Source organism: Tasmannia lanceolata, unplaced genomic scaffold (genome assembly GCF_043159265.1).
Source record: "Tasmannia lanceolata isolate RefF3 unplaced genomic scaffold, GAP_Taslan_0.1 ptg000020l, whole genome shotgun sequence".
Lineage (NCBI taxonomy): Eukaryota > Viridiplantae > Streptophyta > Magnoliopsida > Canellales > Winteraceae > Tasmannia > Tasmannia lanceolata.
This window is the reverse complement of record NW_027518697.1, coordinates 8,719,067-8,791,155: the sequence shown is the minus strand read 5'-3', so window position 1 is coordinate 8,791,155 and position 72,089 is coordinate 8,719,067. Positions and strand designations below refer to the sequence as shown.

Sequence of the window (72,089 nt, the reverse complement as noted above, 5' to 3'; positions counted from 1 at the left end):
TATTGGTTTACAACAAATAGTGTTTACCTAACACTACCTTTGCTCTCTGGCCCACAAGCAAGGCAAAGCATGGCACACATAAAATGCTAGCACTTATAAAAGTAGTTAAATGGGATTTACGAGGCAATTTCACAGAAAGCCATTTCGCAAAAGCACAAGGCAGGGATGGTCCAGATCATCCAATCTCATAGACAAAAGGATCATGACGTGCCATGAATCTGGAAAGATCTCCGGTCAAAATGAAGTTTCTTATAACAGAAGGGTCACAGTGCATTTTGGACACCATGTACAGACTGATTTTATATATACTGTGCTGCAATGGAGGGACTGTTTACATGGGTGATAATAACATAAAGACTTCTGTTTTTCAGTTATCGTGTAAATGTATGTGCATGATCATTCTCAGATGAAGTAATACCACCTCCTATGTTAAAAGTGAACTGCTATTTTAGGACCTGAAAGTTCTAATCAAGCTAATTGGAAAAAAATCAGATTTATAGTCAATGGTACATTCACTATATTCAACACGCTATGCTAAAGAAAGAATACAAAAATTTTGGGAATGAAAAGAAGTGTTTTGTTTTGTTTGAAACGTGAAGCTATTACACACTAGAATACATTGACTATATTCAACACGCTATGCTAAAGAAAGAATACAAAAATTTTGGGAATGAAAAGAAGTGTTTTGTTTTGTTTGAAACGTGAAGCTATTACACACTAGAATAGAAAAGTAACAGAAACTGAGAACTTACCAGCATCATCAAATCGAATCAAGCTGAGCGGCCTGCATCATCGATCATCCCTTTAAGACTCTTAGCCAACCATATTGCCGTCTCCCGTGGGGACACCTTATCCTTCCCAAAGGGCTTCAAAACAACTGCTAGCTCTTCCAACCTACTTTGCTGCAGCAAATCCGCGGATAGCTCTAATAGCCCTTCAAGAGCATCTGCCCTCTGCCTAAAAGAATTCACATCCAATGTTTCCTTTACTGGAGATTCATCTTCCTTTGAACTAACAAGACCTTCTGAACAATTAGAATTCACAGACTCATAGCAACTGGGCGTGGGGGGCGCCAAGGGTGCTGTGTTTCTTACATCCATCTCCTTAATGTGGGGTGCTGTGTTTCTTACATCCATCTCCTTAATGCCCACATTTTCCAAAGAATTTGATTTCAGAGTCGCAGCCTCTGAGCAACTCGAGGACCTCAGAGTAATTGGCGGAGTGTTTCTCACCTCCATTTCCTCCCTTACCACATTTAACAGCTTCCCGACGTCCATGTTCTGGACACCCATTTCCACACTTTCCATTACTGGTTGCTCACTACCAAGACGGAAGGCGCTGTGTCGTATGACATGTATGACATCATCAAAAGCTGGTGGCAGATGGGGACCCATTGGTTTCTCTATGGACTGAATTGGAGTGGTTACCTTCTCAGGCTGTGAGTTCTTTTGGGTAGCTGAAAGGGACTGAGTTAGTCCCGGTTTCTCAACAGTCTGAGTTGGTGTAGGGAGCTTCTCTGGCTGTGAGAAGTTTTGAGCAGTCGAAACTGTAGTAGATGTAATGTCTGTTATGGACGACAGAAGTTCTCTGACAGTGAATTTATCATCCCCAGTTGGTGTAGAAGTGAGGTCCGACCCGGTCATTGAATCTAGTCTACTCGGAGTGCTTATAGAAAAATCATTCTCACAAACATATTCCAGCTCACAGCTTGGGAAAGAGGGCTCTGGAGTTGGGCTTAAACTCATCTCGTGATTACTGGTAATACTATTACAAACCTCTCCATTAGCCTCAGAGTTCTCAACTGAGCATGATACAGATCTAAAATCATGTCCAATGCTTTCCGTAGATAGGTTCTCAGGCACGACAGAGCGTATAGGGGAAGCAATTGAATGACTAGGGGGATCATGTTCTGAACTTTCAGTATGAGTGAGTCTCTCATGGGGATCATCTATCAAGTTCAAAGAGCATGGTTCATTCTGTTCCTGAAGAATAGTCGAAGGGACTGCCTCAGAGTTCCAAACTTGGGTTGTGTTCAATGGTTTTGAACTACACATATCAGTCTCTACTTCTCTAGAAGGCTCCAAGGGGAATCATTTCAGATTCTTGGATGATATCAGTTGATGCCTGTTTCAAGCCATTGTCTGTTGGGTTAGAAGTTTTCGCAGCCGGTGAGGTTATCTCTCTAGGAGGTACCTTGATGACATTGCTCACAGGGATTCGAATTTCAGGCCCAGCAGGTTTTTTCTGTACTGGAAAGGAAGATCGTCTTGCTAAATTGGAAGGTGGAGTCCGTTGCCTTGGCTTACCGAAACTCCATCTTCTGTAACTTGTTTTACTGGACCAGCAGGTGACACCCCGTCATGTCTAGCTTTACTCTTTGGCGAAGGCTCAAATACTGGTAACTGTAACAGAAAATAAATGAAATATAAATTATGTAAAATAACAGACAAGAACTGCTAAGAAATGAAAGAAGCCAAAACCCAAATCTCACCATATGCTTCAAGGGTTGTGATCCCTGCATGCGCTTGGCAGTCTCACTGTTCGCCTTGGCTTGTACAACAGCCGGCATATCTGGATTAGACTTGAAACTAGAAGACATGGCCTTGCCGGGTTTGGGCACTTTGGGGGATGCCTCTATGTTATTTTTTTGGCTGGATAACCCACCTGCCTTTAAATGAGTGCCTCTCATGGGGCTGTTTTCTCTATCTTTTCCCTCTTCTTTAAGAGCCATCAATATATTTTTAATAATTTTTGGTTGCCTTGGTTCACTCCTAGGCCTACGATCACATAACAATTTTGCTGCATTGTGTTCATCTGTTTCGAAGGTAGAGATGCCAGTGCAATGTTCATCATTTGCTAAGCATTTGACTCCCACCGACAACTGAATTTTTGGGTCCTTTGGTTCACTCTTAGGCCTCTGATCACACAACAATTTTGTCACAATGTTTTCATCTGTTTTCATCTGTTTCAACAATTTCGGTAGCATCTCTTGCACAATCAAGCAAGGGTTCCAATACATCTTTACTTCATTCAATCCAACCCAATTTCAATCAAATTTATATAACACTAATTTGCCTATAGCAGTCCCCATCTTTATCACCCTTAGCTCCATACACTACAACAAACATCTATTAAACATACAAATCACAACCCCTACCTTTCTTGGCATAGATAAGTATTTTACAATGAATGGTGATTTGCTTGACAGGATAAAATACCTACATATGTCCAAGAAAGCTAGGGATTGCAGCTTGAGTATGTCGATGTATGGAGAGTATGGGACTGAGGGTGATGAAGATGGGGCTGGTAAAAGTAAATAAGTGTAGAAAGTATCAAATATGAAAGTAGGTTTCCAAAAATGAAATAAAGATGAAGGGGAACCCGTACCTTGATCGTGCAAGCCACGACCATGGTCTTCTTCGTGAAGGAGTTTCAAAGAGATGCTAAAGAAACAGCTACAACAACGATTCGAAAAGGGACTCATCAGCAACCAGAGAAAATTTTCAGATAGGGAAATTAGGAGTGAGATGATTAGGGGAAATGATAGGGATAACAGACAAGGAGACAGAGGGGAAATATTAGGTCAATGATCCAAGCTCTGAGCAAGCTCATTAGACAGTTACGCGATATTTCACCCAGCAGATAGATTACCTAAGAATCTGAGTTCCAAGCAACGCATATAGTTCGTTACAAGATATTTTATAAAGCTCATCAATTACCTGAGGATCTGAATTGTTACTAAGGCTTGTAGGTAGTAATGAAATATTTTAGCCCAGGATCACATTGACTAAAAGGGTTATGAGTAAGGTCGATAGGTCGTTACGCGATATTTCACCCATTTCATTGGTAACTTGAGGATCAAAATTCTTAGGAAGCTATTCAAAGACATGAATACCGTTGTGAATGATTGATTTAGACCGATTGATCTGATTTTACAGATACGAGTCAAGGAAATCGCCGAGCGATTGGTTTTGGAAGAAGAGGTTAGTTTGAGTTGAGAAAATTTACCTTGATTAGCTTAACCATCCTTAAGCTATAAACGAGTAAGCTAAACAAGGAGAAATTAGTGAGAATAAACACTCTAAAACTACTTTAAAAGGTTGGAATTTTCCCCATGGTAAAAGGCGGGGCTTAGGTATCGTGGCGACTCCTCGGTGTGTTGGGTCCAAGTACTCAGCCTAAAGAAGTTGGATGGACAATCGAATATCTAAGGATTTGAGTCATGAGCATAGCCGATAGGTTGTTACGAGGTATTTCACCCAGCCCATCGATTACCTTAGTATCTGAATTCTAGGGCCAATAAGTCGTTACGGGATATTTCACCTAACCCATCGATTGGCTGAGAATCTTGGCTATGAGCAAGTCTGACGGGTTATTAAAAAATATTTCACTAAGCCCATCTGTAATGGAGGATCAAAAATCATTAGAAAGGTCGATAGGTCCCCATGAGATAATTAGTCGAAGACCTTTTGAAATAATTTAGACCGATCGATCTTATTTGAGAGTCCAGAACATTTTCCAATGATCGGCCTACCACTCCCCTATATCTCGCTCCAAGTTTCCCAAGGCAGGATCTTACAGCCGCCGCCTTTCTCTCCACTGTTCCTCATCTCAATCCTCGTCATGTTTGTTTCAATTGTTGTTACCGTAACTTCTCACCTCCTTACCCATTTTCCTTTTCCAGATCTGTGGCTGAGAATCTTGCTGTTCTCTCTGTTTCGCCACTTATTTAGCAGTTGTCACAGCAGTCCTTCACCCCATTTTATTATCCTCCTATGCATCGAATTGCAGCCTCCAGTTCTCCTCTATTCTCCCCTTTGCCGCATAATCTTTTCCCCAAATCCAACCCCTAATACCTGAACTCTCCCTTGTGGCGGGAACAGTCCCTTTGCCAATTAGTGCTACATTTATTTCTGTAGCATCTCTTGCACACCCCTCGACCAAGAGGCCGTTACAAGGTCAAAACTTGCACAATCAAGCAAGGGTTCCAATACATCTTTACTTCATTCAATCCAACCCAATTTATATCAAATTTATATAACACTAATTTGCCTAGACCAATCCCCATCTTTATCACCCTTAGCTCCATACTCTACAACAAACGTCTATTAAACATACAAATCACAACCCCTACCTTTCTTGGCATAGATAAGTATTTTACAATGATTGGCGATTTGCTTGACAGGATAAAATACCAATATATGTCCAAGAAAGCTAGGGATTGCGGCTTGAGTGTGTCGATGTATGGAGAGTATGAGACTGAGGGTGATGAAGATGTGGCTTTTAAAAGCAAATAAGTGTAGAAAGTATCAAATATGAAAGTAGGTTTCCAAAAATAAAATAAAGATGAAGGGGAACCCGTACCATGATCGTGCAAGCCACGACCATGGTCTTCTTCGTGAAGGAGTTTCAAAGAAATGCTAAAGAAATAGCTACAACAACGATTCGAAAAGGGACTCATCAGCAACAAGAGAAAATTTTCAGATAGGGAAATTAGGAGTGAGATGATTAGGGGAAATGATAGGGATAACAGACAAGGAGACAGAGGGAAAATATTGGGCTAATGATCCAAGTTCTGAGCAAGCTCATTAGACAGTTACGCGATATTTCATCCAGCAGATAGATTACCTAAGAATCTGAGTTCCAAGCAAGGCATATAGTTCGTTACAAGATATTTTATCAAGCCCATCAATTACCTGAGGATCTGAATTGTTAGTAAGGCTTGTGGGTAGTAATGAAATATTTTAGCCCATGGATCACATTGACTATAAGGGTTATGAGTAAGGTCGATAGGTCGTTACGCGATATTTCACCAATTTCATTGGTAACTTGAGGATTTAAATTCTTAGGAAGCTATTCAAAGACATGAATACCATTGTGAATGATTGATTTAGACCGACTGATCTGATTTTACAGATATGAGTAGAGGATATCGCCGAGCGTTTGGTTTTGGAAGAAGAGGTTAGTTTGAGTTGAGAAAATTTACCTTGATTAGCTTAACCAACCTTAAGCTATAAACGAGTAAGCTAAATAAGGAGAAATTAGTGAGAATAAACACTCTAAAACTACTTAAAAGGGTTGGAATTTTCCCCATGGTAAAAGGCGGGGCTTAGGTATCGTGGCGACTCATCGGTGTGCTGGGTCTACGTGCTTAGCCTAGAGAAGTTGGATGGGAAATCGAATACCTAAGGATTTGAGTGATGAGCATAGCCGATAGGTCGTTACGGGATATTTCACCCAGCCCATCGATTACCTTAGTATCTGAATTCTAGGGCCAATAAGTCGTTACGGGATATTTCACCTAACCCATCGATTGGCTGAGAATCTTGGCTATGAGCAAGTCTGACGGGTCATTAAAAAATATTTCACTAAGCCCATCTGTAATGGAGGATCAAAAATCATTAGAAAGGTCGATAGGTCACCATGAGATAATTAGTCGAAGACCTTTTGAAATAATTTAGACCGATCGATCTTATTTGATAGATAAGAGTCCAGAACATTTTCCAATGATCGGCCTACCACTCCCCTATATCTCGCTTCAAGTTTCCCAAGGCAGGATCTTACAGCCGCCGCCTTTCTCTCCACTGTTCCTCATCTCAATCCTCGTCATGTTTGTTTCAATTATTGTTACAGTAACTTCTCACCTCCTTACCCATTTTCCTCTTCCAGATCTGTGGCTGAGAAACTTGTTGTTCTCACTGTTTCGCCACTTATTTAGCAATTATCACAGCAGTCCTTCACCCCATTTTATTATCCTCTTATGCATCGAATCGCAGCCTCCAGTTCTCCTCTATTCTTCCCTTTGCCGCATAATCTTTTCCCCAAATCCAACCCCTAATACCTGAACTCTCCCTTGTGGCGGGAACAGTCCCTTTGCCAATTAGTGCTGCATTTATTTCTGTAGCATCTCTTGCACACCCCTCGACCAAGAGGCCGTTACAAGGTCAAAACTTGCACAATCAAGCAAGGGTTCCAATACATCTTTACTTCATTCAATCCAACCCAATTTATATCAAATTTATATAACACTAATTTGCCTATACCAGTCCCCATCTTTATCACCCTTAGCTCCATACTCTACAACAAACGTCTATTAAACATACAAATCACAACCCCTACCTTTCTTGGAATAGATAAGTATTTTACAATGAATGGTGATTTGCTTGACATGATAAAATACCAACATATGTCCAAGAAAGCTAGAGATTGCGGCTTGAGTGTGTCGATGTATGGAGCGTATGGGACTGAGGGTGATGACGATGCGGGTGGTAAAAGCAAATAAGTGTAGAAAGTATCAAATATGACAGTAGTATTCCAAAAATGAAATAAAGATGAAGGGGAACCCGTACCATGATCGTGCAAGCCACGACCATGGTCTTCTTCATGAAGGAGTTTCAAAGAGATGCTAAAGAAACAGCTATAACAACGATTCGAAAAGGGACTCATCAGCAACCAGAGAAAATTTTCAGATAGGGAAATTAGGAGTGAGATGATTAGGGGAAATGATAGGGATAACAGAGAAGGAGGCAGAGGGGAAATATTGGGCTAATGATCCAAGTTCTGAGCAAGCTCATTAGACAGTTACGTGATATTTCATCCAGCAGATAGATTACCTAAGAATCTGAGTTCTAAGCAAGGCATATACTTCGTTACAAGATATTTTATCAAGCCCATCAATTACCTGAGGATCTAAATTGTTAGTAAGGCTTGTAAGTAGTGATGAAATATTTTAGCCCATGGATCACATTGACTATAAGGGTTATGAGTAAGGTCGATAGGTCGTTACGCGATATTTCACCCATTTCATTGGTAACTTGAGGATCAAAATTCTTAGGAAGCTATTCGAAGACATGAATACCGTTGTGAATGATTGATTTAGACCGATTGGTCTGATTTTACAGATGAGTCGAGGAAATCGCCAAGCGATTGGCTTTGGAAGAAGTGGTTAGTTTGAGTTGAAAAAATTTACCTTGATTAGCTTAACCATCCTTAAGCTATAAACGAGTAAGCTAAATAAGAAGAAATTAGGGAGAATAAACACTCTAAAACTACTTTAAAATGTTGGAATTTTCCCCATGGTAAAAGGCGGGGCTTAGGTATCGTGGCGACTCCTCGGTGTGTTCGGTCCACGTGCTCAGCCTAAAGAAGTTGGATGGGCAATCGAATACCTAAGGATTTGAGTCATGAGCATAGCCGATAGGTTGTTACGAGGTATTTCACCCAGCCCATCGATTACCTTAGTATCTGAATTCTAGGGCCAATAAGTCGTTACGGGATATTTCACCTAACCCATCGATTGGCTGAGAATCTTGGCTATGAGCAAGTCTGACGGGTCATTAAAAAATATTCCACTAAGCCCATCTGTTATGGGGGATCGAAAAATCATTAGAAAGGTCGATAGGTCCCTATGAGATAATTAGTCGAAGACCTTTTGAAATAATTTAGACCGAATGATCTTATTTGATAGATAAGAGTCTAGAACATTTTCCAATGATCGGCTTACCACTCCTATATATCTCGCTCCTAGTTTCCCAAGGCAGGATCTTGCCGCCGCCGCCTTTCTCCCCACCGTTCCTCATCTCAATCCTCGTCATGTTTGTTTCAATTGTTGTTACAGTAACTTCTCACCTCCATACCCATTTTCCTCTTCCAGATCTGTGGCTGAGAAACTTGTTGTTCTTTCTGTTTCGCCACTTATTTAGCAGTTGTCACAGCAGTCCTTCACCCCATTTTATTATCCTTTTATGCATCGAATTGTAGCCTCCAGTTCTTCTCTAATTCTTCCCTTTGTCGCATAATCGTTTCCCCAAATCCAACCCCTAATCTCCTCACCTGAACTCTCTCTTATGGCTGGAACAGTCCCTTTGCCAATTAGTGCTGCATTTATTTCTCTAGCATCTCTTACACATTCCTCGACCAAGAGGCCGTTACAAGGTCAAAACTTGCACAATCAAGCTAGGGGCCTCCAGTTCTCCTCTATTCTTCCCTTTGTCGCATAATCGTTTCCCCAAATCCAACCCCTAATCTCCTCACCTGAACTCTCTCTTATGGCTGGAACAGTCCCTTTGCCAATTAGTGCTGCATTTATTTCTCTAGCATCTCTTGCACATTCCTCAACCAAGAGGCTGTTACAAGGTCAAAACTTGCACAATCAAGCTAGGGGTTCCAAACTTCCAATACATCATTACTTCATTCAATCCAACCCAATTTCTATCAAATTTATATAACATTAATTTGCCTATACCAGTCCCCATCTTTATCACCCTTAGCTCCATACCCTACAACAAACATCTATTAAACATACAAATCACAACCCCTACCTTTCTTGGCATAGATAAGTATTTTACAATGAATGGTGATTTGCTTGACAGGATAAAATACCTACATATGTCCAAGAAAGCTAGGGATTGCGGCTTGAGTGTGTCGATGTATGGAGAGTATGGGACTGAGGGTGATGAAGATGGGGCTGGTAAAAGCAAATAAGTGTAGAAAGTATCAAATATGAAAGTAGGTTTCCAACAATGAAATAAAGATGCAGGGGAACCCGTACCTTGATCGTGCAAGCCACGACCATGGTCTTCTTCGTGAAGGAGTTTCAAAGAGATGCTAAAGAAACAGCTATAACAACGATTCGAAAAGGGACTCATCAGCAACAAGAGAAAATTTTCAGATAAAGAAATTAGGAGTGAGATGATTAAGGGAAATGATAGGGATAACAGACAAGGAGACAGAGGGAAAATATTGGGCTAATGATCCAAGTTCTGAGCAAGCTCATTAGACATTTACGTGATATTTCATCCAGTAGATAGATTACCTAAGAATCTAAGTTCCAAGCAAGGCATATAGTTCGTTACAGGATATTTTATCAAGCCCATCAATTACCTGAGGATCTGAATTGTTAGTAAGGCTTGTAGGTAGTAATGAAATATTTTAGCCCATGGATCACATTGACTATAAGGGTTATGAGTAAGGTCGATAGGTCGTTACGCGATATTTCACCCATTTCATTGGTAACTTGAGGATCAAAATTCTTAGGAAGCTATTCAAAGACATCAATACCGTTGTGAATGATTGATTTAGACCGATTGATCTTATTTTACAGATATGAGTCGAGGAAATTGCCGAGCGATTGGTTTTGGAAGAAGAGGTTAGTTTGAGTTGAGAAAATTTACCATGATTAGCTTAACCATCCTTTAGCTATAAACAAGTAAGCTAAATAAGGAGAAATTAGTGAGAATAAACACTCTAAAACTACTTCAAAAGGTTGGAATTTTCCCCATGGTAAAAGGCAGGGCTTAGGTATCGTGGCAACTCCTCGGTGTGTTGGGTCCAAGTGCTCAGCCTAAAGAAGTTCGATGGACAATCGAATACCTAAGGATTTGAGTCATGAGCATAGCCGATAGGTTGTTACGGGGTATTTCACCCAGCCCATCGATTACCTTAGTATCTGAATTCAAGGGCCAATAAGTCGTTACGGGAAATTTCACCTAACCCATCGATTGGCTGAGAATCTTGGCTATGAGCAAGTCTGACGGGTCATTAAAAAATATTTCACTAAGCGCATCTGTTATGGAGGATCGAAAATCATGAGAAAGGTCGATAGGTCCCTATGAGATAATTAGTCGAATACCTTTTGAAATAATTTAGACCGATCGATCTTATTTGATAGATAAGAGTCCAGAACATTTTCCAATGATCGGCCTACCACTCCCCTATATCTCGCTCCTAGTTTCCCAAGACAAATCTTACAGCCGCCGCCTTTCTCTCCACCATTCTTCATCTCAATCCTCGTCATGTTTGTTTCAATTGTTGTTACAGTAACTTCTCACCTCCTTACCCATTTTCCTCTTCCAGATCTGTGGCTGAGAAGCTTGTTGCTCTCTCTGTTTCGCCACTTATTTAGCAGTTGTCACAACAGTCCTTCACCCCATTTTGTTATCCTCTTATGCATTGAATTGCAGCCTCCAGTTCTCCTCTATTCTTCCCTTTGTCGCATAATCTTTTCCCCAAATCCAACCCCTAATTTCCTCACCTGAACGCTCTCTTGTGGCTGGAACAGTCCCTTTGCCAATTAGTGATGCATTTATTTCCGTAGCATCTCTTGCACACTCCTCGACAAAGTGGCTGTTACAATGTCAAAACTTGCACAATCAAGCTAGGGGTTCCAATACATCTTCACTTCATTCAATCCAACCCAATTTCTATCAAATTTATATCACACTAATTTGCCTATACCAGTCCCCATCTTTATCACACTTAGCTCCATACCCTACAACAAACATCTATTAAACATACAAATCACAACCCCTACCTTTCTTGGCATAGATAAGTATTTTACAATGAATGGTGATTTGCTTGACAGGATAAAATACCTACATATGTCCAAGAAAGCTAGGGATTGCGGCTTGAGTGTGTCGATGTATGGAGAGTATGGGACTAAGGTTGATGAAGATGAGGCTGATAAAAGCAAATAAGTGTAGAAAGTATCAAACATGAAAGTAGGTTTCCAAAAATGAAATAAAGATGAAGGGGAACCCGTACCTTGATCGTGCAAGCCACGACCATGGTCTTCTTCGTGAAGGAGTTTCAAAGAGATACTAAAGAAATGGTTACAACAACGATTCGAAAAGGGACTCATCATCAACAAAAGAATATTTTCAGATAGGGAAATTAGGAATGAGATGATTAGGGGAAATGATAGGGATAACACACAAGGAGACAGAGGGGAAATATTGGGCTAATGATCCAAGTTCTGAGCAAGCTCATTAGGCAGTTACGCGATATTTCATCCAGCAGATAAATTACCTAAGAATATGAGTTCCAAGCAAGGCGCATATAGGGGAAATGATAGGGATAACACACAAGGAAACAGAGGGGAAATATTGGGCTAATGATCCAAGTTCTGAGCAAGCTCATGGCACGTTGGTATGTGGGACCAGCGTTCTTGAGTCCAACGGGCATGACCTCATAGTAGATTCCCTTTGGCGCGCAAAAAGAGGTGAGCTCCTCATCCTTAGGTGCCATCCGGATTTGGTTGTAACGAGAGAAGCCATCCATGAAGGAAAGAGCCTCGTGGCCTGTAGTCGCATCCACCATGAGCTTCATACGTCGTCAGGACATGCCTGATTCATGTCACGGTCATCTACGCAGACTCGAACCTGGCCATTCATTTTCCTGTCCAGGACTAAGTTTGCAATCCATGTGGGATATTTTACTTCTCGCATAAATCCGGCTTCTTCAAGCTTGTTGACTACAGCCTCGATCTGTGGTACCAACTCTTGCCGATATCGGTGTTGAGCTTGCACTTTGTAACTCCAAGCAACAACATCCATGTATTCAAGCAGAAGCTTCATGTATTCAGCTTCTTCTGGTGGTAGTAAGGAAATAATGAAAATAGGTTTTGGGTCTTCTTCAGTACCGAGTTGACTTGCTTGAGCTCGTCCACGGTGGCCTGCCCCCTTCTTCAAGCAATAATACGTTCACTTTGAATAGGTATCCATTAAGCAATAAGAATTCCATCCACTTTCCACTTTCAACTTCCTCAATAAGTGTACTGAAATGCAGATCTCTTTTCAAATCCTCTTTCAACATTTCAAAGCCAAGGACTTGAATTTGCAATAGGTTCAAGAGATTGTGCCTCCGGCTCAGAGCATCGGCAACTTTATTATGAATGTCGGCTTTGAGTTTAAGAGTGAAAGTGAACTCTTGGATGTAGTTCACCCACTTTGCAAGCCTTGGAGATAATTTTTGCAGCATATTGAGGTACTTGAGGGCTTCATGATCAGTAAATATGATGAATTCTCGTTGCACCAAGTAGTGCCTCCAATGGTGCAATGTCCTTACAATAACATATAACTCTAGGTCATATGTACTGTAAGTCTTCTGTGTTCAATCAATTTTCTCGGTGAAATATCCCAGAGGCCGCTTTTCTTGGCTAAGAACGGCACCGACCCCAACTTTGCTTGCATCATACTCCAACTCAAATAATAGATCGAAGTTGGGCAGCGCAAGTATCGTGGCTGTGGTCAAGGCACTTTTAATGCCTTCAAAACTTTCTTGGGCCTCCTTAGACCACTTAAAATCTCCCTTCTTTAAGCAATCTGTCACTGGCACCATGAGAGCACTAAACCCTCTAATGAATCGACAGTAGAAGCTCGCCAATCCATGAAATGCTCTAACTTCCCGGATATTTCTCGGAGTCAACCACTCCACAATAGCTTGGATTTTGGATTCATCAGGTTTTAGACCATCATTGGAAACCTCATAGCCAAAGAATATCAGATGATTAGCGCAAAACTCGCACTTCTTTGTGTTGGCGAACATATGGTTTCTTCTTAATGCTTCACCAATATGTCGCAAGTGTTGCGCAAATGGCTATGCATGTCGTTCCTGTACACCAATATGTCATCAAAATACACTACTACAAAGCCTCCTATAAAGGGTCTAAGTACCTCATTCATGACTCTCATGAAGGTATTGGGGGCGTTTGTCAAACCGAATGGCATAACTAGCCATTCAAACAAGCCTTCTCGCGTATTAAACGCTGTTTTCCATTCATCGCGGGGTCTGACTCTGATTTGATGATATCCAGTCTTCAAATCAACTTTGGAGAATATATTTGCACCGCTCAGCAGCTGATCTAACATGTCATCCAATCGTGGGAATGGAAAGCGGTACTTGATGGTGATGCGATTGATTGCCCCACTATCTATGCACATTCGCCACGTCCCATCTTTCTTTGGCACTAGGAGAGCAGCAACAGCATATGGACTTGTGCTTTCTCTAATGAATCCCTTTTCAAGTAACTCCTCCACTTGACGTCGCAATTCCTCATGCTCTTTGGGGCTCATGCGATAGTGTGGTCGATTGGGCAAAATTGAACCCGGTTGCAACTCAATTTCATGTTGTATCTCACTTAGAGGAGGCAGTGCATGAGGAAGGTCTTCTGAAAGAGGTCAGAAAAATCCTCAATGAGAGAGGCTTGACAATTGGTGGAGCCTCCTTTACTTCTTCACATATCAGCCCTCTAGCTCTTATAGTGAACACTATGTCATTGGCACCATCTTGCAGTTCACCTTCCATCTCATGGCGGGATAAAGAGAGTAAGCCCTTTTTCTTTTCATCTTTTGGATTTAAGCTACAAATCTCGGCAATCAGATAATTTTGTTTTCTTTGTCTTTGTACTAGGCGTTCAAGTACCCGAGCACAATCAATAGTCCCCGTAGTTGCGTCGGTTGTGGGTACCGTTGGTTTCGCATCATCCCCTCTCCTTGGAGCCATGAAAATCCTTTTATGAAAGAGACTCTCAAAGGTTAGGGGATATATAACTCTCTGGTAGTTGCGTCGGTTGTGGGTACCATTGGTTTCGCATCATCCCCTCTCCTTGGAGCCATGAAAATCCTTTTGTGAAAGAGACTCTCAAAGGTAAGGGGATATATAACTCTCCGGTGGTACATACACCCATACTTTGTCTCCAACTTCAAAAGTGACATCCTTCCGCGCTTCAAATCTGCTTTGTCTTTGTTTGTATTTAGCATTGTTTTTCATTAAGTTGGCCCTCACTTGGGAATGAATTTGTCACAAACTTTCCCATAGTTCCTCCACCTTCTTGGGAGCATTGCCAGATGTAGTAGGTAGTGGGAGTAAATCCAATGAGCCTTTAGGATTCTTTCCCAAAACAACTTGGAAAGGTGTGAAATTGGTGCTTCGGTTCTTGGACCTATTGAACTCGAATTCGTTCTTTGGTAAGACAAGATCCCAATTCCCAAAACTCTTTACCGTGGTTCTCAACAGGTTCCCAAGAGAGCAATTAACTACCTTCGTTTGTCCGTCACTTTGAGGATGGCACGGACTAGAAAATTTCAAAGTAGTGCCAAGCCGATTCCACAAACACCGCCGCCAAAAGTGACTTATGAACTTCGAGTCACGATCCGAGACTATGGAGTGTGGAAGGCCATGATAACGGACCACCTCTTTGAAGAATAGGTCAGCAACTTTTGTGGTGTCAAGAGTCATTTTGCATGGTATGAAGTGAGCCATCTTCGAAAAGCGATCAACGACGACATAGACGTTATCCCATCCTTTGGTGTCTTGGGCACTCCCAACACAAAATCCATGGATATATCCACCCAAGGGACTGTAGGAATAGGTAGGGCCTGATATAATCCAGCATTTGAAATGTGGCCCTTGCTGCTTTGGCACTTCCAACACCGTTTCACAAACAGGTCAACATCTTTGTCTATGGGCGGCCAATAAAAACGTTCCTTCAAGGCGGCTAGAGTCTTATCCTTACCAATCCATGGATATATCCAAGGGACTGTAGGAATAGGTAGGGCCTGATATAATCCAGCATTTGAAGTGTGGCCCTTGCTACTTTAGCACTTCCAACACCGTTTCACAAACAGGTCAACATCTTTGTCTATGGGCGGCCAATAAAAACGTTCCTTCATGGCGGCTAGAGTCTTATCCTTACCAAAGTGTCCCGCTTCATGAGTTTCCTTCAATACCTTCAAGCGCAATGAAGTGTCCGGCAAGCCTAATGTGTTCCCTTTGAATAGGTATCCATCAACCAATAAGGATCCGCTTTCCACTTTCAACTTCCTCAATAAGTGTGTGCTGAAATGCAAATCTCTTTTCAATTCCTCTTTCAACATTTCAAACCCAAGGAATTGAATTTGCAATACGTTCAAGAGAGTGTACCTCCGGCTCAGAGCATCAGCAAGTTTATTATGAACGTCGGCTTTGTGTTTAAGAGTGAAAGTGAACTCTTGGAGGTAGTTCACCCACTTTGCATGCCTTGGAGGTAATTTTTGCTGCATATTGAGGTACTTGAGGGCTGGCTTCATGATCAGAAAATAGGATGAATTCTCGTTGCACCAAGTAGTGCCTCCAATGGTGCAATGGCCTTACAATAGCATATAACTCTAGGTCATATGTACTGTAATTCTTCTGTGCTCCATCAATTTTCTCGTTGAAATATCCCACAAGCTGCTTTTCTTGGCTAAGAACAGCATCGACCCCAACTTTGCTTGCATCACACTCCAACTCAAATAATAGATCGAAGTTGGGCGGCGCAAGTACCCGGGCTGTGGTCAAGGCTCTTTTAATGCCTTCAAAACTTTCTTGGGCCTCTTTAGACCACTTAAAATCTCACTTCTTTAAGCAATCTATCACTGGCGCCATGAGAGCACTAAACCCTCTAATGAATCAACAGTAGAAGCTCGCCAATCCATGAAATGCTCTAACTTCCAGGATGTTTCTTGGAGTTGGCCACTCCACAATAGCTTGGATTTTGGATTCATCCGGTTTTAGACTTTCATTGGAAACCTCATAGCCAAAGAATATCAGATGATTAGTGCAAAACTCGCACTTCTTTGTGTGGGCGAAAAGATGGTTTCTTCTTAATGCTTCAAACACTTGTCGCAAGTGTTGCAAATGGCTATGCATATCCTTGTTGTACACCAATATGTCATCGAAATACACTACTACAAAGCCTCCTATAAAGGGTCTAAGTAGCTCATTCATGACTCTCATGAAGGTACTGGGGGCGTTTGTCAAACCAAATGGCATAACTAGCCATTCAAACAAGCCTTCTCGCGTCTTAAATGTTGTTTTCCATTCATCGCAGGGTCTGACTCTGATCTGATGATATCCACTCTTCAAATCAACTTTGGAGAATATATTTGCACAGCTCAGCTGATCTAACATGTCATCCAATCGTGGGATTGGAAAGCGGTACTTGACGGTGATGCGATTGATGGCCCGACTATCTATGCACATTCGCCACGTCCCATCTTTCTTTGGCACTAGGAGAGCAGGAACTGCACATGGACTTGTGTTTTCTCTAATGAATCCCTTTTCAAGTAACTCCTTCACTTGACGTTGCAATTCCTCATGCTCTTTGGGGGCTCATGCGATAGTGTGGGCGATTGGGCAAAATTGAACCCGGTTGCAACTCAATTTCTTGTTGTATCTCACATAGAGGGGGCAGTGCATGAGGAAGGTCTTTTGGAAATAGGTCAGAAAACTCCTCAATGAGAGGCTTAACAATTGGTGGAGCCTCCTTTACTTCTTCACATATCAGCCCTCTAGCTATTAGAGCGAACACTATGTCATTGGCACCATCTTGCAGTTCACCCTTCCATCTCATGGCGGGATAAAGAGAGTATGCCCTTTTTCTTTTCATCTTTTGGATTTCCTTCCTTGACCTTGTCTCCTTTGGATGGCATCAAAACATACTTCCTTTTGTTGACGTAGAATGTATATGTGTTTGAGAACCCGTTATAAATAGCCTTCCGGTCATAATGCCACGGTAGGCCCAAAAGGAGATGACAAGCGTCCATTGCCACAACATCACACCATACGTCGTCCTTATATGCATTTCCAATAGAAAAGGAGACCAAACAGCGAAGTGGAGACCTTTACTTCATTTGTGTTGTAGAGCCACGCCAACTTGTATGGGTGACGATGAGGAACTTCTTGCAATCCTAGGCGGTGGATTGCATCACTTTCCAGGACATTCTCGCAACTCCCCGAGTCTATAATGACTTTGCAAAGCATCCCATTGATCGTACAACGGGTGGAGAAGATATTATGTCGTAGCCATTCTTCCTCCTTAAACTTCGGGGTCAAGTAAAGTCGACGGGAAACCACGTTTTGGCTTATCTCATCCTCTTCTAGAACATAGATCTCTTCGGTGTCATCAAAGGTCTCATGCTCTTGCTGCCCCTCATCTTCTTCTTCCAGAATCACATATTCATGAATGTACATTTGTTGTTTCTTTTTTGGACAGTCCCTGAGGTAATGTCCAAGATTCCCACACCATGGCAAAGCACCGGAGGTGTCTAGGTGCTTAAATTTGGCTTTGCGCACCCCTTGCATTGCACTTTGAGAGCGCGTTATTAGGCGGTTTGGATACGTGGTAGAAGCTTGGACTGTTTGTTGAGGCTTGGAAGGAGTGAAGGATGAAGAAGCACCTTGTGTCATAGGCCGGGAAGACGCTTTATAGCTAGTTGTTTGAGAACCGGGCCTAAACAGTGTCCTTCGAGATTCTTCAACCAATTTTGCTTTGGAAAATGCAGCTGACACCGAGATAAATTCACGCACCTTTAAAGCTTCAAAAACTGATGGTTTGAGTCCTCCCAAATAGCGATCAACTTGCTGTTCTTGTGTTTCTCTCAAGTTATTGCGGGAGACAAGTTGGTAGAACTCGTCCGTGTATTGAGAAACGGTCTTGGTGTCCCTTGCGCCAACTTTTGGAGCTGATGATAAAAGACTTGCTGGTAATTGAAGGGGAGGAATTCACGTTTCATCTCCCTCTTTAACTCAGCCCAAGATAGTAGAGGCGGCTCATCTAACTCCCGGCGTGGATGCTTCAAGGGTTGCCCCCAACCGGCTGCCCTCCCTTTAAATCGAAGCGTCACAAGCGGTACTTGCTTGTTGGTTGGAACCTCCTTGAATTCAAATAGTTCTTTCACTCCGTTGATCCAATCTAGGACCTCTTCGGCTTCCATTCCGCCATAGAATTCCAGATTTTCAAGCTTTATGCCGGATTCCTTTTCTATCAATGTGTATATGGTTTTGTCTCTTTGAAGATTGCAAGTCTCAAGATTTTAAGTGATTCTGTTTGTGTTTCTTCTCTTTTCGTCATTGCTTGTTTCATGCAAGCTTATGCTATTTTCCTAACTGATCATTGATCAGTTCTACCAATCTCCATTGTAGCAGCTTGTGGCACATGATTTACCACTAGTGGAAAACAATTCAACGCCAGTAGCAAACTCCTTATTTCCCATACCATCCGAGACCCCAACACCCCTAACAGCCTCCCCATCTTCTATACCCAAAACAACCACCCAAAACTCCATTCTTCCCATTAACCTCAGCCCCTTTGGACCTACAAAAAAACTCCTACTTCTGCCCCTAGTTATCAGCCACACAACTGTGTGTTGCTGCTGGCCATCTTGCAACTAAGCACCCTGCTCCCAAGCCATCCAGAATCATATATCCTTAGTATTGTTCCCATCTTCTAACAGTCCACTCACGCCCTACTTCAGCCCATAACAGCCTTCGAAACTCCCACAGCAAACCCATCCTTAATCACAACCAAACATACCCTTGATTTGTTAACCTTCTAATCATTACCCATTCCATTCTTTATAGCTACTCAAACCCAACTTGAATTCTTTTCTCGATATTCTTCACCCAATCCAATCAACCCATCAACAGATTAACGCCTTTGAACCCAACTTCGAACCTCCCCTTAATTTAACAACAAATCTTAACCTTGTACCTGAGCTTCCAAGTGCTCCACTTCTCGTCTTCTTATACCAAAGCTTGCATCAAACATCCATCAATGACCTGTGTGGATCAATTGCTCTTTTGTTTCCAACAATTCATTATGTTTAGATAAGTGATAAAACCCCTTTGTGCAATCACATACCAATTGATCTCCTCGCTTCAATTTGTGGTGCTTAGAGTACAAGTCGCGAGAGTATTGAGTTGGCACAAGTTCCTCTCATAATCTCTTCTCCAAATTCGTTAAAAATGTAAGCAGCTTGGATCTTGATCACACCATGTAGCTGCATAGGACCTCAATTTGAGAGCTACAACATAGACCTTCTTATCTTCCACACCTCCTAGAATCCATAGAAGCTAAGCCAATAGTGGCACGGTTTCGCTTTGGTCCCCACTAAAACTGGCATGTGTTGGCCAAAGTTTAAGTCTATGATTTTTATTATCTTTCAGAAAAAAAGTATATAATTGTTATCCAATTGCAGTGGAGAGCCTCACCACATCTCCCCCAAGAGGTCATGGGAACTGACAAGCCACTAGGTCTAGGATTGGCATTCGACGTCCATCAATGAACTGTGAGGATCAATTGCTCTATTGTTTCCAACAATTCCTTTGTGCAATCACATACCAATTGATCTCCTTGCTTCAAATTGTGGTGCTTAGAGTACAAGTCGCGAGAGTATTGAGTTGGCACAATTTCCTCTCATAATCTCTTCTCCAAATCAGTTAAAAATGTAATCTTTGGTTTTTGTCATCATACATAAACAGCTTCGATCTGATCATACCATGTATCTGCATAGGACCTCAATTTGAGAGCTGGGAGATTGACTTTCTTATCTTCCACACCTCCTAGTGTCCATAGAAGCTAAGCCAGTAGAAATTTTGTTCCCAATGCTGTTGAACATCAAACTTCAGCATTTCCACCTCACATAAAGAGGCATCTCCTATGATCAGCCTAATCAACAAACCCCCCTTGACTTACAACTAAATGGGAGATAACCATGATTTTCTTCCTCAACTACATGCAAGGATCGATGATCGCGAGCATTAATCCTTTTTGTGCCCTGTGCAACAAATGAAGCACGAGGATTACGAGGGTTTTATGCAGCTCCTAAACCCTCCCCCCCCGCCCCCCCCCCCCCCCCCCCAATCCATGTCATTTGGGTTTAAAACCCTCATACAAAGCAAGCATTGTTTAAAAACTACATACAAGGATCGATGATCGCAAGCATTAATCCCTTTTGTGCCCTGTGCAACAAATGAAGCACGAGGATTAAGAGGGTTTTATGCAGCTCCTACAACCCCCACCCCCCACCACCGTATCCATGTCATTTGGGTTTAAAACCCTCATACGAAGCAAGCATTGTTTAAAAACTTCCCAAGGCAGTCATTGACACACCCTAGTCAAAAAAAGGTTTTACCACAGTAGATTTCTTGTCCAAGTTTGAGTTTGGCCCTATCAAGTCAATCAAAAACTCCTTTGACTCACCTGATTAATGAAAAGTTGACACCATTCATTGAATCGCCTGAATTGAGTCAAATTTACCTGGGCTGAGCTCTTGTTTGACTCTAAGTTTTCTAACACTAGGAGCAAGGCCATCATAAAGAGGTAAACCTGTTTTCTATGAAAATCAATTCTCCATTGGCCTCGCATCCCTTAGATAAAGTGGTGCACTGAACCAGATTGAGCAGCACACTCATTCTGATTGGAAGCCATAGTTACAAGATCTTTGAAGAGATCACAAAATTTCCAGTAACTCCCAATGAAGAACTTGCTCGAATCCTACTAAATGCAACTCGTTACTGGCAAAAACAATTCAAGGACTAGCGTGGCAATTATTGTAACAATTCTCAAGTAGGGAAAGAGTCTCTCAACATAATTCAGCGTTTTAAAGAGAATTCCTCCACTCCACGAAGGTGGGATGATCTCCAAGATCCTAGACAGAGCGGGAAAAATCCATAAAGTACACTTGATAGATCAAAGAATGAAGTTGAGTAGAGGACTCGTGACACTAAGAGAGGTGATAAAATCATGTGATAGAGCCATAGAGGCAAGTAAATTAGGTAGGAGGGAGAGGTGAACTAGAGATGTCGCTAGAAGTAAAGGGATGAAATCTTCAGAACCATTAAAAAGGTTGGCCAAGAATTTAGAAGAAAGAATCAGGTTTAAGGTGGAAATTGGGCAGAGTAATTTTGGAACTATAGCTAGTGACAACACTTTGTTATAGAGCATCAGAGGACCAAAAGATTTGATTATTAGCTGATTTCTAAGTATAGATTCCTATCAATGGACTAGAATATAAGAGGATGTGCAAGTGGAAGAGTAGGTGATGTTTCTCAATTAGATCCTTCTTATAGGGCAATGATGAGTGGGGGAGTAGTGATGCTTCAAGTGTGGACAATGGAGTATAATCCTCTTCCTATAGCAGTGGACCTCAACTAGATAGCAGCAGCAGACTGAATTCCGACCAGTAGTCATCTCTAACATTGGAGTTCACAGATTATAACCCTCTCCTTTAGTGGTGGCTCAATGGATAATTGGTCTTCAGGCCTCTTTTCTTTTGAAAATGGCTTCCTGTGACTAACATTTTTTTTGTAGAAGTAAAGGATAATCAGAATTTTGGGAGATGCAATATTTTAACAAGTGTTTTAGAAAAGATTAGTACCAGCGTTCGTATAGGAACCAACATAATGGGAGTTAACTAGCTATGACATTTGTAGCAGATTTGTTAGCATAACATTCGTGTTTTTCAGGGAGATGCAATATTTTAACAAGTGTTTTAGAAAAGATTAGTACCAACATTCGTATGGGAGTAAACATAATGGGAGTCAACTAGCTATGGCATTTGTAGCAGATTTGTTAGCATAACATCCTGTTTTTCAGTGAGCTACTGCCCCTTGATGGTCATACTTCTCATTATTCTTTGTTTTATAAATAAAACCAATCCAAATACATTTTAAAAGCTAAATTTTCAATAGGATCAACTTTTAAGAGGGCAAAGGCATGATCAAATTCTATATAGCATAGTCTAAGTTGAACTAAAGTCATTGGAGGAGTCAATAAATGGAAACTTACATTTCAGCAGTTCCAAAGAAGTGGAAAAAGTATTTCCTAGGATCTGGCAAACGGTCCCAATCTTCAAGGCCTGCCAATCTGCAAAAACAAAACAATATGAGATACCCGAAACCACTGAGAAAGACAAACAAATAAATGGGTGGTTAGAAAAGCAGTGATAGCTTAGAAAACCAAAAAGAATGATGCCAGTAAGATTAAGAAAAAACCCAAACCACTAAGAATAAAAGGGAAAAATTAAGACAATGAGAGTGGGAAAAATAGAGGAAACATAGAATACACAATGAGACCCCAAATCCAACAAGTAGGAAACTAAGAACTTTCTCATACTTTCAATCCAGAGATTATTAAATCACAGAAGCCTAAAGGAAAAAGTGCCGAGAATTGCAGCAATGACCGGGAGAAAAAATGATCAGATGTCAAAAAACAGTAGTATAGACCTAACACAAAAATTCCAGATAAATAACAAAGGGATAGAAAGATGCAACTAATAACCGAAAACCCTACTTTCTCTGTTCTTGCATGAACCTATGAGAAGAAATTTGCAAAATTAAAAGAAAAAGAGCTCAGAATCAAAACACTGTTAATCAATCTAAACTAAAACCTAAAAAAAGGAAGAAACAATACCTTCGTGGCCATTTGCAAGAATCAGATCCCCCAATCTCTGCCCAGTATCCATAGAGAAATAAACCCTAAATCAAATTCGAACCCCGTTGCTCAGAAACCCTAAAAACTTTTCACAAGATCCCCCAAACTCAGGCATTCTTTGTTTTTGCTAGATCGCTCCCCTTTTCCGCCGAGGATCCATGGCCAAATAAACCCTTAAATCCAATTCGAACCACGTTGGCCAGAAACCCTAAAAACTTTTCACAATCGAACCCTTCTCCGTATGTTTTTTGCAGGGAAGGAATTAGGGTTTTGAATTCCAAATGCAGAGATGGGAAGATGGGTTTGAGAGAGAGTGTGTGGAAATAGAAACTGCTTGGAGAGAGAGAGAGAGAGAGAGAGAGGGAGGGAGAATGGAAATAGAAACGGCTTGGAGAGGGAGTATATTTGTATTGTGGCCCCCACCTCAACGGTCTAAAAACTACGCACGTGCGTAACGGTCGAAAATGGAATTAGAAACTTCGTGGAGAGTGAGGAGACGTGTGTTGTGCCCTCTTGTCTAACGGTCTCAACCTACGCACGTGCGCTAAAAGTTCCCCAACTTTTTTACGCATGACGTGAACGAATCCTAATTCTGTTCTATCAAACTCAGGAGTAGGAGGACAAGCCCATGCATAGACATGGGCTAGCTGGCTTTACGGACTTTATACAAGATAACTTGAATCAAAAGGCAAGCCCTTGTCTTAAGTCTTAACCAAAATCTTTGAAATACCCACCAAGGAAATCGAACTACAAGCTTGTTTCTTGCTATCAACTAGGTAAAAGGTAAAGAAAGCCCGAATCCCATCTTTCCAAAACAAACAAGAATACCAGCAGTAACAGAGCAATATCATTAAATCCATCTAAAAGCTTCAGAATTTCATTAACCAAAAACCAACTCCATATACACAAATAAACAAACAAAACCCACATTGCTCTCCACTCCATTTTTTCGACAGATCAGCTTAGGCAATCTGACCCACCTTGGCCCTAATGTTGCTTTGGACATGACGGAAGAAACAAGGCCAAAGCTTTTGAAACTTGGACAATTGGTTTTTGTGTGGTTTATACATACAGAGAGTTAAGAGAACATATGACAATATATGGGGTTGAATTTTTTAACGAGCGTGAAGAGATTTTTATCTATTTTGTCAAAGAGATGTTTATCTCTTGGGGCTTTTGCAAAAAAGAGTCTTCTCCTAAAAACACTACCAAAAACACAGTGTGCCCACATTGTTTGGATGATCCAAGCGTTCATTTGATGGGCCCTGACATAGATAGGGTGTGCCTAAAAAATCAGCTCCATCAGATCATCCTAACCCTTCAATCTGTGGACGAACCGTCTACCTTACACAAATTGAAACCACAGGGGGTTTACTTGTAACTTTTTAAACATTAGGGGTTGAGTTGATTGTGTCAGAAACCACAGAGGGTCTAAGTGTATTTTTCCCTTGTTTTTATGGGTAGGCGTACTGTACTTACCAATGGTACCAATAGTTCTCTTCGGTAACTCAGCAACGAGAATTGAAAATGGGTTTATTTTAAAATTTACACTATTTATTTTGGCACTACCGGTGTTTTCAAAACTGCATAATCTTAGCTTGCCTTTTCTTTTTTAATTGACTTCTGAGAGCTTTTAGGGACTGTAATACCCTTACAGTGATTTAGACAATAATTTATTTTGAGAGAGGAGAGAACTTTGCGTGAATTGTTATTTCGGATATAAATTAGGGCAAGGGTACGATTGTCCTTAGAAAAATTAGTACTTTTTTATATTCTACAAAAAACTTGCCACGTGGTGGAATCCGCTTGGCCAAAGGCAAGCTGCGGAGCAACCTTCTTCGCAATGTTGCGGAGAGAAGTTTTGTTCATTTACGTTGTGGCCTAATAAATTAACTGTTCGGATGATTCTATGAATAGTGTCCGACTGTACTTTTTGAAAAATAGGGGACTTCTCGTGAACAGCATATAGAAGCTCAGATATAGACCCCTACCAGATGAATTAAATGAAAAGGAGAGATACAATAAGATCCAAAGGCAACCTATGAAATGATACGGCAAAAACCAAAAGACTAAAAGGCTCGAAAGAGCAAACGCCAAAAGACAGGAGTAGAATCGCTACTCAACAAGCCACATAAAACAAGAACCACCTTCCAAAATCAAAACACACATTTTCTAAAGTGGGATTTGCTAGGGACCACATTTTGTAGCCAAGCTGCATGAGAGCAGCTACATAGGCACAGATTTTGTCTTATTCATGCAATTCATCTGAGGTGGCTGCACTCTCATGCAACTTTCCGACCGCGAAATGCCTTCTGCGATGCCCCTAGCAAATCTCTTCTAAAATTTATAACTTTTTATTACACACTAAAACCACATAACTTGAACCAACCCTATTCAAGTATTATTTGGAGAGAACTTCAATTTTTATGTTATTCCTCGAAATCGAGCACAATCAACAAAATCAACGGACTATGAGTAAGCTGTAAGTGTAGGAATTGAGTAGTTTTATTTAGGAATGATAAAGTTTTTGGGAATATTAGCATAGGATTCTTGGTGGCAAGGGTTCTACAAAAATAGGAACTAGACTTTCTTCTTTTGAAGAATGTGTTTGGACGGTCAAAAGAGATTTGAAAGGGTCATTAAGTGAGGAGAGCATGTGATGGGGTTGGTAAACAGGGATAAAAATTCTATATTCAAAATAGAATTGTTGTTTACTCTGTTTTCCGACAGATCCCATTTCATGCTCTCTCTCTCTCTCTCTCTCCCTCTCCCTCTCCCCTGCGTGTGTGTTCCCTCTCTTAAACATGTCATGTTTGGCAACCATGAAAAAAACATTCATGGAATAGCTGTTTGAGGGAGCAAAGAAACGGGAGAAAATGAGAGATCGGACGAGCTGTGAGTGAGGAGAGCATTGGCTGGGGTTGCGGGGATAAATATCCTTTAAATTGGGATTTTTTTTCATTGTTTACCAACCACATCGCATCCTCAGGAACGGCTCTCTCAAATCTACCTCTCGATCGCTCCACCCTTCTCTCACCTTTGTGACACAAATACTCACATGATTTTTTATTTTTTTAATGGTTGCCAATCATGCTCTAGGTAAACAAATCTTCCATGATTTTTTTCCCATGCCAAACATGCCCTAAAGGGAATCCTCCCACCCTCCTAAGTTTTAAGAGAGTGGGCGGGGTGGTAAAACTAAAATGTCTATGTTACTATGGCCCTGTTTGGATTGTAAGTGTTACGCCAAAAATCGGTAACAGATAAGGCAGTGACGCAAGAGCTGACGTGGAGAGTCCTAGTAGCTGAACTGATTGGGAGGCCAAGTCCTGCACAGGGAAATACGAGGTCAGAAGACCAACCCGGAGTCGTTGCTCCGGACGGGCCCTTCGACACTCAAGTCAGTAATGAGTCCGAGTAGATAGAACAAAGTTATGAACAGTGTTTTCTTGGGATTCGGTCTCTTACCTTGTCTTTATGAGGGCTATTTATAGTGGAGCTTTTGAGTATTAGTTTACCCATTTACCCTTTTAGGACAGGTGTCGACCTGTTATTGGGTTAAATTTCACCTTTGTTTTCATACCCCTAGACAGGTGTAGGCCCAGGGTTGGGTGAGGTTAGTACATGATCCTCCCCTTTTCAAGGAGTAATGACCGTTATATCCTTTGGGGGATAAGGGTTTTGTGGATATGCCCGAGCGCCACGTGTCGTGTGACGATTGGGGGACGTTTTTCATCCCCCATCAATACGAAAAACATTTTTTATGACTTATAAAACGGTCTGATTATGGATAATTTAGAGGGATATCATCATAAATTGTAGTCCCTCTAAAAAGAATAGACTAGGGTTGTTTCAACTTTCAAGTTATCTTTTTCATGTGTGAAAAAATAGGAAATTTAGAAGCATTTTTCCTTTACAAACTTGTCCACAAAAAAAATTTCTCAACCCATAGATTTCCTAAAATCTTCTCTCCCTCTCTCTTGTTGACTAGTGCATGTAAAGATTTAAATAGTTTAGTGCCTTAGTTGATTTAAATAGTCTAGTCCCCAACTAGTTTGGGACAAAGACTTAGTTGAGTTGAGTTGAGTGGCTTAATAGAGAGATTTGCAATCGATCCTTTCATGCTTACCGCACCTGTGGAGAACTCGTAGAGGGACAAATCTACATGGTGACCCTATCGGGCCCTAGCTTCATCTTTTTAAATGCATAGTAATTGAGCACATTAGCCTAGCTTCCTAGATTAATATCCTTTTGACGTTATCCTTTTGACGTTAAAATTGGCGAGCGTGGGAGTCACAACCTCTACATCTTCATGGGGACTGCAAAGTCTTTATAATCTTCATCGGAAAAGGAGATCACCTAGCCGGTCTTTGGTGGATCAATCTTCGGCTTCTTGGCCGGCCCGTGCATGGAGTTAATCCGGTTCTCATAAGCTTTACGCCTGGCCTTGGTTGACCCACCAGTAGCCGGTCCTCCAGAAATCATCTCTATCTCGCATGTCGAAGCAGTACGCTGCCTCTCCCGACGAGGCTCCTCCGAAGGCCGAGTAGAAACGCCGGGAGGACGTCGACTAGGGGAACGTCGGTGGCATTCTTCTTCCTTGACTCTGTTAGGGGATCGACGATTCTCTACTGGCGGGTCCCACAAATATCTTCGAAAGTACCCTCTCTCAATACTCAACTCAACTCAACTCAACAAAGCGTTTTTCCCAAACTAGTTGGGTCGGCTAAATGAATCCTTTAGAAAAATTTCATGAAGAAAGTGAGAGGAATCTACACGACTCTAATCCTAGCTCTAGTTGGGTTCGTCTACCTGGATTATTTTCTTCCATTCTATCCTATCCAAGGTCGTGTTCTTTGTTATGTTCCTACCTATCAAGTCTTTCGCCTCACTGTTTCTACCCAAGTTGTTTTCGGTCTGCCCCTACGTCTTTTTACTCCATCAACTTGGCACGAGTCGCCTCTTCTCACTGGAGCATCCAAAGGCCTACATTGGATATGTCCAAACCATCTTAAGCGGAGCTCTCTCATTTTCTCCTCATTTAGTGCCACGCCCACCTTTTTACGAATGTCTTCATTTTTAATTCTATCTAACCTTGTGTGGCCGCACATACATCTAAGCATTCGCATCTCCGCTACACTCATCTTATGCACATGCTGCTTCTTGGTGCATGGCCCAACATTCTGAGCCGTACAGCATGGCTGGCCTCACAGCTGTCTTATAGAACTTCCCTTCAACTTGGTAGGGATTTTGCAGTCGCACAGAACTCCTGAGGCAAGCTTCCACTTCAACTAACATGCTCTTATTCTATGCTTAACATCATCTTCAATCTCTCCTTCCTTATGTAGAATTGAACCAAGATAGCGAAAGATATCCTTCTTAGGGACCTCCTGTCCAATCATATTTACTACATCGTCGTCCCGTCTCCTTACATTACTAAAGGTGCACTCCATATACTCTGTCTTAGTCTTACTCAGTCTAAAATCTTTAGATTCCAAGTAGTTCTCCATAACTCTAACTTAGCATTTACTCCTGCTTTGGTTTCGTCGATTAAAACTATGTCATCTGTACATAACATGGACCACAGCACCTCATCCTGGATACCCTTCGTAAGCTCATCCATAACTAGCGTAAAAAGATAAGGGCTTAGAGCTGATCCTTGGTGCAATCCTATTGTAATTGGAAACTCACTAGATGTGCCATCCGTGATTCTGACACTAGTTACTGCTCCATCGTACATATCCTTAATCACATCAATATATTTAGTAGGCATTTTTTCCCTTTCAAGGACCCACCACATAACACTCATGTGAACCCTATCATACGCTTTCTCCAAATCAATGATAACCATATGAAGGTCTTTTTATTTACTCTAAATCTCTCTATTAACCGCCTAATCAAGAAGAGGGATATCTTGCGCAATAATCTCTCTATTCTTGCTTCAGACGCCAACATTCATCAATAGTTGATCTTGGTGGAATTGGTAGTATTTTCTCATATCCGGTGTTTTTTAGTTTCTTTAGCCACTGGATCATTTTCTGGTCTGCAATCTCAATGAGAATGTAAGAAACAAACGTATTAAGAGAGAAAATCAAACTCGCCGTAGATGAACGACACCTGACATTGAGCCTAAAGAGGAAATCAAACTCGCCTTCTAGAACGTAATTGCGAGAAGGATTCTCTGTCTCTCCAATTTAGCATGTCCTTAGAGAGAAAAGATCTTCAAAGGGAAAGTCCTTGCGAAGAAGAATGGCAACTCTCCATGAGGTAGGTAAACCTATATAGAATCCAGTTCCTATGAGGAAACTTGGTGTTTATCTCCAAAGGAAATCGCCCAATAAGGAAAGACTCGTGTTAAGGCTAGTCTCCTAAATTATTGTGATCTCCTCCTCTATAAAAAGACCCACGCACTCAAATGTACGCATCTTCTTCTAATCAATAGCTAGAATTACCCTCTTGTTCTCCTGTTGCTTGGTTGTCTCACTTGTTGTGCTGATTTCCGACTTGGGTGTCGGAGTGGTCTCCCAGAGTCACAACTTTGATACCCCTAACGTGTTTTCTGTGAGTGCAGATCCATCACAGATTGGAGCTCTACTGGCCATCGATAATGGAAACCAAATATCGGCATCATCCGAAAATAATATGATTATGATCAACTTAGAGGGATATTATCATAAAAATTGAAAAGAGTTAGATGAGCTAATAGTTTTTTCACATGCCAAAAAAAGTAAGGAATTTTAGAAATATTTACCCTTACAAACTTTTCAAAAATTTCAGCAATCCAAAAAAGGCCTAAATAAAGTTAATACTAACCCTGCCCACTTGAAGGCTATTTGTAACTAATGATCAGTATAAGAATGAAAAAATAATTGATATTTTATATTTTTTTTTTGAAATGGAAATAATTGATATTTTATATGAACACAAGAATGGTCCAAGGCAATGTTCTAAACAATTTTGAGATTGCCGATTGCTGGGTGATGGAAGGCAAGGTTTTAAATTTCGGTTTCGGAATGCGTTTCGGTCCTCACCGAAACTAAAATTTCAGGCGAAATTTCAAAATTTCGTTCGAAATCCGTCGAAACAAAATAAAGTAATATTTTATCTCCTACAAAATTTCAGCAAAATTTCAGTGAACTACCAAAATTTCAGTGAAATTTAAGTAATTTTGGCTGAAATTTTGGGATAATATTAAATAATGAATATCCTTCAGCAACGTTTCGACTTCACCCCATTTCGGTCGAAATTTAAAACCTTGATGGAAGGTTAAGAAGAAGAGAAAGTGGATATTCTAAAAAAATAACAAATGTAAAAAAGGAAAGAAGAAAGGAATCGAACCGTAAATAGGGGTATCAATATTCCCATGGATCTAAAGCATCCGAACTTCCATTCAAAATAATTGGGCAAAGAACCTAGATCCAATCCATGTCAATTGGATCCATATAACGTCTAAAATTCTTTTGACTCATGACCCAAATATGGCCACAAATTCATACAGCTGGAGTGCGCCAATGTACAAAAATAGCCTCATAGTTCTGTTCATTTACTACTATTCAGGGGGGATATTTTGTAAAATTAAAAAAAATCAACGCAAAATCTCAACAATATTTTCATCTCTCTCTCCTCTTTTTCTCTCTTCTCTTTTGCTCTCTTGTAATTAGGGCTGCAAATGAACCAAGCCAGCTCGCGAACATGCTTGGGTTCGGTTCGTTAAAAGCTCGGCTTGGGCTCGTTCGTTTACTGAAAGAGCCGAAGTCGAGCCCAAAAGTTAGGCTAGCCAAATAAACGAGCCGAACTTGAGCTTTGTATAGTTCGGCTCAGAAAACCTCATGACCTTCGGTTCATAAACGAGCTGAGCTTGGATTAGCTTGGATTATGTTTGCTTTTTATATATAAAATAAAAGAATTTGGGTTGTTTATCACAAATGAAAGTTTGGCCGAGTGGTTAAGCGCTGGATTTAGAAGGGGCTTGGGTTCAAATCTCACAGATATATGTTTTATCATTCTTGAGACGAGCCGAGCCGAGTTTAAGCTCGGTTCGTTCCACTTAACGAGCCCGAGCAGAGCTTTCTCGAATATTTCACGAGCCGAGCCGAACACGAGCGTTCATAAAAACTAAACGAGCCGAGCCCGAACACCCAAAGCTCGGCTCGGCTCATTTGCAGCCCTACTTGTAGTTGAACCTGAACTCTAGGAAAGGGCGGAAGGCCTAAGAAGCTCTCATACCAAGAATCACTGGTTCCGTTGCACCCCAAACGGAAAACCTGTCTTGAATATCACGACACTCTTTGCTAGCAAAACGGGAATCCCGTTTGGAAAAAAGAGACCAGAGTGTCTTCACGTGACACATGCGCAAGAAGACAAATAAAGAGGCACGAATCCCCGCAAATTCCAAAAATCAATTTGAAATTGACTAACTCATCGGTCGATTTCACGGTCACCACCTCTTTATTTTATAAACAGGATCACGTTTTAGAAACGAATAATCTACTGATATTTCGAGTTTTGAACTACCATGTTTTAATAACTGGACCAACTCATCTTGTCTTTTATCATTTAAACAGCTGTCAAAAGTTATAACCGTTCCCAAAAAGCCTCCGGAAACCGATTAAAACTGAAAAGCCAAGCTGAGTTCATGCGATTATTAAAACATGGTTGTGCCAATATCATTAGCCAAAATATAAAGAGCAGAACACAGAAGAAGCAATATAGGCCAACGGAATCAGTTCATTTCTCTAACCAGTTATCACAAAAAACATAGGAAAAAACAGAATATCCCCAATTTCCAGATTGATTAGAACAAAAAAACAACAGTGGCTAAAATGAAAAGTATACACATCTAAAGATGTAAGCAAATAAACCCCACAATGTAAAATAAGGAAACCAAAAAAAAAGTTAGTGGAAATTTTACTTTACCAATGCTCTAGATTCGATCATTCCTGTTTTTGCTGTAGTGGGTTTTCAAGGCGTCTTTCTTTTGAGGCGAGAACAACTGGCCAAACCCAAAAACAGAGACAGGCACGTTCAAAACCGGAGTAATCCTAACATTAGCAGAGTAAGATCTCTCCACTCCTCTAATCTTATGCCTTGGACCTCCATTAAAGCTGCTAGGGCTACTTGAGCTCCTCTCTAAGCTCTGAAACACGATTTTCCCTGAAGAATTCATTCGAGGACTGTCCGCAGACACGCCTGGAATCATGCCGGAATCAGGTGCTCGGTGTGCCGGATTCCGACTAGTTGGATGGTCGGGAAACGGCCTAGGGTTTCTAACTTTTATCCGAGGGTTTGAAACCCTAACTTTAGTTGGATTGTGAGTAGGTTTTTCTAAATCAAGAGAAAGGCGAGGGAGATCTTCGTGATCTGGACCAGAAGAAGAAGATGAGGATGAGAGAGATAGCCTAGAAGAGATCGAGACGGACTCTGATTCGGACTCTCTGAGCAAAGGTAGGCTCAATGACGAATCGTTGGACAAAGATTTAGAGTTTCTATGAAGAAAATGCTTCAAAGACTTAGGGTTTGGGTTTTCCAAAGACAAAGAACTAGTTTTCTGTAAATCCTGCTTAGGGCTTTGAAGTCTTTTTAAGCCAAGAAGCTCTCTCCATCTGCTTGAACATCGTGGAGCCTTCGGAGAAAACACATATGGATCTAAACTCAAAACCTCTACTCTACGTCGAGATTTCATAGCTTCAGTTAAACGGATCTGACCAGGTCTAGTCGGATCCAGATCCGGATCCGGATCTGCAGTCCGATGGACTGTGGCATGCTGAGTTGGCAAGAGCTTTCCGTCCAAGAAAAGCTCATCGGCCGGTAGCATAGTTACCGGATCTTCTAGCCTGAACTCAAAATCTCCTAAATCTGTTTCTTGATCTGGTTTTCCGGTCATTTTAACTGGATTTTCTGGTTCTTTCTCGCCGGAGATCTTCGTTCCGTCGTGACTGAAAGAGATTCTAGGGCTAAGCCAACCGTAAGAAGAGTATGGAGGACAGTTGAGTAAATTCTCCGACGACATTCCGATGTTGTTTAGGCATGCAGAAGCCATCATTTCACATGAAAAAGACAAAAAAAACACTCCGATTACGAATCGGAAATGAATATCGGAGAACAAAAAGAAGCCGAGAAACTGAATGTCGCCGGAATCACGGCCGTAAACAGAGAGAGAGAGAGAGAGAGAGAGAGAGAGAGAATTTTGTTCCCGCTCTTGAGATGTTCTAGGGTTTTGGAAGCGGTAACAAATGGAAGGTATATTAAAGCATTTTCATAACGCGGCCTCTAGGATTATGTGAAGGGAGATAATATTTTCACTCCCTGTAAGATAATGCGCCCAACGTGTAACCTGAATTCTGGGCAGACTTTGACACTCTTTGCATGAAATCACGTTACTAAGGGGCGCATTATCTTATAATGGGGCGACAAAATCATTTACCTTTATGGGAATTAAAAAAAAGACAGCCTTTGTGGCATTAATTGCCACGTCGCATTAGCTTGGTTGTAGCGTGTTAAGCGATTTTCTAACATAAACACTACAATGACAGGTGTTGCACTTTAGAAAGCAGCTCGAAGGTTTGTTGAAATGACAAAATTACCCTTATGCTTTCTGTTCTTATTCGTCACTACAATGTTTTGATAATTGCACAAACTTTCGTTGTCTTTAACTATTTAAACAGCTGTCAAAGGATATTACTCTGCTACTTGGTCCTGTTCGGGTTCACCGACGGCCAAACAGAAAAATACAAGAAAAAGATAAAATCATGATAAAATCAGAAGACGGATGTCGGCTTGAGATCCCGAGATACTTGGTCCTCAACCCTAACCCAACCCGAAATTAAATCGGATTGGTTATTCCCAATCCAACCCGAGGAAATGCAAACCCATTGAGGTTAACCCCAAATCAAGTTGCACCCCTAGTTACGGACTAGGTTTTAAATTTTGGTTTCGGTACCCATTTTGGACCCCACCGAAATCTGAAATTTCGGTGAAATCAGAAATTTAGGGTCGAAATCTCGTAATAATTAAAAAAATTATTTAATTAATTTCGAAACCGAAATTTCGTAACATTTCTTTTTGTTTTTTTTTTAAAAAATTGTCAAAATTTCGGCGGAAATTCTCAATATTCCAAAATTTAGGACCGAAATTCTGAAATTCAGACTGAAATTCCGAAATTTCGGCCGAAATTTAGGATTTTATGAAATTCTGGATTTCAGCAAATTTCGGTTTCGGTCTCCACCAAAATTTTGGATTTCGGCCGAAATTTCAAACCATGGTTAGAGTTCCAAAAGAGCTAACAAAAGCGCATTAAAAAAGAAAAGGCAAGCTAAGTTTGTTTAGTTATCAAAATATAGTAGTGCCAATATTGGTAGTTTTGCCCATTTAAAGTTTTTAGATTATTTATTGTGAAGTGAATGGAATCGGAGAGTGAGATGGACCATCTAAATCCGAACTTAAACGGATAGGATCTAGACACATTACTAAGCATCAATGGCCATATTTCGAGCCCGTGGGACATTCGTTTTAAACAAAATTAGGGACATCATTGGTACTTATGAAGCTGCAAACGTACTTTCCCGGAAGGGCGTCTTTGCTGTCATTTTTCGACCACTGCCCCTTCTTTTGTTTTTTCCTCGCAGATGCAAATTTGACTTTATTCGCCCTGGATTTGACACCTCTAATGCTGACAAATCCTCGAAACTCTCGCCCCCCCCAGCACGTGACTTTAAGGCTCCCCTAACTCTCTACCAGATTTGGTTTAACGTCAGCCCTCCATTTCAATTCATCCAACGCCTCTAATTACCCCCTTTGCAGAATCCCCGCTCCCCCTTTCACATCCTTATCTCGAGCCGTATTACTGGATTTCGGCTCACATGACCGCCAGCTGTCGAACATGGCATCTGATCCTACTCCTGATGCTGACACGTGGCGATGATCTTGACCGGTCGATGGTGAGAAGTACGAGCGACGATCGAGATTTTTTTCGAGAGAGGGACAGATGGTCATAAATTTGCCCAGTTGGAACAGCAAAATTACGAATATTACTCTTCTTATCTGTTTCGATTAGGAGGTGGTTGGATGGATGAAGACATCGTAATTAAAAAAAAAGCTGACGACGTTGCTGAACACGACAGTGTAAATTAGGAAATGACCAAACAACCCTTTAGCTAGGGTTGAAACCCTGGTTGGGTTAAGAAATTACGGGTCTTGAGTTGTGTAGGAGGCTGAAAAACCTCATTTTGGGAACCAGGGTAAATTATTTTGTAATATGTTGATATTATTGTTTTCATTGGGCTGATCATATTTGTAATTTGAAAAAAAAAAAAAAAAGATTTGTTCTTCAATTTATACACTTGATGATATAAATTTAGAGATTATAGTTGTGAAAACTTGCCCGGTTTCTACAATCTTTGAAAATAATCTTTATCTTACACTAGATGATAAAAACCCGACTCAAAATGACTATCCGGAGAAACTATCTTGACTACTGTCGGATTATTAATTTGAAAGCGGTGTAAAATACGTACAATCCATTATCCTATATTCTAAGTAAGAAATCTAAGTTTTGGAAATCTCTCCCTCATCTTGAGATTTTTGAAGCATGGAAATACGGGACAATCTCCTACTATCCCGCTCGACAAAAGAGGGGTGAGAAATCAAAAAACGACTAATGGTCTTCTCCTTCTCTCATTTCCCATCTAGGATTATAAGGAAATCCAAGATTTTAAAATATTAATATCCAAACAGCTGGTAAGGTGAAACTTGAACCGCCCGGGTCAATTTGCTCTTTCGGTATTTTAGCCTTGATATAGGTTTTTTATTAGAGGAAAGTGTTCCTAAGCTATAGCTTAGATAAGCTTATCTAAGCTATAGCTCAAAAACATATGTGGCCCCATATTTTTGGGGATCCAAAGCATTAATTTGGAAGGCCCTTTCATGGATAGGGTGTGTACTAAAAATCAGCCATATAAGATCATCTTAACCCTGCCATTTATTAAGGGGAAAAATAGGTAGAAACATGGACATACAGTGTCTGTCAATTTTCCACTCCACCTTTGATTGTGTTAGGATGATCTTATAGGGCTATTTTTGGTACACATCCTATCCATGAAAGGGCCTTCCAAATGAATGCTTTGGATCCCCAAAAAATATTGGGCCACATGTATTTTTTAGCTATTGCATGGGAACACTTTCCTCTTTTTATTAAGCATGACAACAAAAAAAAGTGTAATGGCGTTCTTTAACTATGGGTATTTCAGTAATTTAAAGGTATGCGATTAAGGAAGAACGGATATCCGTTGGAAGTGGAGTAGGGGGAGAGGAAAGGAAGATCTGTTGGATAACTGCCAGCCGTACGATGTCGATGTGACAGGACGGCATGCTTGATACGATGTCCCCCGATTTCCCGTCTATGTGATATTTTTTAGTTTTCAGAGACCGAGGGGTATTTTTAATTTTTTTTTTTTTTGGGAAACAATATATTCGCGCTCTTTTCTTCCTGGGCCACCCCCGTCTAGTGTAAAGTAGACGAGTATTTTATTTAATAGATGGTGGCCCAGGGAAGAAAAGGAACGAATATATCACTTAGTAAGAAAAATGTAGTGGGGCCCATATACTTGGTTGATCTCAGCCATTCATTTGTTTTGCCCTACAAATTATTGCTATAAAATGATCCTATCCCTCCAATTTGTGGAGATTTAAAATGGTCATCACAGTGTTGGGAAATACCATCATAGAGGGTTAGGATCAATATAGGCAGAGGTTCTTATTCAGGGACAATACGGTCACATTTTCGATGTTAGGGTTACCTGATCAGTGTAGATTTTGAGTCATAGATGATCTAAATGAAAGCCGACAAATTAACGGATGAGATCAATCTAAAGGTGAGACCCCACTATACCTAGTGGGCACACACTACGGAAACATTCCTCCTTCCTCATCTGCTGCTTGAATCCAAATCACCACACTGTTTATGTTCTACTTGAATCCAAATCACCACACTGTGTAGACACCCCATTTTGTTTTGTTTTAATCAACAAATAAATTAGTGTGTTAAATCCATGTGAGAACCCCCTCTATCATTGATTTATATGTTTTAGGTCATTAATATCTTGATCTGACTTTACGGATCATCAATCGGGACAAAATAAGCTAGGGTCACTTCATAGCCCGTACCCTGATTCCATTCCGAGACCCGATTTCCGTAAATCGTTAGATCAATGGCAGATCTTGACCTGGGTCTAACCATCCAAAACCACCTAACCTCTCCTCTCATCCTAACCATCCAAACCTCACCTAACCTCACCTAACCTCTCCTCTCATCCTAACCATCCAAACCTCACCTAACCTCACCTAACCTCACCTAACCTTACCTAACCCCACCTAACCTTACCTAACCTCATCCTCTCATCCTAACCATCCAAAACCACCTAACCTCACCTAACCTCCTATCCCATTCTCCTATAAATACCCTCTCATCCCACCATCCAAGAGAAGAAGAAAAAGAACCCCTCTCTTAGAAAATTGATCCCTCTCCCTCATCTCTTCAAGGGTTCGGCCATCCTTGCCGGATCGGGTGATTTTATACGTTGGGTGATATATATCAAAAGCAGTCATTATCAAGCAAGGAATCATCTTCAAGGAATTAACATCAAAGAAAAATCAAACACAAAGTGGGTTTCCAAAGAGGTAGGCATTTATTTCAATTCTATGTAGGGTCTGTTTTCATGCATATCTTTTACTTTAAAAGAAAAACCATGTTAGGAAGCATGTAGGGTCTGTTTTCCCCCTGGTTAGCCTCTGGTTAGACCCTGGTTGCACCCAGGTTCGCTGCTGGTTGCACCCAGGTTCGATGCTGGTTGCACCCTGGTTCCCTACTGATTCGCACCCTGGTTCCCTGCTGGTTGCACCCTGGTTCCCTACTGGTTCGCACCCTGGTTCCCTACTGGTTCGCACCCTGCTTCCCTGCTGGTTGCACCCTGGTTCCCTACTGGTTCGCACGCTGGTTCGATATTGGTTCGCACCCTGGTTCGATATTGGTTCGCACCCTGGTTCCCTGCTGGTTCGCACTCTGGTTAGACCCTGGTTGCACCCAGGTTCGCTGCTGGTTGCACCCAGGTTCCCTGCTGGTTGCACCCTGGTTTCCCTGCTGGTTCGCACCCTGGTTCCCTGCTGGTTCGCACCCTGGTGCACCCTGGTCCGCACCCTGGTTTGTACCCTGCTTCCTCCTAGTTAGACCATGGCTAGTCTCGGGTTTGCTTCTAACTTAGACCCGACTCACTTGACCCTAACCATTAACCCAATCCAACCAAGTCATATCCCAACACAATCCGAGTCGCATGTCTGAATCCATTTGGCCGAATCTCATAAGCCCGCCCACTTTGAATTCCGAAAATTCAAACCCTTGATGATTCCAATATGCTCAATTCTTTGATGCAAATTCCCAATTCCAAAATCCCATTGCTATATCAATGTTTTTGAATCTCAAGTCCAATGCTCAAATACAAACCCGATTCCTGATCCAAATACCAAACCTGTTTTCCAAAATCCAAGCAACCTCCCCAGCGGAACTACGTGTGGCTTGATCCCCATCGCGGGGTACGTAGGCAATTTGGCACTCCCAAGTTCAGTCGCACCTTTCTCTATCTTTCTCATTCCCTCACACTATTTCATCATCTCTTCCATCCCTTTTTTCACTAACCTCAAGAACTGAAATCGATTCACCTCGTGTCTCTCGGAACCGTTGGATTACGGTTTCCATCGTAAGGACCCTTAGAGCCCAATTTAGGAACACCGGTGTCGTGTCGTGTCCTAAGTTTTAGGGAGTCTTAGGTTTTAGGGAGTCCTAGAGTTAGGAGTCCAGCCTCATCACGGACGTTTGCTATGTATAGCAACCGTGCCATAGGTTTAGTTACACTAGTCACCCGATCTTTTCTATAGGACAAGCCTAGTAAACTAGGATGTAGGCTAACCTGCATTAGTCTAAGGGACAACTTGCATTTAGATAAGAATCATATAGCATCTTCGATGAAATCCTAAGATAATAAAATCCTCAACTTGAATTAAATAACTTCTCTTAAAACTGTTGAAACAGTCAATCCCGTCTAGGTCGGTGTCTTAGTTGAGTTAGGCATATGTAACTTAGCTTAGGTGCACCGAACTACGTCGACTCTGATCCCAGTGAGGCTTGGGTACGTAGGCAGCTTGGATGTCTGACGGCATACCACCCGCGAGTCGGCACCACAACAAATTGTGGTGTTTTATATATTAATTTTCTTGTAAATGCTTAATTAAATCACTTAGGATTTTCCATGAAATTAGAATTCTAGGAGAACTTTCACTTAGATTGAATCCAGACAAATTAATAAATCAAGATACACATCTAGGATTCACATTGAAATTAGATTCTAGGATGCATGTCACTTAGTTCGCACATTAACATAGAGTTGAATGAGCCATTTAAAATAAATTTAAAAGAGTTAGCTTTTGGAATCGAAGACCGATTATCGGGCAAGAATGGTGCATGTGGCGGATAACTCCCCATACCTTCCATTCTCGTAACCAGGTAGCGAGTCTAGATTTCTGGTTAATTACGGGTCCTAGATCCCACATCTAGGTGGCGACTCTGTCAGTCTCTTTCGTGTGGAATTCGGATTGCCTTAGTGATCCCAAGTTCACAGGAAAGATTAATTCAAATCAACATTAAAATGCACACGCCAATCGCGTGGATACGAGAGACCAAAAGAGAGAGCGCGTGGCGGCTCGCGCCCCGCCCCTCTCGCGGGATCCGGGTACCACAGTCTGGCGACTCTGCTGGGGACCACCTAACTTCATTAAAATTTCAAAAGATAATTCATTTGAATTTAATTTAACTGGCTCATAAAAACTCTATACTTGTTAGATTAGTTTGTCTTGTTTTATTTTCTCATCACATTTTACTCGAACTTAACCTAACAAAACCTGAGGGCATCATAGATTGCGCAAACATATTGCACACACTTACATCACTTGCATCTAAACTCTTGCATCTCACGTGCACACACGTCCTATTTTAGGAACCCGGAGTGTTATCTAGCATGGTTGACTGGGATTTCATCACCTGGTGCCTCTGTGCTAGAGAAGCATTCCACCCTTAGCCTAGTACCTTTATGGTACGTAAACGGATCTCTTGTTCACGTACTGATACGCCGGACACTGGTACAGTATATCGAACAGGGATTCGCGCTAAGGGAACTCTTGGCCTTACCCCTAGATTAACCCACACATGCATGTAGTATACGAACACATGTGCATCATGTGTGTGAGCCTAGTTTAGGATATCCTACCCATTGGTGTCTAGATTAGGCCGTGGTCCATCTTCCAATGGTCACGATCGGTCCTTAGATACACGAACAAAGTCATGAGTCGAGATTCTCTCTCCACTCCGATAGATTAGGATTAGGGTTGATGCCTTCAGGTAACACTGATAAAATGTGAAAAAAAAAAAAAAAAAATTTCCCTTTGGGTTAGGATATAAATCCCATAATTTTCAAAGATCTCATAGGATTAGTCATTCATGATCTATCCGTTGAAAGCAATCTTATGCTATCTCATCTAATCTTTTGATCGTGCGTCTTTCGTTCTTCTGTCATACGATTCGATCGTATCTTCATGCCATCCCCTAACTGGCAGATGCAGAATCTCACAATCTTTCGATTATGCGTTCTCATGATCTGATCATGCCTGGTCCAGATAATCCAATCTTGCTTGTACCCCTGGTCTGTTCCTCCTCTAGGGGCTACCTTTTTCAAGATTATTTTGCTAAGTCCTTCAGAGTTCACTCTCAGAATCATTGAGCTAGGGGCATTTCCCTATGCGAATCAGTCATCATTGTCCAAAATTGAAAGTATCAGCCATGATGATGTTCAGAACGAACCAGCCTTCGCCGAGCCTTCAACGCCAAACAGTTGCAGCAGTTAAAGTTTTAGTCACTTACTATTTTATGTTGAGTCAGTCATCATGGTCAGTATAATTGTTGAGTCCGGTCTTACAGTTAAAGGTCAATGCCTAGTCCAGGCAAGTTATCTTCTGTTTCTCTTTCTTATTTAGAGTTGTGAATCGTGAGCATGTTCAGGATAGGTCGTCTGATGTAATAGCTTTTCTTTAAATAAAATTTCAGTCAGTTCCAAAAAGTTCACTTGTGTCTGTTCTTAAGTGTGCTTCTGATCTTAAAATAAGACTCCCTCCTCAAATGAGAACAAAATTGACGAAACTCCACTTGAGTCACAACGATTACTTGAACAAGAGGAGGAGCGCCAATCTCAGCCTTTCAAAGATGAAATTGAAGTGGTAAACACTGGCACTGAAACCTTGATCCAATAAATGCCGATTGAAAATACATTACCCTCTGAAGAGTGTGAAGAATTGGTAAACCCGTTTTGAGGATAAAAAGATGGTCCCGTAAGCGTTACCATTAATGTCAAGAGAAAGACCCAGATAGAAGGTTCAAGAAAGAATGAAGTGAATATCATATGCTATGCAAGGGGCATAGAGTGGAAATAACTTTCATATTTCCAATCAATGACCTTGGTTCTCAAATTCATAACATGAAGCCAACAAATTCAAGATAAGAAGTTCAAGAGCAAGTATTGAAAAGTGGTCATCAGATATCAAGAGTTACAAATCCATAGATGGAGGATGTCAAGGAACAAGTTTCGCTCTATGAAAGCCGAAAGCACGCATTAGAATCTTGAAAGAAGAAAATCCATTATCTTACCTGGAAATGCCGTCAAACTCCGTGAAAAAAAAAAAAAAAGAGAAAAAAAAGAAATAAATAATCAGTACCAGACAGACTCTAGTAACCTAGATCGATTCCCAATCTGAACATCGAAAGGCCTCCTTTGGCCGATTAAATCCCAAAATCAAAACCCAATGTCAAAAGAATACCGATTTGCAAACCCTTCGAGCCTAAATCAAATTTTCTTGAAAACCCATCAAACTTGGGGCATTCCCCCGAACTACGCGAGACCTGATCCCTATACTGGGGTACGTAGGCAACTCGGTTGAACCGAGTTCGGTCGATTCAAAAAGGAAAAGAAATTCAATCCTTTCAAAAAAAAAAAAGAGAGGGACGAGTTCCAAAAGAAGAGAAGTTAATTGTTCCAGAAAGAAAAGAAAAAAGGAAAAAAAAATCAAACAATTTATCTTCAAACTAGGGGCATTCGCCCTGAACTACACACGACCTGATTCCTACCTTGGGATATGTAGACGACCTGTTCACAGGTTCGGTCGAAATCTTTGTTGAGCCTTAAGCCATTCTTTGAAAAGCCCTATCCTACCTATAAAAGTCCTTCTGGTGTTCAGAACTAATGAGCTAGGTCCTGAGATACAATAAAAAAATGAAATGATGATGAATAAGAAAAATAACGGAGTTTGAAGATCTGCTAGACTGAAAACCTGAAAGGGCGGTCTAGGCAAAATTTAAGATCATTCCCCTGCTAAGTTGAAAACCCGAAAGGGCGGCTTAGGCAAAAGCTAAGGGGATAGCCTGCTGGATCGAAAACCTAGAAAGGTGGTTCAGGCAAAAGTTAAGGCTAGCGCGGTCCGCCAAGTTAAAAACCCTGAAGAGATGACTTGGTCACGGTAAGAGAATCAGTATAAGAAGGCAACAGCCGGTATCAAGACTGAAGATCAACTGAAGTTCAAGCAAATTCAAGTGATATCCTCAAAACTGGGGGCATTGAAGCTAAGCAATCTTAGGGGTCGTAATTAAATTCTTGAGGCATTACTGTTTCGAGGAAGAAGTCCAGTGTTTACGATTTCAAAAAAAAAAAAAAAATAAAAAAAATTCCTTGAAATGATAGATTTACCAAATAAAACGTTAACTAAGTCAGAAGCATCACTGTGTTTGTCAGTATAGTCAGTCAATCTTTGTTATTCTAAGTTCACTCCTTCAGGGCTGCTCAATCCTTTGAGTAGTGCCTTTCATCTAAGTTTTCTCTTTAGAAAGAGTCAATCGTCGTTCCTATGTCCAAATGATGTAACTGTCTTGGTGAAAGAGGCCCGGCCTAGGCAGCTCCCTGCAATTATACCTGAAAGGGTTCGAGAATCTAGTCAAACAGCTACATTTCAAAGAAGATCAACTCAGAAGAGTTCAGAAGTAGAAACATCAGAAAGCCCAGCTTCCGTAAAAAGATCATACCCCAGGAAGGCACCTTAAGCTTGGAAGAGCCCCAGATGCAATGGTGGTTGAGCCAATTTCTCAGAAAGACGAACCATTAAAATTCGGAATCTCCTTCCAGTTTGTTAAATACTATCCTGGTCAAGAAATGTTTATCTAAACACCTGTCAAGAGGCAAATCCCACTTTTCCATGATTATATCCGAGAGAGCCATTGTTCTAAATTACCAATCTCAAATGTCTTGTTCAAGGTTTCAGTTATCAAAATCCCCAGAAGACAAGACCAACAGTCTCATTGAGAAAAATCTTGTTGAAGTTTCATAAAAGTGTTCCTAATCCATCCTTGTTACTAATGGTTCTTCGTTCATAAGGTTGGTCGTCTCATCATTCGTCAAAGTCTTGGTTTCCACTGTCTTTACTGGGCGCGATCTATAATGTCCCCGATTTCATTGAGTTCAAAAAAAAAAAAAAAAAAAAATCCAAAATTCATCAAATCCAATTCTACGTCAAATTCAAATTCATGAAAATCTCTAAATTCTTCGAGCCCGTTTGTGAACGGGGCCGCCTCATTTCTCGAGTCCATTTGTGAATGGTCTCGTCTTCTTCTTGAACCCGTTTGTGAACGGTGTCTCATTTTTTGAGTCCATTTGTGAATGGTCTCATGTCCTCCTTGAGCCCGTTTGTGAATGGTGCCTCATTTCTCTAGTCCATTGGTGAATGGTCTCGTCTTCTCCTTGAACCCGTTTGTGAACGGTGTCTCATTTTCTGAGTCCATTTGTGAATGGTCTCATGTCCTCTTTGAGCCCTCTTGTGAAAGGTGCCTCATTTCTCGAGTCCATTTGTGAATGGTCTCGTCTTCCCCTTGAGCCCGTTTGCGGACGGTACCTCATTTCTCAAAAATAAAAAAAATTCATCAAATCCAATCCCCGATTCAAACAAATCCAATCTTACGTCAAATTCAAGTTCATGAAAAATCTCATGTCCTCTTTGAGCCCTTTTGTGAAAGGTGCATCATTTCTCGAGTCCATTTGTGAATGGTCTCGTCTTCTCCTTGAACCCGTTTGTGAACAGGTTTCTCATTCTCTGAGTCCATTTGTGAATGGTCTCATGTCCTCTTTGAGCCCTCTTGTGAAAGGTGCCTCATTTCTCGAGTCCATTTGTGAATGGTCTCGTCTTCTCCTTGAACCCGTTTGTGAACGGTGCCTCATTTCTCGAATCCATTTGTGAATGGTCTCGTCTTCTCCTTGAGCCCGTTTGTGAACGGGGCCGCCTCATTTCTCGAGTCCATTTGTGAATGGTCTCGTCTTCTCCTTGAGCCCGTTTGTGAATGGTGCCCCATTTCTCGAGTCCATTTGTGAATGGTCTTGTCTTATCCTTGAGTCCGTTTGTGAATGGTGCCTCTTTTCTCGAATCCATTTGTGAATGGTATCGTCCTCCTTGAGCCCGTTTGTGAACGGTGCCTCATTTCTCGAGTCCATTTGTGAATGGTCTTGTCTTCTCCTTGAGCCCGTTTGTGAACGGTGCCTCATTTCTCGAGTCCATTTGTGAATGGTCTTGTCTTCTCCTTGAGCCCGTTTGTGAACGGTGCCTCATTTCTCGAGTCCATCTGTGAATGGTTTTCTATCCTCCTTGAGGCCGTTTGTGAACGGTGCCTCATTATCCAAGTCCATTTGGGAATGCTTCTTATCCTCGTTGAACCCGCTTGTGAGCGGCGTCTCATCTCCTTCTAAAAACTGTTTGAGAGCGATCTTTGTCCTTTCCCTTCAGAATCCATTCGAAAATGATATCTCATTCTCTAATTGCCCGTTTGTGAACGGCGCCGCATCGAGTTTTTTTTATTATTCAAGTTCTAGGGTTTCATCTAAGGTTTTGCATTATGTTAAGGTGCGTTGTGTCTAGAGAGTCCTTTGTCGATTAAAGCTACGCAAAATGGTTCTGTCATTTTTAACTTTGGTATTCAATGACTACGTCATCTCTACCAAAGAGGGGCATCTGTAGACACCCCATTTTGTTTTGTTTTAATCAACAAATAAATTAGTGTGTTAAATCCATGTGAGAACCCCCTCTATCATTGATTTATATGTTTTAGGTCATTAATATCTTGATCTGACTTTACGGATCATCAATCGGGACAAAATAAGCTAGGGTCACTTCATAGCCCGTACCCTGATTCCATTCCGAGACCCGATTTCCGTAAATCGTTAGATCAATGGCAGATCTTGACCTGGGTCTAACCATCCAAAACCACCTAACCTCTCCTCTCATCCTAACCATCCAAACCTCACCTAACCTCACCTAACCTCTCCTCTCATCCTAACCATCCAAACCTCACCTAACCTCACCTAACCTCACCTAACCTTACCTAACCCCACCTAACCTTACCTAACCTCATCCTCTCATCCTAACCATCCAAAACCACCTAACCTCACCTAACCTCCTATCCCATTCTCCTATAAATACCCTCTCATCCCACCATCCAAGAGAAGAAGAAAAAGAACCCCTCTCTTAGAAAATTGATCCCTCTCCCTCATCTCTTCAAGGGTTCGGCCATCCTTGCCGGATCGGGTGATTTTATACGTTGGGTGATATATATCAAAAGCAGTCATTATCAAGCAAGGAATCATCTTCAAGGAATTAACATCAAAGAAAAATCAAACACAAAGTGGGTTTCCAAAGAGGTAGGCATTTATTTCAATTCTATGTAGGGTCTGTTTTCATGCATATCTTTTACTTTAAAAGAAAAACCATGTTAGGAAGCATGTAGGGTCTGTTTTCCCCCTGGTTAGCCTCTGGTTAGACCCTGGTTGCACCCAGGTTCGCTGCTGGTTGCACCCAGGTTCGATGCTGGTTGCACCCTGGTTCCCTACTGATTCGCACCCTGGTTCCCTGCTGGTTGCACCCTGGTTCCCTACTGGTTCGCACCCTGGTTCCCTACTGGTTCGCACCCTGCTTCCCTGCTGGTTGCACCCTGGTTCCCTACTGGTTCGCACGCTGGTTCGATATTGGTTCGCACCCTGGTTCGATATTGGTTCGCACCCTGGTTCCCTGCTGGTTCGCACTCTGGTTAGACCCTGGTTGCACCCAGGTTCGCTGCTGGTTGCACCCAGGTTCCCTGCTGGTTGCACCCTGGTTTCCCTGCTGGTTCGCACCCTGGTTCCCTGCTGGTTCGCACCCTGGTGCACCCTGGTCCGCACCCTGGTTTGTACCCTGCTTCCTCCTAGTTAGACCATGGCTAGTCTCGGGTTTGCTTCTAACTTAGACCCGACTCACTTGACCCTAACCATTAACCCAATCCAACCAAGTCATATCCCAACACAATCCGAGTCGCATGTCTGAATCCATTTGGCCGAATCTCATAAGCCCGCCCACTTTGAATTCCGAAAATTCAAACCCTTGATGATTCCAATATGCTCAATTCTTTGATGCAAATTCCCAATTCCAAAATCCCATTGCTATATCAATGTTTTTGAATCTCAAGTCCAATGCTCAAATACAAACCCGATTCCTGATCCAAATACCAAACCTGTTTTCCAAAATCCAAGCAACCTCCCCAGCGGAACTACGTGTGGCTTGATCCCCATCGCGGGGTACGTAGGCAATTTGGCACTCCCAAGTTCAGTCGCACCTTTCTCTATCTTTCTCATTCCCTCACACTATTTCATCATCTCTTCCATCCCTTTTTTCACTAACCTCAAGAACTGAAATCGATTCACCTCGTGTCTCTCGGAACCGTTGGATTACGGTTTCCATCGTAAGGACCCTTAGAGCCCAATTTAGGAACACCGGTGTCGTGTCGTGTCCTAAGTTTTAGGGAGTCTTAGGTTTTAGGGAGTCCTAGAGTTAGGAGTCCAGCCTCATCACGGACGTTTGCTATGTATAGCAACCGTGCCATAGGTTTAGTTACACTAGTCACCCGATCTTTTCTATAGGACAAGCCTAGTAAACTAGGATGTAGGCTAACCTGCATTAGTCTAAGGGACAACTTGCATTTAGATAAGAATCATATAGCATCTTCGATGAAATCCTAAGATAATAAAATCCTCAACTTGAATTAAATAACTTCTCTTAAAACTGTTGAAACAGTCAATCCCGTCTAGGTCGGTGTCTTAGTTGAGTTAGGCATATGTAACTTAGCTTAGGTGCACCGAACTACGTCGACTCTGATCCCAGTGAGGCTTGGGTACGTAGGCAGCTTGGATGTCTGACGGCATACCACCCGCGAGTCGGCACCACAACAAATTGTGGTGTTTTATATATTAATTTTCTTGTAAATGCTTAATTAAATCACTTAGGATTTTCCATGAAATTAGAATTCTAGGAGAACTTTCACTTAGATTGAATCCAGACAAATTAATAAATCAAGATACACATCTAGGATTCACATTGAAATTAGATTCTAGGATGCATGTCACTTAGTTCGCACATTAACATAGAGTTGAATGAGCCATTTAAAATAAATTTAAAAGAGTTAGCTTTTGGAATCGAAGACCGATTATCGGGCAAGAATGGTGCATGTGGCGGATAACTCCCCATACCTTCCATTCTCGTAACCAGGTAGCGAGTCTAGATTTCTGGTTAATTACGGGTCCTAGATCCCACATCTAGGTGGCGACTCTGTCAGTCTCTTTCGTGTGGAATTCGGATTGCCTTAGTGATCCCAAGTTCACAGGAAAGATTAATTCAAATCAACATTAAAATGCACACGCCAATCGCGTGGATACGAGAGACCAAAAGAGAGAGCGCGTGGCGGCTCGCGCCCCGCCCCTCTCGCGGGATCCGGGTACCACACACTGTTTATGTTCTACTTGAATCCAAATCATGCAATGCTTCAGTAGGGGCCGACCTCATTATAGTACAGTGTGACATGCCCACTACAGTATAGTGGGTCCTAGCTTTTGATTATCTGAACCGTTCATTTGATAGGCAATTGCTTTGGATATATCCTATAGTACCCGAGCAAAGAGGACAATCATGCAATCCAAATTTCAAGTACTATGTATTTTTTAGCTGTTGAATTGACATAAATGAAGGGAAATATGAAGGACAATATCCTCCATTGACTCCCTCTAATCGCATCTAGGATGCTCCATCGGATTTTGTGCCTACATTTCGGTCAGGATCTGAAATGATTTTGGATCTTAGGATAATGTCCAATAGACACAGTCGGATCCAACTGTCAAGCCCAACTACTGTTCATTAACTTTCCTATCTTTTGGATCCATTAGACTGTCTGCAGGGTCCGTTGACACCCCTAGATACTCCTCTAGTCGTTTCTTCAGATCTTTGATTAGAAAATTTAGAGGACTCGTGTGTTGTGGAAAAAACAAAGGGTATGGGGTGCGTATATCAATTTCCTAATAATTATAGAGAATTTGGCTTTGTTTGGATGCCAAAATTCAGAACGCTGTCGGGAGTATTTAGGGACATTGTGGCGCCACGTGAGTGAATTGCTTCACTTGTGCCACCTAAGCAAAATCCTTCACTTGGTTGCCAAGTAAATGACGGGTAAAGTGGCAAAAGTGGCAGGATGTCGGGGTGGTGGTCGTGTGATGTTCATTAAAATCAATCTCCCTCTCTCTCTCTCTCTCTCATTTGATAGGCATTTGGGTAACACATTATTGTCCCCTCCTTGTAACACCAAGCCAAAATCCATAAGAAGTAAAATTTTGCTTGAAATATCTTATAGATTATGCTTTTTATCTCTTTCTCTTTCTTCACTCTCTTTCTCTTCTCCATCCATATTAGTAATGGCACCCCTACTCATTCCCCAACTCTTCGGGGCCGTTTTGATCCGCAGATTTTAAAATCCAGGTTTTAGTTTGAAAATAGTGTAAAAGAGGGTTCATGAAGTGTTTCTTGGATTTTAAGCAAGAAATCCCGATTTTAGTTTGAAAACAGTGTAAAAGAGGGTTCATGAAGTGTTTCTTGGATTTTAAGCAAGAAATCCAGGTTTTAGAAATCTCTCGCCCATCATGAGATTTCTAAAACCTAGAAACATGTGACGAACTTCTGCTCTCTTGATCGGAAAGAATGGCGAGAAACCAGAGAACCACGGCTGTTCTCTTTCTTCTCTCGTCTCCCATCTATAATTTTGAGAAAATACAAGATTCTAAAATCCGTGTATCTAAACGGCCCCTTCTAGTCTATTCTGTGCAACCAAACACTACTTACCACTATTCTCCTTGTTGGCTAGGATTTTATAATGTAAACCTAGAAATTCCATCTGTTGGGTGTTGGGCCCTAATTGATATTAAACATGGGTATTTTGGTAAATTCACATTATAAAATCATAGATATTCATTAAAAACCTTACAAAAATTGACAGCCCTGTTGGAAATTGAATAAATGATATGGGAAACAACTTGGGAAGGAGTACAGAACCGAACAAATACCCTTTTCACATGTTAGCAATTTAATTCATATTTTTTGGCCTTTCTCCCTTAAAATGACAAAACTACGCCTCCTGTACCATGTAGCATGGAGGGATATGATTGGTTCGATTCCACTCTCGGTTTCCGTAGCAGCCCTCTTGGATATTCATAGTGTTTGCATGCAATTAGCTCATTTGGAGGGCATTTTAGTCATTGCATCTTAATTAACCTTATACACAAAGACTGATCAATGGTGAGGACATCTCCTATGTAATTAGGGCTGATTTCAGCTGACAACACCCTATTTTGTTTAAATTGGGAAGTTCAAGTAATCCCTATCTCATTGCCTGAATTTAAGGGAAAAAGTGTCATTTCATGAGGATAAATCTGAGCCATTATATCTGAGATGATCGACCACTGAGATTTATCAAAAAATTTTAAGGGATTTGCTAGGGACCATCGTGGGTGGGCTGTCGCATGTGAGAGCAGCCACAAAGGTTCAAAATTTGTCTTATTAATTTAATTCATATGAGGTGGCTGCTCTCACATGCAACAGCCCAGCCGCCAAATGCCTTCTGCAATGGTCCCTAGCAAATCCCAAATTTTAAATAGAATGTGAAGAGACAAGTTGAAATAATAAACTATTTCAAGCCTTTTTACATTTTAAAGATAATATTTTGAAAATATATCTTGTTTTATATAAAAACCACCTACTTTAGGAAGCAAACAATTTGATGATTTTACCATGCATGCAGACTTGGTGGGCCTATCTACATGATTGGATCATTAGCTCTTTTGGGGGACTCTTTGAATTGATTTGGCTTCTGATCGATCCCAAAATAGGCTTGGTGGGTCTATCAAAATCCTAATTTTGGTGCTGATGTGACCTTGAACATCCGAATGATGTGTGACCCCTTAGGTTCAAGTGTTCAACACATTCCATTGCTACCTTTCAACTAGGGGTGCAACTCTGGTCGCGTTGAGGCCAACCCTAACCCAACGCGAGATAGCATTCCTCAAGCCTAACCCGACCCAACTGGAGCCTAAGGGTGAGGATGCTCAACCCTAACCCGATCTGCCTCCAAAGCAGGTTGGGTCGGGTTCGGGTTGAGTTGAGTTGGGTTTGGGTTGAATCGGGTTCATCTAGGGCAGACAGTAAAATACAAGAAAAAAACATAATCCTAAGAAAATAATGAAAAAAATTAGAGGACAGAGGTCGGGTTCGGGTTGGGTCACGTTGCGAAGCCCTCAACCCTAACAGAACCTGAAATTAAATCAGGTTGGCTTTTCCCAACCCTAACCCAACCCAAGCGAAAATTGTCGAACCCGTCAGGTTCAGGTTGAGCCCGACCCGAGTTGTACCCCTACTTTTAACAGCTTGAAATGGTGGATCCCACAATCAAAATTACTTTGGCCTCGAATTTCTTTATTCTTACATCCAAGAATCACTTTTTCTATTTTTTGGAACAATAATTATGTTCTCCGATCATAAAAACTGATTCTAGAGTATCAATTTGTGAGATTTATATGTGTAAATCAATAAGGTGCGACTTATGAAATAGATGGACGGGGTAAATCCAAAGTTGAGCCCTATGTGGCACAGTCGATGCCCTACATTGTATTAAAAGGATGTGTCGTCCAATTTAAAGCACAAAATTTTTAGGAACCACCCTAAAACTTCCCGATCTTGACGAACAATGAATTAATCTTCTCTTGTCTAGTGCAACAAGTACCTCACATGCTTATCTACTCATCAAACAATACTCCATCTTCTTGGCTCTCCCCTTTTATGGGGTCTCCTTTAGATAGGTAACATCCACACATTTTGTCAGCTACTCTTTTTGCCTTTGTATATAGGTTCCTTTTGCCTCCAAGTTCTCTAAAGGCATACTATTGAAAAGATGGAGCATCTAATCAATCAAGAATCTCAAGCCATATCATTTTATCATTAGACCAAATAAGGATATTGAACATTTACTGTCCTCTATATGAAAATTTTCTTTTTAGTTGTATAGAATGAAACAATAGCAATTTCCTTAAAATATGGTGAGAACAATGATAAATTACACCAACCACAGCTATAACAAAGAAACGACATGAACCAACATGAATACTCTTGGTATAAGTTAGGCATTGCAGAACTGAATCTGTAGAGCAATTGTTTCCAAGATTTGTCAGACCAATACCCTATAGAACACCAAACTGATCCCTTTATGAAGGGTAAAACACAAAAAACCCAAAGGAAATAAGGAAACCAAACAAAATGTCCTGACACGAAAAGAAACCAAATCCAAACTAAATAACAAGAAACATACAAAACTCAATCAATGGAAAGGATCATCACTAGCTTTCTGCCATTAGAGCCGAGATGTGTCTCAAGATCTTTAAATGTTAGGTTTTTGAAAACCCAATTGATACAAACAGTAAGCATGATCAAGAACCCTAACCGTTTCTTTTACTTTTGAAAAAACCCAAATGATGCAGATCACCAAAATTGTGTTCCCCAAACGCACATGGAGAGAGGAGTTACAATTATGCAGAGAGTGGATCACTTAGAATCATAGCCTTAGAAAAATTGTTTGAAGGGAGTCACACTGTCATACCAAGGAAAGTGAGAGGGATAAGGAGTTGCAAAGGGTGCTAGACTTGGAGAGAAATCTTGTCTTGAGAGGAGAAAGGGCAAGAGTTCTTTCATTTCTTGAAGTAACAAAAAGTCGCTCGGAACATAGCTGGCTAAGAAATAATTTTGAAACTACTTATGGATCTACATAATGGTTAATGGAATGCAACTTCTTTTGTTGTTTCATTTTCCAGAGTGAAAAAAAAAAAAAAAAACTCAGCAAGCCACTTAGAAAGAGAAGTAAAATTATGAGGCTTACCCTTTGGACTTCCATTTTTGATATCACTTGTTTAGAACAAAGAACAAATCAAGAAGCAACACCCACTAAACACAAATAACCAAAAGGAGGGAGAGAGAGAGAGAGTTTTCTTTTGAATTAATAAATTCAAAGAATAACACAACTGCCTCACGTTACGCACGACTTCTCTCATAATAACGTTTTCACTATTTCTATCTCGAGAACTTATATGATGCCCGACCGTGAGATTATAAAGGACGGAGAGAGAAAACCATCTCTCCCTTGATTTTTAATCCAAGAGAAGGCCATTTTTCTAACTTTTCCTTAGTTCAAAAACCAAGGCAGCAGGTTTTGTCTCTATCCACCCTTTACATTCTCACGGTCGGGCATCATATAATTTCTTATCTTTTGAATTTCATACTGTACATTAATCTCTTATACTTTGTTAAAGTTCACAAGAAGACAAAACCTACACCTAATAGGACTCCAACACCTACTAGAACTCAAATTCCACCACAACTGTAACTGGACTACTATAACTCCTAAACAACCTCAAAACAGACCACCTAGGTGATTCTAAAATCCTAGCTAAGACCACAAAACACACGGTTTCCTTTTTCATTAACTTCTAGAAATCAACCAATGCTAGTTTAACTAGGACACGAATTCACGCTGGTTCCGCACTTGCCCATATGGGCCTGCACCGGCCAGTCCACTCCGGCACCGTGTATAGAGTTGATGATGACTCTCAAGAAGAAATGGTGAAAAAGTAGGGAAAAATAAATGGCATTTTGAGTGGAGTTTTTTCTTTCCTTGGTTTTCAATCTTTTCTTGCCCCCTTCTCAAATAGCTCTCATCACTGGGTAAGCTAATATTACATGGAAAATAAAATTCATGGTTGCCAAATATAGCCCAAGTCTTACATTGAAATACTTTTCTTGAGCTCATGTCGTGATAGCAAAATCTCATTTTTTTGTCAGTATTTAAACAAAAAACTCCTGGTGAATATGCATTTACCGGGGACAAAGGAGATTGTAAGGCTCGTTTGGATAGCATCATCTAAAAATTCTAGATTTCTTCAAAATTAATGATTGAAGAAAGCTAGGATATAAAAATCTGAATTTCAATATATGCTGTTTGCATAACATCCTATAATTTTCAAGGATTCAATATTATACTGTTATTGGGATAGAGATTTTTAAAATCAGGATTCTTAGCTTAAAATCCAAGGTGATATATTGTACAATCTAGGGCTGCAACAGGGTCGGGTTGGGCCGGGGTTTTCAAAACCCTAAGCCCAACCGTGGATCACATTATCTTGGCCCTTACCCCGTCTTGACCCTGAGTCAGGGCCAAAAGACCTGAACCCAATGCCTGCACTGCAGGGCTCAGCGTGGCCTTGGCCGGCCCTGATTGGGCCGAGCTAGCCCTGATTGACCCTAGTGCAAATACATTGCTGTCCATAATATAAAATTGAAATTTTATAAGGTGTGTGGCTGTACAGTCCACTATTTTTCAATAGTACCGTACAACCCACTTCATAGGATGGTCCAAACCGTTAATTTGTTAGGCCATGAGATAAATAGGTTGTGTCCCAAAATTCATTTCCATAAGATTATCCTAGCCATCCGATCTATAGAACGGACGGTTAGGATCATACTATGAAGTGGGCTTACAGTGCATTTTTCAAAAAACACTGGACTATATGGCCACACGCCATATAAAATCTCTATAAAAGCACTGGTTTATAGACTCGTTTACTACCTGGGTTTTTATAGTGTAAGGAGTCCGGACCTAATGTCACTTTTTTTTTCAAAAAAACATAAAAATGTAGTGGAGGCCACCTTATTCGAAGATACAAGCCATTCCCCCAATAATATAAATAGGGCATGCCCCTAAAATCATGTAAATAGGATGATCTTAAGTTAAGACCAACTGTGGTTCGGTAAGTCACATATACTGTAAAGTGTAAATAGCTCAGGGGTAAAGTGTAAACAGGGTTGGGTCGGGTCGGGCTGGCCCGAGGTATCAACCCTGAGCCCGACCTGACCCTGAGCCAAGGCCTAAGGATTGAACCCAAGCCCACCCTCAAGGTTGGATTTTCCAAACCTGACCCTATTCGGGCTCAGGTCGGGTCAGGGTGGCCAAACTTGCACCCCTAGTAAAATCTATAGACTCTTTCAAGCTAAATCCTGGATTTTATAATCTGGGCTCCTAAAATCCCCTTCTCCAAACGCCTCCTGCATGTGTATTTATTCTAGTGTTCTGGTCCCATGCTATGCATGATGTAAAATGGTTGACCCCACCCTATGCATGGGTTTGGGTGGAGATGGTGGGCCCACAAAACATGAGGTGCTGAATCGTGGGCCCCACCCACTATAGGCATAGTTATAAAATGTTGGGCCCCACCTCATCATAGCATCGTGTGTAAAATAGTGGGTCCACCAGAGCAACTGTAAAGTAGGGGTCCCTACCCATGCTATGGTTGGGTCTAAAGTTTTAGGCCCAACCTATCAAAACATTACATGGGTATAAATAAAGAAAAGGTTTTCTAATAAAAAAAAATTATTGGAAAGAAAGCCATGACAATGGAAAGAAACATGCTTAGCATATATGACAGATAGATCAATAGATTGACAATGGAAAGAAACATGTAGTAAAACTTAGGGCTGCAACTCGGGTCGGGCTTTGGAGAACCCAACCCTACCCGAGAAATATCTCGGGTCGGGTCCGATCAGGTTTTTTTCCGAAAAACCCACTATTCCCAAACCCGGCCCTACCCATGATGAATCTCGGGTCGGTTCGGGTTTTTTTCACGTTGACGCAATTTTTTAAGGAAAATTCTTGTTTGGCAAGGCAACTCAACTCATAGAAGCAGAAATTACACTCACATTACACTCGAATCAAACAATGATCTAATTACACTCACATCACACTTGAATCAAACAATGCTTTAATCAAACAATGTTGTAATTACAATCAAACAATGCTAAATCAAACACTTGAATCAACTCAACTCATAGAAGCAGAAATTACACTCACATACAGTAACAGTGGGTGCGTGGGTTTTAACTTTTAACTTTTAACTAACAATAGAAAAAAATGTACATACTATAACTTATGTAACTCGGGTCGGGTCGGGCCCCTTCAAACCCGGCTCGACCCGAGATTCATGCAGGTTTTTGAATGCTCAACCCGGCTCGACCCGAAACCCATGAAACTTGAACCCAACCCAGGCTATTTTTGGGTCGGGTCAATGCGGGTCGGGTAAAACCCGGCTCGAGTTGCAGCCCTAGTAAAACTCATATGAGATTTTATGAGTAACCCCTTATAGTCCCGTATTTTTCAAAAAGTACCGTATAGACCAGATCATAGGATGATCCAAACCGTCCATGTGATGGAACCAACCGCAAATAGGTTGTGCCCGAAAAATCATGTCCATAGAATTATCCTAGCCCTCCGATCTATAGAGGTTTCCATAACATGCAGTTCCTCTATATGTCGGAGGGCTAGGATCATCCTATAGAAATGATTTTTTCGGGTAAAATCCATTTACGTTGTGGCCCATCACATGGACGGTTTGGATCATCCTATAGTGTGGTCCCGTACAGTACTTTTTTAAAATACAGGACTATGGGACTATAAGGGCTTACATCACATCTTTCCTTTTCGGGCTTTGCTAAGGAATTTTGAGAAAAGGCATTTCCCGGCTGCACTAGAGAACAACCAGCTGAGATGAATTAAATGAATAAGACAAAATCTGCTGAAAAGTGAGCCTACGTGGCTGTTCTCTAATGTGAAACTCAGCCAGGAATGCCTTTCTTCAAAATTCCCTAGCAAATCCCTTATTTTTGTGGTTTATCTTTTAATAACCCTTTATTTATTGTGGGTCCCCCAGATGAATGGTCTAAATCTCTCCCTATTTAATTGAGAGAGATCGAGAGAGAGATCGAGAGATCAAGAGAGACCTTTAAATGGATGGAATAAAAAGAAAGAAGAATCCTTAAAGAAAAAGGTTTGTAGGGTACTTTTGCGAATTAAGGTAAGATCAAGGGTTGTATTTTGCTTATTCCCAAGAAATTACATCTCTATTTATTACCAAACACTTGTCTTTTTTCTGGTTGGTTGGATTCTCTTATTTCAGTTAAATCTTGCGTGTGCGTTGTTGGTTGACCCTCTTTAGCTCGTCATATTGAAAAAGAAAAAAAAAATATTTTTTTTCTCTAGAAGTAGTTGAAAAAGAAAAAGAGTTTTAATCATTCATTCATTACAATTTAGCTGTTTTTAAGGTACATGTGGGTGGTTTTTTTTGTAATTTAGTTTTTGTATAATGGCACTCAATTCTATATTTTGGGTCTTTTTATTCACTTTTCTTTTATTTTTTTAGATTTTTGTTTTTTTTCCCCAAGAAGTAGGTCTTGGGTGGTTTTATTATTTTTTTATTTTTATTTCTATGGAGAATTGGAGAGTGTTATTTGATTTCAGTTATAGTTGACCAATTCTTTATGTTTCTATTTGTCTTTTTTTGTGGAATTATTGGGCTAATTTTTGTTTGAATTTTCATATGGTGTTAAGACTAGATCTTGGTGAATTGGGTTGTTCTGATTTTGGTAGATTTGGGTTGATTTTGCTTTGAATTTTTTTAGGGTTTTAAGCTTAGATCTTGGTGAATTGGGTTGTTCTTATTTTGGTAGATCAGTTCAAGGGTTCCTTGTTTTTTGATGATTTAAATAATAAATAATGAATCCTTTCTGATTTTTTTCATGATAGCAGATTTTGGGTAAAACTTTGTCTTCTACCATTCTTTTTTGGGATTATTTAGGTGGTTTTGCATCACAATTTTTTCTGAGGTTTTTCTTTGGATCTTTCGCGAATTGGGTTCAGTTTCCATGTTTTCAATCATGGCATCTTTAGGAAATTTGTAGATCAGCTGATGGGTTATTTGCCTTTTTAATGATTTATTATTATTGTTATTATACAAGAAAGGAATTTGTTGGTTGCTGTTTGGTGAAGTTTTCTGGTTTATGGGGCAGATTTTATGGGATGGAAGAATTTGCGACAAAGAGGATAGATTGCAGATTGAAAATTCATAGAAAGTTTCTTGTTTCTTTATTTACTTGAGTCAGATTATTTTTATTTGTAGCTATTGCATCTTGTTAGCCTTTTTTGGATTTTATGCATGCATATATTTTGTTTATAGGTTATGAATCTTGTTTGCTTTTCTATTCTCTCGTCTTTTTCCCATTGGGTCTTGATTTTGTAGCTCTTATATGGTTGAACAATTATATTGTTTATGGAAATTTAACATAGATCTGGTCTAGTAGTTTCTGAATTTGATGAATTATGGCTTGTATGTTCATTTGTTATTCAGATCTTCTTTTGAATGGATGTTACTCAGATCTTTGCTCTGGAATTAGGGCTTAGGAACAACTTGAAAATACATCTGGGTCTGATAATCTTAATTTCTGTAACATTTGGAATTTTGCCTTTGTTTCTTGTTACAAGTTGTCTTGTCCAATATATTTTAGATAACTAGTGTGCCAGCAGTTGGTCTGCTATTAATAAATTTGATTGCAAACCTTGGCTTGTGCAGTGACCGTTCAAAAAAAAAAAAAAAACAAACAAACTTGTGCAGTGTTATACGCTGGAATTTAGACTCTAATACTATGTGGGTCTTAACGCATATGTTCATCCGTGCATGTGGATTTTATTCGATGTATCTCACCGGTAGTAGTGTGGTACTGTTCCTTTCTTATTTAAGTTTTGGTCAGGTAGTAATTCTATGGTTTACATCCAGTAGTGATGGGCCGAATTGTTGGATTATGATACTACATTCAGACCTAGAAATTGGTGCCCAATGAAATGCAAGGTTGGAGAAGGCCCTTGTGATAAGATCATGTTGTAGGTAATTATATTCCCGAGTTCTTTCCATGGGACATTATAAATTGTAGGGCGTTAGTGTTCCAAGTCATCAAAAGGCATTTTTTTATACAAACCTGGGATTTATGTTTCTTTTTGTTTAGCAAATAAGTGAAATGAATCAAAAGAGACAGAAAAGATAACAAAGATTGAAAGGATCCTCCCATTAAGAAGATAGACACACAACTGAAGATAACTACCTATAAACGGGGGTCATACATAAAATTGTTATGCTATATTCAACTAATATTGCGGCCTCTCTCTCTTTTTTCCTCAACTTATAATTTTACTTGAAAATCAGCGGTTCATTGGTTATGATTTGGATGATCGAACCTAGCCAAGCACATTTCATCTAGTGATATGGGTGGGGCACTTTCTAATACTCCTTTTTCATTATGTTCTAGTGAATTCTTTTTTACGATATGATTATTTTGTAGGGATATGACATGCAATGAATTCCAACGTCAAAAGTTCCCCTTGTCTTTTTCGAACCATCACCAAACTCATCTCTTCACATTTTTATTTCAAATGAGGGAAATTCTTTTAGTAGAAGGATGAACAATATTTTTCTTGTAGGTTTGAAACTTGAAGGCAAACTTGTAGGGGTTTTTAATTCACCGGAGTCGAATTCTCTTCAATAGGGAGGGAATTAATGCCATGCGAATGAAGAGGTTCTTTAAAATAGAAACTGGAGAATGATGAATTTTGAAGGAAGAAATTTCTTGAATTTTGGGGATTTTTTATTTGATTTTTTAAATATTTTTGTTGGGTTTTAGAAACTCCCTGTCTGGATATAAGTGCAATCATTTGAAGTTTCTGGTCTTTCTATTGTGAATTGAGGAAGTTTGGGTTGAAGTAAGAAGATTGAATTAGGACCAATTTATAGTTTGAAACAGTTTATGATTGAAAGTTTATTTTAGAAAAAAATGGGTTAGTTTTTCTAGAATGTTTTTATTTTTCTCTTAAAGGATTCTAGATTGTTTTGGGACTGTTTGAGAGGTGTTTTGATGTTGGAAAGTAGGTAAGAAAGGTTTAGGGTGTTCCTTATCTCAGAAGAAAGTGTTTTGGAGGTGAATTAGTTTTATCTATGTGATTTAAAATGTTTCTTTTCAAGACCAAAAGAGAAAACTGAATATCTGTTATTCAGCTGCCCAACCTTCCTCATTTTTATCTGTGTCTTCTAGTGAGTGAAATGGTTCTATTTATGTGATTTAAAATGTTCCTTTTGCGTAGGTTTTGATGAATCACAAATTGTAAAGTTTATACAAGTTATGCTTTGCAATATTGCATTATTGCTTGGGTTTGACTTTCTTCTGATTGTGGAATTCTCTTTTTTGGAACCGTGTCTGAGAGTTGCTTGAACAGTGTTTTATGGATCTCAATGAATTGTATATATTTCACTTATATTTCTTTCCTTACACACAACTGAAAACTTCTGATCTTGTTGTTGCAAGCAGTGTTTTATGGTTCTCAGTTACTTTTTGCAGCAGATAATTCATTATATCAATTTTAATGTCACAATCATGCATTCGTTTCTGTTTCGTTCAGTTCATTATATAATCATATTTTTTTCTATATAGGATGCTCTTCATCTCAATATTTCTTTATTATTTTTTAATACTAGAAGGTTCTAAATTCCAGAAAAAAATTCTGATTAACCTTTTCTTGTCTTTCTGTTCTGTACAGGTAAAGATAAATGGAGACAGAGTACATTCAGAATTGCTTCACAAAAGAATACCAGGAACACTCCGCTTGTGGAAATATATTGTTGGATATACCTTTTAAAATTGGAGGGGTTCCTGATCAGACCCCTGTAACTTCTGGATATGTTATGGAAGCTACTAACACAGACCCAGTACAAATGACTTTGGAGTCTGTTGGTTGTGAGGAACTGAAGGCTAAGCAACGGTGTCTCAGGCGTAGGAATTGGATCAATTATGGCTTATTTGATATTAGCTCTGATGATGACTCAGATTGCAACCAGTCTGTTAAGGTGAAGCTATTTAATCTTTGCGCATAGAATAATTGTTTAGTTGTTTGTACATTTATGAAGCAACAAAATGCGTTTCAAGAACTGTGGTTGTTGAATGACACAAAACTCTGACAGGAAAAATGTATCGAAACAAATTTTACTCATATCTAATGCAAGATATGGCTTAGTGTTGTGTTAAATTTATTCATTCAGTAACACCTTTTGACTCATCTAATAAGAAACAAGTTTACAACTTGTTTTGCATGCCTATAAGGCTTGGAAGATCAATTAATGTACATTTTCAAAACATTATACGTTTTGATATTAGCCTCTTTACAGAATCACTCTTCAAAACTTTCCCAGCAAAATGATGGGGTCCTCAGTTGCTCAGGAATTGCCCAATCGCAAAAGGTACTCGCTGGGAATTGACTTTCTCTAATTCTATTCATCCATTTTTATGAACTATTCAACCGAAGGTTGGGATTTTGAAACAGGTGTTTGCTAGATGGCATCCAAAAGAAGCATGCCGGCCTGTCATCAATGAAGCTCCTGTATTTCATCCAACTGAGGAGGTACATTAATTCAAAATTTTTGTACTTAGAATTTAGAGAGCATATTTTGTAATGCCTTATGTCCATAATAAGTAACAATGTACCATTTCATTCTTATTTGACACAATTTTTCATCCATCTCAGGAGTTTAAAGACACACTCAGTTACATTGCAAGCATACGCCAGAAAGTGGAACCTTATGGTATCTGCCGAATAGTGCCCCCACCTTCCTGGAAACCACCCTGCCCTCTAAAAGAGAAAAACATATGGGAACATGCTAAGTTTACAACTCGAGTCCAACAAGTTGACAAGCTTCAAAATCGGGAGCCATTGAGAAAAAAACATAGTAACAGGAAGAGGAAACGGAGAAGGCGCTCAAGGATGGGAATCACTCGCAGACGTAATGGTTCAGACGCTTCTGAAATGAATGAAAGTTTCACCTCTGACACAGAAGAAAAGTTTGGATTTCATTCTGGTTCAGACTTCACGCTCGAAGCTTTTCAAAAGTATGCAGATGATTTCAAAGAGCAATATTTTGGAATGAAAGACGACATTGAAATTCTAAATTCCAACATCGATCAGGCCGATAAGAGGTGGGCCCCTTCAGTAGAGGATATTGAAGGTGAATATTGGCGGATGGTTGAGAAACCTACTGAAGAAACTGAGGTGTAGTAATGGGTAATTTAGTATTTTTTTGTGTTTTATTTAACTTCTTTTATGGATTCCTAATGTCCGTGAATTTTATTCGGTGTTTTCAAATACTGCAGGTACTCTATGGCGCTGATTTGGAAACTGGAATTTTCGGCAGTGGGTTTCCTAAAGCAAGCGTTCTCACTGAAAGTGACCCTGACCAATATGTTCTGTCTGGATGGAACTTAAATAATTTCCCAAGGCTTCCTGGGTCTGTGCTTTCCTTTGAAAGAGGGGATATTTCTGGGGTATCAGTTCCATGGCTATATATAGGGATGTGCTTTTCTTCATTTTGTTGGGTAAGTTTTAGTTTATAATATAATAGAGGCTTCAACTCTTTTTTCATGGTATCTACTTCTTAAAAACAGGATTCCAAACATGCCGTCTTGTACTCTTCCTGATAGGTTCTGATAAATACCGCAGAAACTATATGTGCATTTGCTTGTGTTGTATTCCTATGTCACAAGTCTCTTCGATATTTTCAAAATATCACGTTTTTTTCCCGACATTATGATAAAATGACAAAATCCCGAAATAATCCCAAGATTTTAAAATATCGCTAATATCACGATATTATCCTGATATTTTTATTTTTTTATTTTTTTCTTAAGTTTTATATATTTATATATTTTTAATTAATTTTATTTTTATCATTTTTTCCGATATAAACCAGAATTTTTTTATATTTAATGTATCCTGAGATTTTCCCTTGCCGAGATATTCCCGAGAACTATATTTGTGACATAGTGTTGTACTCTTCTTGACAGTTTCTGATAATGGAGGCTGTATTTTTCATAGTATCCATAATTTTTTTTCCCTCTTCACTGATGGATGTTTGTGCTTTGGTCTGGCGTGTGGAAAACAGCATGTTGAGGACCACCATCTCTATTCACTAAACTATCTGCACTGGGGTGATCCAAAGTTATGGTATGGAGTTCCCGGTAGTGATGCTTTAAAACTGGAGGGTGCCATGAGAAAGCACCTACCTGATTTGTTTGAAGAACAACCCGATTTACTGCATGAACTGGTACGTAAAAATTTCTCCTGGATTGCCATAATTGCATATGAAATTACACATGCATCTTTATTACACACACTGGGAATATAATACCTTTTATTTGGCGTTTGGATGATACAGTTGCAGCAAATAGATTGCTTTAACATTGATTGTGAATGCTTGATAATATTAAATTATATCCATATGCTAGAAATCTGGCAATAAGAATCTTTTAAACATGACTTAAAGTGGACTAACTATTTTTTCTCTCTCATTCTTAATCCTCTGACGAGCATATGTCATAACATTCCATATTAGGGATTGTGAAACAACCAATTACCCCAAAAGCTTAAGCCGTTGGTGATGTCATTATTTAGTCTTTTATACTTTAACACTCTCCCTCATGTGTGGCCCCACTTTTTAGGGTTGGCCTACACGTGACACATGTTGCCCCTCTTTTGGGTTGGCCATTACATGTGAATTTATAATATCAATGAGTTTTGAACCCAGGACCCTTGCTCTGATACCATGTGAAACATGTGTAGTTTATTTTGGTCTCCTTGTATTTGAGGGTATGCAAGAAATATAATTACAGCATTGCCCCAACAACTGAAATGTGATGCAATTATATACTTATGATAATAGTATGAAAGTGTCCCACATGGGATTGAGCTTCTAGCTCAATGGTCAAGGCTTTGTTCTTAAACCTAGAGGTTGGAGGTTCTATCCCTGCTTACCTACCAAAAAAACAATGAAAGTCTTCTACAAATAGATGAGGGCCACGATATCACAAATTAATATACCGCTAAATGATCTCAAAATGTTGATACCATTATCCAAGGCTACGACTGGTTAGATTCTGATAGAATACTAGTCATGTAATTCGACATCACCTGCCATGGAAAACAAATCTTTATTTTGCTATCGAGTCCCCGAGTTTATTGATCACCTTGTATGACAGGTCACTCAGCTATCCCCTTCGGTTCTAAAATCCGAGGGTGTGCCTGTTTACCGCGCCGTTCAGCAATCTGGAGAGTTTATTCTCACTTTTCCTAGGGCATACCACTCTGGTTTCAACTGCGGCTTCAATTGTGCCGAGGCTGTGAATTTTGCCCCAGTTGACTGGTTGCCACATGGTCAAAGTGTTGTTGAGCTTTACAGTGAACAATGTCGCAAGACATCTGTGTCCCATGACAAGATGCTTTTAGGAGCAGCAAGGGAATCCGTCAGGGCATTGTCGGAGCTCTTACTACTTGGGAAGAATGAAACCGAAAATTTAAGATGGCAAAGTGTGTGCGGAAAGGAAGGAATTCTTACAAAGGCAATCAAGGTACATATCTTTTCATATATATATATATATATATATATATATATATATATATATATATATATATATATATATATATATATATATATATATAGAGAGAGAGAGAGAGAGAGAGAGAGAGAGAGAAGTGTAGCTACACATACGTGTAGCTAACTTAGCTACACCGACGCCTTAAAATACAGTGGGCCCCACATTGTTTTGGTGATGCAAACCATTCATTTGATGGGCCCTCACATAGATAGGGTGTGCCTAAAAAATCAGCTCCATAGGATCATCCCAACCCTACGATTTGTTGAGGCAAAAATGGACGTGTAAAAACCTTCACAAATCTGTCCATTTTTGCCTCCATAGTTTGAAGGGTTGGGATCATCCAATGAAGCTGATTTTTTGGGCACACCCTATCAATGTGAGGGCCTATCAAATGAATGGTTTGGATCACCCAAACAATGTGGGCCCACTGTATTTTAAGCCATCGGTGTAGCTAAGTTAGCTACACGTATGTGTAGCTTCACTTAACTCATATATATATATGAGAGAACGGTTCCTACACATCTGTGTAGAGAGTTCTCTACACACTAGCTTAAAATACAGTGGGGGCCCACATTGTTTGGGTGATCCAAGCCATCCATTTTAAAGGCCCTCACATAGATTGGGTGTCTACAAAAAATCAGATCCATAGGATCATCCCAACCCTACGATTTGTGGAAGTAAAATGGATGTCTTTAAACCTTCACAAATTAGTCCAATTTTTGCCTCCACAATTCGAATGGTTAGGATGATCCTATGGATCTGATTTTTTGTGGACACCCTATCTATGTGAGGGCCTTAAAAATGAATGGTTTGGATCACCCAAATAATGTGGCCCCCACTTTATTTTAAGCTAGTGTGTAGATAACTTATCTACACATGTGTGTAGGAACCATTTTCTCTCTCTCTCTCTCTCTCTCTCTCTCTCTCTCTCTATATATATATATATATATATATATATATATATATATATATATTACTTAATGAATGAAATCAAGGTTTGAAATTTCGGTTTTGGCTATTGCCGAAACTGAAATTTTGGCTGAAATTTAGTAAAAAAAAAACTAGTTTCGCTATTGCGCCGAAATTACCAAAATTTAGGAAAAAGGTAAATTTTAGAAAAAAAAATTTAAAAATTATATTTTCCTGAAATTTCAGCCGAAATCTGAACTGAACTGAGATTGGTACTTTCGGTGTCGGTCCGGACCGACATCTGAAATTTCGGTGTGTCGGCTGAAATTTAAATCCATGCATGAAATATAGACTCTTTTGGGATAAACTACCGACATCCGAAATTTCGGTGTGTCGGCCGACACAGAAATTTAAAACCATGCATGAAATATACTCTTTTGTGATAAACTACTTCTCTGATGTATAATTGGTTTCAACTTTATTTTCTAGACACGAATTGGGATGGAACAGGAAAGAAGAGGGTGTCTTCCTTTTCTTTCACAGGCGAGAAAGATGGACAGGAACTTTGATTCAACACATGAGAGAGAATGCATTTCATGCTTCTATGATTTGCACCTATCTGCCGCAGGTTGTATATGCAATCCAGATCGCTTTTCATGTTTAAAACATGTAAAATTACTCTGTTCATGCGAACTCAGCCAAAGATTCTTCCTGTTCCGCTATGATATGGTTGAGCTGCGTACTCTAGTAAAAGCTTTAGAAGGGGAATTAATTGCCATACATCAGTGGGCACTTGAGGACCTTGGATTATCTTTTCCTTCTTATGCAACACCATTGGGAAAATCGGGTGAATCAAATCTGCAATCTACATCTAATTGCACAAATTCCTTGGAGAGAACTGAGCAGAAATCACCTGAACCGTCAATTGGAACAGTGAAGTCATTCATATCCCATGCCAAAACAGAAGGGGAACATGAGAGCTTCACGGGAGGACACCCGGTCATAAAAACAGATCTTTATTTAAATCTGGAAGGGCCACTCATGGAGCTTAAAAGCGGGGCAGAAGAGATGTCGGGTTATTGTGATGAGGTCCCTAGCCAATCTGTTGTTAAGGACAAGCAATTCTTGGGTATGGATATCGTAAAGGGTGTGGACAGTTGTGGAATGGATAAAAGCCCAATGGATTATGACTTCATCACAAGATGTGATATTCCTATGAGGTCAATTCCTTCTTTGGACTCGTCGGTGTTTCCCATCAGAAATTCAGATGAAGCATCATGTTCAAGAGATGCTAAAAATTCTTCTACTTATAGTAGGAGTAAGCTTTTTGGGGTTGACCTTCAGCTTTGTCAGCCATGTTTATCAGCGCCACCAAATAGCATGGTTCAAATAGATAATGGACAACCCGGATCCTGCCTGAGGACTCTAAATAATGATAGCTATCAGCACTCTGAATTGGTAAAGGCAATCCATAAATTGGACTATTGTGTTGAGCCTCTGAATTTCGGAAATGTGATGCCTGGAAAGCAATGGTGCAATAAGGAAGCCATATTCCCAAAAGGTATGCTGAAATGGACTTTCCAAAACAGGTCTTTGAAGAAGTGGGTCCAACTTTCTAATTGGATCATGTGTTGGCTTTGCAGGATATAGAAGCCGTGTCAGATTCTTTAGTGTGCTTGATCCGACGCAAGTGAGTAACTATATTTCAGAAGTCCTGGATGCAGGACTGCTTGGACCGCTGTTTAAGGTGAGCCTATTTCATGTGTTGCTTGCATCGATTTTCAGATTAAAGATTAGTTGCAAAAGCTTTGTCTAATTGAATTCTCTGCTCCTCTTGACCTTTTGTAATTGATGCATGTATGAAACATAACAAAACTGATGAATAATGTTCACAATTGACCATTTCAAAAAAAATGTTCACAATTGAGTGGATGGTAACTTCAATTTTGAAATTTTCATTCAAAACTTCAAGACCCTACAAACTTGTTTCTTTTTATTTCAAATGATATCCTTGAATGTTGGCTTGAGAATTTAGTTGTTCATCCCAAAGAAAATAAAATAAAGCATATAAGATTTTCTGTTATTTAGCATGTTGCTTTATTTTAATCATTTCAAACCATGCATTTCAGGTTACAGTAGAAGAGAGCCCAAATGAGTCCTTTGTCCATGTTTCTCCAAGGAAGTGCTGGGAAATGGTGCAGGAGAGACTGAACAGAGAGCTTGAAAGACAGCATAGTCTAGGGAAACAAGGTTTGCCTCCAATGCAGCCTCCAGGAAGTGTCGATGGGCTTCAAATGTTTGGGTTTTTGTCAGCGCCAGTCATTCAGGTAAGCTTTCGTGCCTGTGGAGGTTTGCCAGGTTACTTGCAAATTCAATACAGGTAGAAGTTGATATATGTTTATTGAATGACACATTTTATTCAGATAACCATTCCCAAAGTAAACGTAATTTAACCCAGGATGAAAGGTAGTTAAATCGAAATGCTATCATTTTAATCGCACTTTTTATTCAAAGAACCATCCCCAAGGTAAGAGTAATTTAACACAGGATGAGCGGTAGTTAAATCGAAATGAAATCATTTTCCTGTTTAAAAGAATATGGATGCAGAGAGGGAAGTTCTCTCATCTTAATACTTCCCTTTAATACTTTTCATAGAACTTTTATTTGTGCATTTGTTAAACAATGATGTAACTATTTTGCTCTACAACTTATCCTAGTACTAACTAAAGCACCAAACAGGCAATTGAGGCTCTTGATCCTTATCACCAGTGTTTGGAATACTGGATGTCAAAGCCAAACCAGCAGCCGAGGCTTGAAGAGAGACGTTCAAACAATATGCCCGTGAAGTCCATGATTTCGGGTATCAGAGATGGGGCTGAGAGGTACCCTTTCCCACCAAACAGCTCTCCCAATGTATCAACACGAAGGGTTTTTGGTTTCGATTTGATGCTAGAACAGGATAAGTCAAATGTAGAAGGTTGTACCTTGGTTGAAGAAGTCCAGAGTGTACTTGGCGGATTATTCAAGAAGGCAACCCCTGCGGAACTAAAAATGATGCATATGATATTCTGCAGTGAGTCATGGAGCAGTGGCTGGAGAGCAGCATTTGGAACTTTGCTGGATGAGATCCAGAGAAATGTAAATAAGTAATAATAAAGCATTAGAATTGATGCCCAACAGATTAAATACATCATCAAAAGAGCTAACATTCTTTTTTCCAAAGGTAACATATCTTTTTTACTTTTATTTGGCTGATTCTTTCAATTCTACATAGAGAACATGTTGGAGTATGGCACTTATATGTACATTGTGCCTGCACAAATGAATGATTGTATATTGGGCTATTGATGCAAGCCGTTGGGCTGGTCATTTGTCATCTTAGCTTTAATGTGATTAACTGGTCACAATTGAGAGTCTTTGTACAATAGAGTTTATGGACTATATAAATCAATGAAAATTTTCAAATTTTATGAATTAACTGCATTTTATGCTAATGTTTTGAATGATAGATGTTTATATTAAGAGAGAAAAGGGTAAATACCCGACGAGTGAGATGGTCAATACAAGAGGTAACTGCATTTTATGCTCAAACATGTAGCTTGAAACTTTCACTGAAATGATCCAAATGACCCTGGTGATACACGTATACATTTTCTTGAAGTCTACAACAATAAATTTTCTTCTTTAAATGTGGGTTGAGAAATATAAAATCCTGTTGTAACTGGTCTTAAGACTTTTAATCTGGAGTATTATGGACACACTAACATGCATGCTTGATGTACAGTTCTTTCTATTAGATCAAAAGCTCTAAGTATAAATTAATTTCCCAAGAAGTAGCTCCTTGAGACCTGTTGCACTCTTGCTCAAAATGGACGTACCCTTAAATTCAGAAATCATGATTGTACTGGCTGGCTTCCATTGCTCTGACCTTTTTTTTTTGAAATGGAAAAAAAAGAAGTAATGGTATTGTTACGCGACCAAATGGGTCCCACTTATCTTGAAATAAATTAGTTTAGATTTTAGGATTTGTTTTGCAATATTTGATATGTGTAGGAGTTTTAGAGATAAGGATTAAGGATTCTAGATTGACTTAAGGAGGAGTTTTAGATGGAGTGGTAACTGTGTTTTCTATTTATAAATAAGATGTAACCAATCCTTTTAAATTAATGAAGAATATTATTTCAGAAAGTGTCTTTGTGCACAAGGAGGATTGATCCTTCCCTCGAAGTGGATCAAGAGGCTGATCTTCCCTCTAAGAAGATGAAATCCGTTGCGATCCGATCTAGGTTCGTAACAAGCATGGAGGCAATTACGGTGTTCAACAAAAGTATAACCAATAAGATTTGGGATCCCGGTGGAATAAATTATTTTCACCAATAATCGAACCCTCGGGACAAGATTGATTTCAAGGGGGAAGGAATGTTACGTGCCCATAGCTGTTACTTTTAACAGATAGAAAGGTGGAATATTCTTGTACTTCATTTTGCACCAAATTTCCAAATCAATTGGTTCAAACCAGGTTGCTGAAATTGATTTATAATTCAAATCACATCAGATTGCTAAAATCCCCTTTTATAGAATCATAAATCTCACAATCACTAAAAATTTGAATGACTATTTTGGAGTTAGATTTATCTTCACAGTTCAATTTGATGTACCATTTCTCAGATTTTACAACTCAATTTTCAGAATGTGCTTCACAAAACGTAGCCAACAATATTTAGTTATATCTTATTCTGGCAGGATAGCGAACAATATTTAGTTATACCTTATTTTGGCAAGATATGGTTACTTTATTGATTCAGGGTTCACCATAGCACAGATATAGACCACCTGAACAAGTTGGGTCTTCTCTTATTTGAATTTCATTACTTCCTCAAACTAGAAGCTATTATCAAAGTTTTTTTTTTTTTTTTTTTTTTGACTTACCTTTAGCTGATTTTATTTTGTGTTCTTGGGTGTCATGATTTGGTTCCTTTTTGTTAGAAGTAAGTATTTCTACTTTTAATTGGCATTAGATTGCTCATTACTGCTCACACCAGATTATTAGACTGAAACTATAGGCGTCGTTTGGAACTTTGGATCCTCATAAAACCTGTTCTTGTAAAACTAATCCTGCGAAAAAACGAGTCTCTGTCATTTGGTAGCCTTGTTTTCCATGGAATTTAAATTACTATGTTATATGTTTTCCTCATAAACACATGAATTCTAATTCTCAGAAGTCACGGAGATTCTCTTTCTGTGGAATTTGAATTTACCCATTTAAACCCTTTCATTTCAGAACATTTGATGTACTTGTAAATGTGTTTATTAGGAAATCAATGCCTACTTGCTATATGAAAAATCAGGATTGGATAGAACAACCACCTCAGATGAATTAACTTAAAAGGACAAAATCTACTACTGGGGCAACTTCCTAAAAATCAAGAAAAAAAAGAAAAAAGAAAAAAAGCAATTTGAAGTATGTGGGTCCTCGGGGGCAACCTATTTGAAACAATTAATTACTCAAAAATCTTAAGCTGATAGAGTTGTTATTTAATCATTTATACTTTAACACTTCCCCTCACGCGTGGCCCCTCTTTTTTGTCGTCGCCATCATCCCAGTATCTCTGAATCGATGATCTTAACCGTCCAATAAAGAGCCAGAGAATGGATACCCAAAGAAAGTACAGTAATGGTCCATATTGCATGGCTCAAAGTACTTAATTCAGATGGTTAGAATCATCCTATGATCTTTGTTGGATGGACAATCCATGTAAAGGGCATGTAATTTTATTATCCTCTATTACTGAAGGAAAGTTAGTACACACCTTGAAAGTTTCCATGCTAATTAAATTTTATACGTTTGGTGGCCCACTTATTACATATAGATTTTTCCCAACAAAAAAAAAAAAAAACAATGCTGCACTTGTGATTTTTTTTTTACTAGGGCCCACATTAGTGGGTGATCTAAACCATTCATTTTTTTGGGCAATCAGATATAGCTAGGTTGTGCCCGTAAATTTTCTAAATAGGATGATCCTAACCCTCCAATCCTAGTGTAGATTTGGTGGGCCTATCATAAATAGTCTGAAAATCAGACCAAGTGTCCCCTCTGTCCATATCAGTAAAAATAAAAAAATAAAGGAAACCCACTCCTCCTCTTTACACGATTTTAGAAAGAAATTATCGAATCGTATAAAAATAGAAACTGTGAATTCGAAGACCAAGAGGAAACTCGTACGGTCTTTCACTTAGTTTGGTCCAAGGACTCTTCCATATAAATAGGGACGAGGGATGCACATCAAAATTAAATCCCTCTCTCTCTCTCTCTCTCTCTCTCTCTCTCTCTATATATATATATATATATATATATATATATATATATATATATCTCCTGCTCTTCTTTACTACTTTTTTATTGAAGAATGTCGAAGAGGGTGACTCTGAGAAGCTCTGATGGTAAGGTATTTGAGGTGGATGAGGCTGCTGTCCTCGAATCTCAGACTCTCAAACACATAATCGAAGATCCTTCTGCTGATAATGGGATCCCTCTCCCAAAAGTTACAGGCAAAATATTGTCTAAGATCATTGACTACTGCGAGACTCATGCTAAATTGGAAAAGAAATCCATCGAAGATGAATTCCCCAACGAGTTACTCAAGGTTTTTGATGTCGAGTTCATGAAGGTGGATCAGGCCACCCTTTTTTAACTTTTCTTGGCTGCAAATTATCTCAACATCAAAAGCCTTCTGGGTCTGATTGCCCAAACAATTGCTGATATGATCAAGGGAAAACAACCTGAAGAAATCCGAAAGATATTGAATATCGAGAACGATTGTGATCCGGAGATAGAGGCAGAATATCGCAAGAAGAACGAGTGGGCGTTCACTGGTCCATTCGCCTGATCAACACCCCGGTAGAAGATATTATAATTGATTTAGGTACTTGGGTAGTTTTTTAGTATAATCTGTAGACATGGTTTTAAAAAAAAGGACTTTTATTTAGGTAGTGAATATAGGAGTAGGTTTTTAGTATAATCAGTTCTTGGTTTACTAGTGTACGTTATTTGGGGAGTTCTTAGTCATGCTGCTGACTGTAAGGAAGGAAAGCATAGGTTGTTTACATGACCTTCTGTTATACCATTGATTGTCAGGAATAAGTTTACATTAAAAAAAAGTGTTTATCTTCTTTCTTGTAACAATGTGTTTTCAAAAACAAAGGAAAAGCACGCCCTACCCTTCAAACTATTTGAGAGAGAGAGAGAGAGTACAAAAAACTAGGGGTGCAACTTTGGTCGGGCTCAACCTGAACCTGGTTCAACTTGATTTTG

The 72,089-nt window shown here is 40.0% G+C and overlaps 2 protein-coding genes and 2 pseudogenes across 7 annotated transcripts; 2 read left to right on the top strand and 2 right to left on the bottom strand.

Moving 5' to 3' along the window:
- Positions 1 to 451: 451 nt before the first annotated feature.
- On the bottom strand, positions 452 to 9,525 carry LOC143854055 (serine/threonine-protein kinase Nek5-like; annotated as a pseudogene). The gene is made up of 2 exons (XR_013237355.1): positions 2,492 to 9,525; positions 452 to 2,402 (listed from the first exon to the last, which is right to left on the bottom strand). The product of XR_013237355.1 is annotated as a serine/threonine-protein kinase Nek5-like (transcript).
- A 22,195-nt stretch (positions 9,526 to 31,720) lies between these two features.
- Positions 31,721 to 33,337, bottom strand: LOC143854653 (uncharacterized). Its single transcript, XM_077364715.1, has one exon. It carries the CDS (start codon positions 33,051 to 33,053, stop codon positions 31,935 to 31,937), a length of 1,119 nt encoding a protein of 372 aa, XP_077220830.1. The 5' UTR covers positions 33,054 to 33,337; the 3' UTR covers positions 31,721 to 31,934.
- A 22,988-nt stretch (positions 33,338 to 56,325) lies between these two features.
- On the top strand, positions 56,326 to 68,251 carry JMJ18 (Transcription factor jumonji (jmj) family protein / zinc finger (C5HC2 type) family protein). Of its 5 annotated transcripts, none has more exons than XM_077363395.1 (12): positions 56,326 to 56,424; positions 59,988 to 60,294; positions 60,613 to 60,684; positions 60,768 to 60,845; positions 60,969 to 61,490; positions 61,592 to 61,813; positions 62,380 to 62,541; positions 63,473 to 63,841; positions 65,267 to 66,338; positions 66,421 to 66,524; positions 66,907 to 67,104; positions 67,517 to 68,251. In XM_077363395.1, the coding sequence occupies exons 2-12, from the start codon at positions 59,998 to 60,000 to the stop codon at positions 67,925 to 67,927; spliced, it is 3,507 nt and encodes a 1,168-aa protein (XP_077219510.1). In that variant the 5' UTR covers positions 56,326 to 56,424; positions 59,988 to 59,997; the 3' UTR covers positions 67,928 to 68,251. The 5 variants fall into 5 exon arrangements, with proteins under 5 accessions (XP_077219510.1, XP_077219507.1, XP_077219509.1 ...); XM_077363392.1 differs by lacking the exon at positions 56,326 to 56,424 and adding an exon at positions 56,526 to 56,671; XM_077363394.1 differs by lacking the exon at positions 56,326 to 56,424 and adding an exon at positions 56,823 to 57,475 and having other exon boundaries at positions 59,989 to 60,294.
- Positions 68,252 to 71,184: 2,933 nt separating this feature from the next.
- Positions 71,185 to 71,765, top strand: LOC143855096 (SKP1-like protein 1B pseudogene; annotated as a pseudogene).
- The last annotated feature ends 324 nt before the right edge of the window (positions 71,766 to 72,089 follow it).

Coding starts and splice junctions, on each gene's coding strand:
- LOC143854653 (XM_077364715.1), bottom strand. CDS start 33,053: ATGATGGCTTCTGCATGCCTAAACAACATCGGAATGTCGTCGGAGAAT.
- JMJ18 (XM_077363395.1), top strand. CDS start 59,998: ATGGAGACAGAGTACATTCAGAATTGCTTCACAAAAGAATACCAGGAA. Junction 60,295..60,612: donor ATTGCAACCAGTCTGTTAAG/GTGAAGCTATTT, acceptor GCCTCTTTACAG/AATCACTCTTCAAAACTTTC. Junction 66,339..66,420: donor GGAAGCCATATTCCCAAAAG/GTATGCTGAAAT, acceptor TTGGCTTTGCAG/GATATAGAAGCCGTGTCAGA.